Below are 72,089 nucleotides of genomic sequence, written 5' to 3'. Positions count from 1 at the left end.
ACCATTTCTCATTTTTTCATAAGTTTAATTATTTCCCTAGCAAGTTCACCAGTTGGATTACTAGGTTAGGGTCACTGGTTACTGAGTCATACACTATTCACTACTTTTCTATGTTTGTTTCCATCAGTCGGGTCTGAGTCATTGGGTCAATTTCCAAACTGATCTAGAGAATGGCCCAGATCAATTTAGAAGTTGACCCAGTGATCTAAACCCAACGGGTGGAAAAAAAAAATGAACAGTGTCTGACCTAGTGACAACAGGTGAACTTGCTCTAAATTGAAGATTTTGTTGTTATATGTCCAACTATTTTTGGTCATCTTCGTTATATGTCCACTACATGGCGGCTTTGCTAGCTATAGTTTGCGGCGATAATAATGATTTAGGTTTAAGGATTCATTTTGGGTTATGCTGTTGTTGGTTGTGTGAGAACAACATGATTTAAGTCAATTTTGTGATGTTGGATAAATAGTTGTTAGTGTAGCTTTTATTCACTTTAGTTTTGCCATGTTCGCGTTTCATCAAATTGAAAGTCATTGTCTTACTACCCAACCGAACACACACACACACATGTAAGACAACAAATTAATTTACTAGTAAGCGAATTAAAAAAAAAATCAAGAAAAGAAAAGAGGTTACCAAAAAAGAAATAATTACCCATAGAAAAGAAGAAAAGGAAATTGTAAAGTAACTGAGAATAAAGTGTCAACAATTATGCTTATGATCTAATCTTCATTTATGACATATTTGATTACTTAACTTGATTATTCTGTTATTTGAGGGTAATTTTTTCTTCATAATCTATCCGAATCCTATGACAATCTTCTTGACTTCTTCCTTCTCTCACAACTTGGGGCTAATCTGTTAAGTAAAGTGGAGAACTTATGGCAACTATAATTAAACTCGTAGCAATTACTGCGCGTATATTCCCGTGTATTTATATATTACCGAATTACATTGTTTACGTACCAGGTATTTATGTCACGTTTAACGCTGAAATCATCATCATCAATCATGGGATTTAGAGCAAGAGAGGCCAAAGCAAGTGGACCACATGCGGTCACCACGGTAATTTTTTTTTTGGGTTACAAAGTCACCACGGTAATTTTGGCCAAATGCGTACATACACTTCCGCACGCACAGAAAAACAAGCCAAGCCTTATCCGCCTACCAAACAAAGAAAAGGAAAGCTAGAGAGGGTGAGAACAAAAAGGGTCATGGGGTTTACAGCCAAGCCAAAGAGCACCACTAGCAGTTCTCCTGGCAGTTCCGGCGAAAATTGGGGCATGGGTTTACTTCTAGTCTTCTTCCCCGAAGATAACACCGCCAACGCCATTGTTGATAAAAGCAACATGCTCTTCTCTTCTTCTTCTTCTTCAACAACATCCTCACCGTCCTCTTCCTTCAAACGAAGCAATTCCAATAATGTTCTTCTCTCAAAAGCTCAGTCCACCATTTCTATTTGTGCCCTTCTAGTCTTCATCACCCTCCTCCTCTTCACCCTCTCCACCTTCGAACCCAACTCCAAAACCCACCCAATCTCCACCGCTTCCAGAAGATTTCTCTCTCAGAATTCTCCACCGGCAAACACACAGAACAACCCCGATTTCAAGCCCAGTAATGTCGTTTACACAAACACCAACCACAGTCTGCTCCTCTCTTCGTCTTGGTTCGGCAAAATGTGGAAGCAGAAGAAGCAGAAACTGCTCTATCCCATAAGGAGCAATAACCAATTCGCTCTCCAGCGAATGGGCACTTTATACAGGCGCGGCACTAAAGCCATGACCGATCTTGTTGTGGGTCATGTAGACGTGGATGTCACCGAACCAGAGCTCCGACTGTTTATCAGACTCTTGCACAGGTCCGGCCTCACCGCTCGCGCCGACATCATCTTCATCTTCGCATCTTCAACTTCATCAAAGTTCGGTTCAGCAATCCAAGAAGAGAACGAGTCGTTCTTGAACCTCGTCCGCCATTACAGCCAATCGAACATAACAAGTCCACAACACAAACCCACTTCCGGTTTCGATGTCACTCAGTTTCTCAAACTTGGGAAGAAGCAAACTGAAGAGCCGCTGTGGGGGAAGAGGAGTATGCACAGCAATTCCAGTGAAGCGGACGCGGCCGAGTCGACTCAGTTGAGCTACGGGTCGGTGGTGGGGTTCGAGGTGGGCGAGCTTGACCCGGAGAACTCGCTGGATGGGTTCCTAGACCATGTGGCTCCAATGAGTCTACGAAGGTGGGCTTGTTACCCGATGCTACTCGGCCGCGTCCGACGAAATTTCAAGCATGTTATGCTGGTGGACGTCAAGAACTCGGTCGTACTCGGCGACCCACTCGGCCGAGTCAGGCACAAGAGCGCCGAGTCAGTTCTGTTATCCACAATGTCCAACAAGCATTGCAGCAAGAAAAACTCGGACCCAGCTCAGTCCCATTGCCCCGTTAACTCGGCCGTCATCACCGGCGGCGCTCGCGGAATTCGGCGAATGTCAGCCACGGTGTTAACGGAAATCGTCAGGGCGAGTATGCAGCAGCAGAGGAAGAGGAAGAGCCCCGTGACCGAGTCGGGGGTTCTGAGTCAACTCGTGGGGAACGAGTTCATATCGAAGAACATCAATTTGGTCACGTCCACCGAGTCGATCCCGGACCCGAGTTCACTGGCACCTGGGTCACTTTTATCCCACGCAGTAATTCAACGCGGTAATAGTAATCATGATGAACTTTATTCAATAATCATGAAGCAAATTTGTTCTTCAGAAATAGATTCTTCTGTCTATAGGGATTGTTAGCAAACAAATAAACAATAAGAGCAAAAGAATAGAATTCTTATTAAGATATTGTCAAAAAAAAAAAAAACTTAGTTCTTTCTTTCTTTTATTCCCTCCATAGCTCCAAATTTTGTTGTTACTTGTTTATAATATTAATTTAGCAATAAATTACATTCTTTTGTGTAATTTTGTATGATCATATTCAGGGTTGGAATTGACCTAAATTTTGTTGGTACAGTACAAATCAAGCACATACAATGAAATAATGATTCTTTTATGTTGAATTATCAAGAAACTATTACCCTTTTGGCTTTGAACACGACTTTTTTTAATGTTGGATTGATTGTTAGCGTTAAGAAACTATTACCCTTTTGGAGTAGGATTAAAATTAAGAATTAAAAATGTGTGGAAGACCCAACTTTTGCAACTTTCGATGCTGGATTGATGGAGAAGCGTATGTGACTCGCATAAGATAAGAAGCAGCTAAGCAGTAGCTGTGATTGTGTATAAGCAAACCCACATTTGTCTAGGCTTAGTGACCAATGATTAAGGGAAGTGGTGATTAGTGCAAAGGGGGTGTGGAAGTGGGTCATGTTTAAGATCATAGAAATCACAACCTCATGTTTTGCCTAGCTGGGCACATGAGAGAGATCTGGGAGCCCCAAAACGGTGAAAGGGGGAGGAAATAATAGACCAGACAAGAACAATTAACAGAGATATGGGAGAAGGAGAAGCTCAAAAAGTGTGTGTGGTCATGGGAGGAATGTGAGTTAACTACTAGACCTGAGGGCGTAGGGAGCTGTGAAGGACATTGATGAGGCCATGTGCCCTTGTGATCTTCTTTTGCTCTTTCTCCTCCGCGTTGATTTTAATTTTCTCGCTGCTTTTTACGCGCGCGGCAAACAAAGCTCTGAAAACGTGTAGGCTTTACTGCTTTTAGATGCTTTACCTTTTCTACCAAACCGAACCTGGCGTCCTGGCCCTTATTTACTACCTGTGGATTTGGCGTCGTGCTAATAAACACATGCCCATCATCGCAACGGTTGCCTAGCTATCGAAAATTCGAAAGTAGTTGACATTTGGAATTCTGAATCCATTTGTTTGCACTTGTTCTACTTACATTGTTCAACCTAAGGGCAAGTTCACCCGTTGGGTCACCAGGTCACCCACTATTCACTACTTTTTAGTGTTAATTTCATGCCCTGGGTCACGAGCACAGTGTATTTCGTGCCATAGGTCACCCGGTACAGTGTTCTGAGTCACCATGGTGACCTGCACAGTGTATTTCGTGCCCTGAGTCACGAGCACAGTGTATTTCGTGACCCAGAGAATGAAAATATACACTAAAAAGCAGTGAATAGTAGGTGACCCGGTGACCCAACGGGTGAACTTACTCTAAGTTTTCACCGTATTTAGTAAAATACTAAATGCGTATAAGGACGTGAAAAAAAATACATATGTGTACTATTTTGACATTTTATTAAATAATTGGTTGAAAAGTTTGGCAAAATATTTTTAATTAATTAATTAGTCTTTAGAATTTAAAATATTAAACTATATTCATTTTTGTTCAATAATATGTGAAAATACAAAGAAAAAGAACGTAAAAATCGCGTATAGTACGTATATAATATTTTTGACTTCAAAAGTATAGAAAATTTAAATAGTCCATTTTCAAAATACGAAGTACGAAAGTATTTTTGAGAAAAATTGTAAATATGTGTTTTATTCGTGTATAGTAAAAAAAAATCACTAACTATGATTTTCACACAGCAAAACAAAAACCCTAGCCTCCCTTGTCGTTTCTTTGGCTTTTTCTCGTCCGGCTGCGCCACGGCGCTGGCGCAGGCCTCTGGCCTCGTCGGCGTCCATTGAGTGTGGCCGGATGGGAGCTTGATGTTTCTGGTGGTCGGGATGGAAGGCTGAGAGGGTTCAATCGACTTTTCTTCCAGTTAAGGGCGGTATCTACACGGGTAGGGGGTTCGCGGCGGATGGTGGTGGCTGGGCCTGTGGCTGAGATGCTCTCCGGATCCTATTTATGGGTGTGTGACTGGATTCGGTTGCACTTCCATTGATGGTTGGTGGTGGCCTCGTTTCGGACCTTGGAACACAGTGTTCGATGGAGGCGCTAGCTGAGATCGTCCATCTGGTGGGCGACGGAGGGTCTGGGGAGGGCGACGGAGGGATAGGAGTTGATCTGGTTTCTGGTTTTGTACTCCCCAGATCTGGGATTGAGGTGGTAGGGGACGGTTTCTGCTGTGCCATTGTTGGCCATGGTGGCGGGGTCCGACAGCAACTGTGGCGCGTCGGTGATGGAGGGGTGATGACGATGCTGCCCGTGCAGAAGCAGTCGTGGGCTGGGAGTAAGAGTTGCAGCCTCTCTGGGCTTGTTCCATGGTGGGCCTGGTCTGGGCCTGGGGTTCCACTCTGGGTCCAAGATGGGATGTTTTTTATTTTTATTTTTAGGTTGTTTTGTTAGTTGGGTTAATAAGTTTCTACCTTTAGGGCTTGGTTGTTACTAGTGCTTTAGGGTTTGGTTTTATTTTAAGGTTTTGTTAGAAATAGGCCACTGCAGGTTGTGGCAGAGACAATCTTCTCTTCGGCCTTCTAGTGGGACGTTCCTGTTCTGGAGTTGGGTCAGCAGCGGTGGCGAAAACGTCTGGCTATGGCATAGACAATCATCCTTGGCCTTCTAGTGGGTCCTTCCTGTCTGGGATCGGGTCGGAGGCAATGGCGATTTGGAGGAGTGGTGGATGGATGGTGTTGACAATAGGGTGGTGATGGTGTTTTCTTTAGTCCCAGGTCTGAATGTCTGGCAATCTTTTTGGTCGAGTATAGGTCACAATGAGTGTTGGCTTGGTCGATCCAAAGCTGGTTAGGAGGACTCTGGTTGGTGAGTTTAGTGTCGACACAAGTGAGTTGTCTAGTTTTAGAAGTTCTTACCTGCTGGACGAGAGGTGAGATGTCAAGGATTCACTGCTCCTGCGCTTTTGTCTTTGTCATACAGTTGTAGTGCAAGTTTAGAGTCAGTCAGTATAGAGTTCCAGTGTGAAGTCTAGAGGCTATTTCTGATTCAGAGATGTCGCCTAAAACTCATTGTAAGCAGTTCATTATTAATGAAGTTCTTCTTTGATCAAAAAAAAAAAAACTATGATTTTCACACATGTAGGATCACCAAGATTGGGAATCAATCAAATACAAAATCAAATTGAATGGTTAGAAATGCATTGAACACGTATGAAGGATACAATATAAATCCGAGAGTATTGTTGTATTGGACAATATTTTTACTTTTACCAGTAATGATTTTAGTGACAATTTCATATATGTAACCCACCTTTTTTTTTTTTTTTTTTTTTTTAATATAGCCTATGGTCTAAAAATATTTATGTTATTTCACACCCACTTTGACTGATAAAGTGAGTTCTCTTAATGAAAATTATTCTATGCACCGACGGTGCAAATGACCCAACACTTATAAGATGACCTGAACCATTGATATTTATAATTAATATTTTTATTAATAACCTAAGGATGTATTAATAACCATTGACCCAGTACCATTTGGTCTAGCGGCATAGTCTCCCCTTCGTAAGTGGGAGGTTGTGAGTTCGACTCACGAAATGTTATTTACCTGATCAAAAAAAAAAAATATATATATATATAATCTAACCATCCATTTATGTCGGTGCAAGTGCACGTCGGGGCAATGAATCCTCCCCCGTTCTCTTAATAATAATATAGATAAACATATTCATTAAGGGTTATGCACTTATAAAGTGAACTTAAGAATTATTATTATTATTATTATTATGTTAATTTGAATTCAAAGAAATAACTATTTGGAGAAGGGGAAAACATGCGGTAAAGACTAAAGACGAAAGAACATGTGGTAACTAACGAGGTTGTAAATTCAATTGTAATGGCTGTTCTCTCTTCACATTAGTTCTCGACCTCTCGGTGGCTGACATATTCAATACTCAAATTTGTTTGACTTTGTTTCTGTGCATTAATGGTCTGAATCATGATGTGGTGGGAGAGTGTCATTTTTCATGACAACTAAAAGGGTCCCCATGCCCAGTTCAATGCAGTGCTAAGTTAGTGTCACAACTCACAAGAGATCGGCTGGTTTGGTTCTGAAAATCCAGGACCAGACGATGCACCCAAAACTTCATGTGATCTTGACATACAATTACAGACCTATTCGAACGATACGATAAAAAGTCAGCAATAAAAATCGCGCATATTCCATTTTACCGCTTAGACTAAAATGGGAAAGGGGGAAGGTCCTCACTCACCAATTTTTTAGACTTCGGTGGACGCTAGACACGAGTTTGATTCTGTCGTGCAACAACCACCTTCATAATTGTCAGATGTTTGGTCTCATTTTTGTTTTTGAACTTACGCCCATGACAATTCAAAGTCATAAAAGGAGAAGAACCGCACCCAAAGATCCAAATTGTGAAGCAAGGCTTGCTCTGTTCAATCTTTAATTTGATAAGGAATTTTTTTTGTTTGTTTGCAATAAGATCAGGCACGTGAAAATTCATATATAATTTACGTTTCTACTAATTCTTCTTACAATATATATGGAGTTTTGGCTTTAAAGACTAGGTAAAAAATCATAAATGGTTATGGAGTTATCATTTAACTCATTCACTTTAATATCCATTTTTCACATAACTTATTGTCGTTAAATCTCCCTAATAACCCGAGGGTGTATTTGCCTAAACATGAAAAAATGTATTTCCAACTTGAGAAATAATTTTTTTTAAGAATAAAAGAATGACAAATTTTTTTTTTTTCCCAAATTGAATATCAATTTTTAAAAAATAAAATTCCTATTTTTATTAGAAATTTTGAGAAAAATATTTTTAAAAAAAGTTGAACAAAAAAATCTAGAAACTTCAAAAAAGAATTTTAAGATGAAAATGTATTTTTAGTGTTTAAACAAATATACCCTCAACTTTAACGGCTTCTAACGGGAGATTAAATGATAGTGAGTTAAGTGTAAGTTAATGTTGAATATGATTGAGTTAAGTGATATTTTTGAAAAGTCAGTGAGTTATCTATCGAATAAGTTAAATCTCAGTGACAATTTGTGGTATTTTACCTAGAGACTATTAATTTTTTTTTTTTTTAAATTTAAATTTTTTTTTTAAGTTTTCTTTCACAAAAAAGTAATAACATTCATGAATATTTCACTGCAAAGGAGAAAGAAACAAAAAATAAAGAAGAGAATTCAGGTAAGTAATATCATTATCCAAATTTTTCTTTTTTAATCTCTGCAATTGATGCTAACTGGCTAATTGTTCAAATGCATCAATCTACGGTAAAAGGCAAGGTTAAAAAGGCCACATATGAGAATGACACGATTAACTGCTCAAATGAATCAATATATGGTAACTTATTGGTTCAACTATGATGTGATCACTTGAGTCCGATTTTCACTGGGCCAGTCTGTCGTAGCATTATTGGAGTTTGGTTCGTAAAATAATTGTGAGCTGAGCTGTAAATTCAAACATGAATTAGTCGAATCTCAGCTGATTCTGAGAGTCTTGATTTATAGTTTCACTGATTATGAGATTGAGTTTTAAAGTCAAAGTTTAGTAGTTTACATTCTTTTCCTTATGACATAAACCACCAACTTTAAATTTACTTAAAAAACAAACTTTGGAGAGCGAATATTATTCGATAAGATAACAAATGTGATAAACATTCGTACATATCTGGTAATACACGTAGGAAAGCGACACCAGAATAGTATTGGATTGGCGATGGTGATCTCTTTGTCCAAATTTGTTTCTCATCTCTAGCTTTGGATGCTAGCCGACTAAGTGCTCGAATGCATCAATCCATAGTAAAAGGCTAAAAGCCAAAAACTAGGAAGGCCACCGACACCACATTAATCAATTTTAATGGCCACATTGTCGTTCCTCAATCCTCATCACAAAATTGTATACGACGATCACTAGGTTCACCATTCTTTCTAATTTTGTGGCCTGGAGCCCTGGACCCTTTCCTATAGTCTTAAATTATGTATTAGGTTTCATTGGCAGAGAGAGGAATCTTGTTTTAAATCTTATAGAGGGGACCTCTTCTTTATATAATCCAATATGTCTCGTTTAAGCTATGTCACACATATAGGGTATTGTTGATCGTATATTCCATACCAAAAATGTTATATTATAAGAAACATTTTATTAAACCATGGACATTTTCGTCCATTATTAATTAGTTTTGGTTTAATTAAATGATGCATTTTATACTCATATACTACATTGATGATTGAGTGCAATATTGCACTCTAAATAAAAACAGTTGGCTTAAAAAAAAAAAAATCTCGATACATGAGATAGCCCATAAATTATAATATATAAGTCACAGATAAACACTAATGCAGACTACCCATCTTCTTGAACAAATTCTTAATTTTTTGTCTTTCAAGATTTCATGAAAAGCAAACTGAAAGTGGTAATGAGTTTGGGCAGTTAGAGTAGATGTATAACATCATTCGAACTATCAACAACTAATTAAAAGAGTGATAATACTCCACTTTCACATTCGCATTATAAGTTTAACTTATAAAGTGTGATGAATATGGGCGTGAGATTGAGCCTCTCAGTTTGATTAAGTTTTAAATTTTAATTTCTAAAAAAAAAAAAAATTTCTTTAATGTTAACCTAATGATTTTAATATTTTATTTTATTACATGACTAAAAATTTTGAATTTGCGTTACTCTTATCATAATGATTTTTGTTTTTTGTCTTTTTTCTTTTGGACCAGTTATGATAATGATTTTTGAACTCTAATATATAAAAATGAACCATTTAGATATTTTCTATTCATTTTTTTAAACGGAGTGTTGATACAGGTTGGCTTAGAAGATAGAACTTGAAGGCTTTTGAGTGGATTGTGCTGAATAAGAACTGGAATCCAAATCCTTTCGTCTCAACACTGACAGAAAGGCTCCACCTTTTGTTCTTTTTGATACTGACTTGGAAGATTTACATGCATCTCTTTTCTGTTTTTATCAATACTCCCATCTAACACATTTTCCTTGCACATGCAAAATTATAACTTCTCTCACTACTACATGTGGAAGTATCTTTTCTTCCATTTTGTTTTCAAGGTATTCTTGTTGTCTTTCCCATTGGGTCCACAATCCAAATATTATTACATTTTCTCTTTGAAACGGCCAAGTATATATCTTCTAATTTTCATTTTGTACTGAAAATTATTAATGCTTTTCCTTCAGATATCAATCGATCTTGGTTCGATATGGTTTACACGTTAATTACAGACTTCTACTCATAATTATTTAACAGATGGTGTACATTATTAACTTATTTTGTTTATGTAAAGTAAAGTAATTTTTGACATAAAAAAATGCTGACGAATTTTTAAATTAATTATAGAATTTTACACGATTTTACTTTGATAATAAAGAGTTAAAGACGCGAAATAACCTTAACAATACTAGAAGTCCTCTTGTTGGGTTGCATTTTCTTCTTCACTCAGTCATTTTATACATCTTTTCTTACTTGAGTTTAGAAAATCTGATTTAGGGTTTAAGGTTTATATATTTGCTTTTTTAAGGAAGCGAGGACACCCAGCATTACCATATATAGATTTTGTTACTAGATCAATTACTGCACTCACTATAACTATATCCACTGCTACTACATAATTCGAAGATGTTGCCACTACATAATCATTAGTAATCCTAATTGAGGGATCCTACAAGTACACAATTATTTGTAATCTCAATAGAAAGACTCTGTCATGTAAACTTAAACAGAAAAAACTATTAGATCGCTTCACAAGGAATACAGATACAATTGTATAAAAATAAGAACAAGAAATAAATTAGAAATGGATCATGAACCTTTAAACTGAATGGCCACTCAATCCAAGCCTAAGTCTTCTGCACTGCATCTCAATATTTGGTATTCTTTGTATGGGGCAAGAGACTGTATTACCGAGAGCATATGAGAGAGTGCAGGGACCCAAGCTTTATATAGAGAATTGGATATTCTGTAACCTCCCATAAAGGAAACAATTCAAGTCCAAATATCTATTGTAATTGCATATCTTTTTAGGTTAACTTAATAACCATGTCATATTAGATTTCTCCATAATTTACGTGGATACACCATAAATAAAATATCGGATTAAAGTCTCAAGATTTTCCAATTACTTATTCTGCGTAAATTGGTAATTGTTGATGACTCGATGTAAACTAATGATAAAGTCCATTTTAGTCTTACATGTCACTACACAATTAAAAGACACTCTCACTCATATGAGCCTTCTTCAGTAAGGAAGTCCGTACATTTTTGAAAGTGTGGACACTGTCAATAATCACAAATATATTTTGACAATTGAAACATTTGATATTTAAAAATATTCTCTGATAAGTAACTCTGCAAAATTTTGCCATATTTGTAACAGTTTAGTCTTTCATAATGGGAAAGTGGGAAACACTATAGACAAATAAAGAGTATCAAACAATTATTAGTAATCTCAATAGAAAGACCGTCACTACACAATTAAAAGACACTCTCACTCATATAGGTCTTTCCCAGTAAGAAGTCCGCACTTTTAAAAAAGTCTGAACACTATCAATTTTGATAATTACAAAATATATTTCAACAATTTATACAATTGATATTTTAGAATATTCTTTGATATAAGTAACTTTGCAAAATTTTGGCACATTAGTAACATTTTGGTCTTTCATAATGAAAAGTGGGAAACACTATAAACAAATACAGAGCGTTACACAATTATTAGTAATCTCAATAGAAAGACTCTGTCACTAAACAACTAAAAGACACTCTCGCTCATATAGATTTTCCTTAATAAGGAAATTTGCACTTATTTTAAGTGCAAGTGCGGACACCATTAGTTTGATAACCACAAAATGTATTATAACAATTAAAACAAGTGTGGAATCCCTTATTGGAGAAGCCATGGTCACTTATAAGTAAGTCTAGTTCAAATACCCTGCCACTACACGGGATAATACTCCTACACAATTGAAACTTGAAAGACGCTGCCACTATCCAATCATTAGTATTATCAGTTCAAGGACATGGTCACAGAAAAAAAGGCTGCCATTACTGTCACTATATGATCATTATTAATCTAAATTTAAAGACCTAGCCATTTTAGAGGAGACTACCAATATGCAATCACTAGTAATCTCAATTTAAAAACTCTCTCACTACACAAGAGGCTGCCACTATATAATTGAAGGACACTATCACTACACAATCAATAGTGATCCGGATTCAAAGACTCTATGTTACGCCCTGTATTTATATTTACCGGTTTACTGATCATTTAGAAGATAAATAATTGAAATATTTACTTTTACTTTTATTTCAAATATTTAAGGGAAATTCTAAAGTTGACTTTTTATTCGGTTCATTTTTCAAGGAAACTTTCTTCACAAAAGATGTAGAGCACATTTAATTGAGTCTGGAGACATGTAGCACGCAAAAAATTGGAGCTCGTATGAGTAAAATACGGTCTATGAAAGTTGAATTATTTCGTCAGAGTTTTTTAGAGAATTTTATGGGGCAATATCGACATTTCTCCATTGCAAGTATAAGAAGTTGGGGGTCGGACCGTATACACAAGAAACCACGACCCAAATTGAACTGACCAGCAACGCAATTGAAACATAATCCAGTTGTATCTCCGCCGTCCGGCCATCACTGGCCTTGCCACTGGTCGAGAAATAGCTGCATACTCTTCCTCTGTTGTTCCATGGCCGTGATTCGTGTTGATTAGCTCTGAGGAAGGAGGATTTACGAGATTTTCATTGTGCGGTGCTGTTCGAGTCAAGCCGCTTCAATCTTAGATTTTTGGCCATTTCAGGGTGCGTTACCACTTAGGTCTTGAGGCCTTCGTCATACTCATTCCAACCACATAAGTCTCAGTCGTCAATCTAGTCAGAGGAAGGAGAGTCGAAGCATGAAAGTTTCGGGTAACCGAAAATTTCGAGTTAATTTCTGACTTCTATGTATAAAATTGGATCTTGAGTTAGAGAAGTTAATATACATGTTGTGATGAAGGTATTGGCATAGGTTTCGGCCCCAATTTGGGGTTGGAGTGTCGGCGCGTGGGGTCCATGCGTTGTCACTTTCTGCAACACGTTGGGGTGATTGAGTAGGGCTGTCAATGGGTCGTGTCATATAGTGTCGTGTTGTATAGTGTCATGTCGGGTTCGTGTTAAGTCAAGGTATTTGTCGTGTCATAAAAGACAAACCCAAATCCAACCCATTTAATAATCTTGTCGGAAATAAAAATCAAAACCAACCTATTTGTTAAATGGGTTACCCGTTTTCAACCCGCTTACCCATTTAATAAATAGACTGTGCTGTGTTAAACAAAATGACCCATTTAAGGGTCATATTGCGACCCACTTAACCAAAAAGAAAAAAACTTTAATTGATTAAATTCACTAGAGAATTTATAGTGTTAACGGTAAAGTGATAACTGTAGCTTAAAGTGAGAAAAAGACTTATTCAACTCTTATATACATATATATAATATTACATTTTTAAAATCGGTTGTCTATGCAAGTTATACCTGACTCATTTAATAAATGGGTTATACGGGTTTACTTCATGTTGACGGGTTGCCCATGGCCGACCCATTTATTAAATGAGTCATGGTAGGTTGACTTGCGACTGACTAGCTTTTCAATCGTGCAGTTTTAACCAGATTTATTTCATGCGGATTTCGAGTCGTGTCGGAATTGGCAACCCTACGTGTGAGGCTATATCATGCTGTGAAATTTAGCTCTCTAGGTAGAGCTCAGTGTGAGGAAGCTATAGCTATAGTTTGTTTGATAAGTTTTGATTGTTTAACTTCGATCGGAAATTCAAAGTTTCAGAAATTTTGGGTTTCGATTTGGGACGATCCGACCTTTGAATTGTCGTAATTTTTCATTAAGATGTTAGAAACATTGAGTTTACGAAACCCCTGAAATTTGAGCCGATTCCGATGTGAATTCAGATTTTCAGGTTTTCCGACAAATTATTAAAAGGGTGTTTCATGGTTTTGTTTTGAATTTGAATATTAGTTGAATATTATTATTATTTTCAGTGAGAGTGTCAGAATGAGTGTTAATTATGATTATTTGCGGCCTCTTTGAATGTGATTTCGCACTTGATTTACGATCTCATACAAATATTCAGATTATTTTATTTGTGATTTAAGATTTTCGATGGATATTTTGAATTTGAGCTTGAGTGTGATTTGGGATAAATGATTTGGATTGAATATTTGTTATGATTTTCTGATTATTGTAGGATTATGGATGTCATGAGTATGGAGCGAGTTAATCTGTGTTTGTGACTTTAATATTATTTTGATTGGATGTGGTATGTTGTTGGAGACACTAGGAGAGAGGGGATGGACTAGTGGTCTCAATTTGTGGCAACAGAAGAAGAGAGGGATTGTACTGGTAGCCATGACTGGAAATGAGACACTAGGAGAGAGGGGATGGATTGGTGTCTGATATTGTTATTGTGGTACCAGGAGAGAGGGGATGAACTGGTGACCGATTTGACTGGTTGATTTGAGATATGTATTTTATACTTGTATGTTATTGAGATCTTGGTGTTTTGATGATTGAGTATGCATTTGATATTAAACCTAAGGTCGTCTAGTGAGTGCTACGAGTATTATCAACCCAGTGGCCACTTGTTACGAGCTATGGGTGAAGTACTAGTCACTTAATTTTATTTATTTATTTTTCAGTTTTTAACATATTTCTCTTGTTATGATGACTTAGCTTATAGTGTAATTTGACGGTCGAGATTAAACGGTTGTGACCCATATGTATTTTAATTAGAGTATGGTTGTTATGGTGGGGAGCAGTAGGCTCCAGATATTGAGGTTTGATTTGTGTTATTGGAAGTGTTTAGTTTGTTCTTGCAAGTTTGGGTAGTCCATTTTTAGGGGCAATTTTGCCAAAATTTTGGTAGAATTTATCCTAAAGTGAGCCCCGCAAGACCACTTCGAATTTCAGGGTGAAATCCGGGGCGGTTCTTGTCACTCTGTCTCTCCACTATTGAAGGAGACAATCATTAATAATCTTAGTTCAGAGACTCTGCCACTATAAAATTATTAACAATCTCAAGTTCAGAGACTCTACCACTGTAAAATCATTAACAATCTCAACGATGGTTGTCTAGCAACATTAAGCACCCTTAGAGTGTGTTTGGATGAGGGAAAAAATGATGGAATTTAATTGAAAGTGAGGATTTCATAATTCCTAAAAGCCAATTCCCTCGTTTGGCATTATCAGATTGGAAATTTTAAATTTCTCTATGGAAAAAAACGAAGGAATTCGTTATTTAAATTCCTCACTTCAATTTCCACCAAAATAGGTGTCATTTACGAATTCCTTTGCAGTATTCAATTTTTATTTCCAAAACAAGACTTTTTTCTATTTTATATTTTTATTTGTTTTAAATTTTCTTAATTTATTACACATTTCAAATCCTAAATAGATGCAACCAAACAATAGAAATTGCAATTAATGGAATTTTAGATTGATGGAGTTAAAGATTCCATCATTTATAAATTCCTACGGATTTTATAATTTTCTCATCTAAACGCACCGTTATTTTCTGAAACATAACCATAAATATAAAAGAGAAAAAATATGTACTGGTAGCGGGTCTATTAGCAATTTGATGGGCAATCTCCCTCTTTCTGAGAGAGTTTTCAGTGCATCGACATACACACATACACTTGCACCAACAAAAATAGACGGCTGGATAACATCAAGTACACTTTTTTGTTATTAAAAAAATGTTGTTTATAAATATTAATGGCTGAGATCTGCCGGTTCACTTGCACTGTCAGTGGATAGAAGAATTTTTCAGAAAATAGATGAAATTTTTGGTACAAAAAGAAAAGTTCAGTAAAAAGGAAAAACTGGCCAAAATTATTTTTGACTTATCTGTGCCTGCGAGCCACAGAACAATGGTCTACTTCATATAAAGGTTGCAACTACAAAGCCAAACACGACATGGGCCCACAATCGTAAACTAAGGTCTCGTTTGGTTCATGAAATTGAGGGATTGAGAATTCCTTTCCTATGTTTGGTGTGCATAAGGAAAGGAACAACTTTCCTTTAAGAAGGAAAAATATGCGGGAAAGTGAATCTTCTCCTCTTCCAAAATCCAAATGATTCATTTTTCCTTCCACTTTTCTAGCATTAATGTGCATTAATTACATAATAAAAATACATCTATATCCTTGTTCAAAATTGTTATTGACAATTTTATTTGGAAAGTTTATGATACACAAATTTTAATATATGAGGATATAAATGGAATATTAGTATGATTCAGTTTCCTGTCCTTACACAAACCAAACACTAAAATGGAAACAAACATATTTTTTCCCGTTGCTTTTCCAATGTTTTCAAACAGCGGAAATAAAAGTAGTAGGAAGTTTGTTTTCCTTTCCCATGAGATTTTTTCCCGTTGCTTTTCCAATGTTTTCAAACAGCGGAAATAAAAGCTAGTAGGAAGCTTGTTTTCCTTTCCCATGAGATTTTCTAAGGAATTGATTTCCTTTCCACAAATCAAATGAAACCTAAAGGATGGAGAAATTGTGCAGCAAAATTTAGGATGCTCATGCATAATTTTAGGGTAAATACCTCACATGGAACTTAGTGTCATGTTTTAGACAATTTGGTATCTAAAGCAAATTAAAACACATAACTTTTTGGTATCTATAAATATATTCGGTCAGACCAACTCGTTTCGCTGATTGGATACCACGAATTACTTTGACGATATCTCCATATTCCGATCTTGTATCATCATCCCTCTGATATCTTTTTCTCCAACTTGTGACTCATGACAGCAAATCAAAACCTCAAAACCCAGCAATTCTCGATAGTCCTAAAAAGATTTCACCATTTTGTAATAATTTCGACCACACTCAATGACAACCTAGGTCTTTAGTTTCATTTACCTTCAAGTCACATGATTAGAACCACATCTAATAAATCCAATCAAATTAGATCTATGTCTAAATGAAAGAAAATGAGAATGATGAAATATTTCTTGTTGGTTTTAAAAAAAAAAATTATTTTTTCGGGTCCTTACCCAAAGCACAAAATTGAGCAAATGTATTCCCACTTACCCCATCAACAAATTTTTTTCTTACTAACCAAATTTAAAGTAAAATCTCAAATTTACCCTTAACCTAATTAATAAACTACATTTTATGCCACTCTCTCTCTCTGTCTCTCTCTCTCTCTCAAATTTCCCACTGAGTTTGACTTCTGCCGACAACATCTTGGTGACAACGCAAACCCCGCAGCCGCGACATCAACCTCTCCTTTCTGGCTACTCCTTTGATGTCATTGTCTGCACCAAGACCGCACTCGAGCTCGCCTCCCAACACCGGGTCTCTCTTAAACGACGTCGGAGCTCTGTTAGCATTTTCTCTCCTTGGGGTCAAGATCGGCCAACTCAGACGATCCTCCTCCATGCCGTGGTCTTTGCAGCGACGCCATCAGTTCGCTCTCGGCGTCAGGACCTGACCGAACTCTCCGCCATCAGTTTGAGCTTAGATCTACGATTTGTTGATAGGTTGCAAAGAATCATAGTTGCGAACTTAGGGTTCCGATCTCGGGTTTGCAACCCGCAAATTCGAAGGGAGAACCTGGGTGCCTAGAGCATTTTCTAGGTGCCTAAATCAATTTTTTTTTTCTTCTAAAAAAAATAAATTTATTTTTTTGGGTCAAAATATTGCAGGTTTGATTGATATCCATATTTGTTATATAGGAGTCGTCACTGATGACGACGACCGACGACTGAATTTAGGCAACTGATGACGGACTCCAGCGAAGTCTCATATGGCTTCTCTCTCTCTCTCTCTCTCTATATATATATATATATATATATATATATAATAAAGGGGTAAGGGCAAAGTAGTGGAAAAAAAAAAAAACTTAATTGGGTATTATGGATCGGAAGACCTCATTAAAGTCTTTATGGGTAAGTGGGAAAAAAATGAGTTGGTGGTGTAAGGGGGAAAAAGTTCCTATAATTACGGTAAATGGTCAAAAACTTTTTTTTTTTTTTTTTTTTTAACGTCTGTGTGTAATAATGGGTTTGAGATGCAATTTTTTCTTTGAAACTGATGGCATAATATATGGAAGTAAGTAGTGTTGCGGGAGAATATTTTTTTGATACGGGAATGGGAATATTTTTTCTTTGATCCAAACCGTAATACTCTATGTACCTTTTTTTTGAGTCAAGCTCCTAGGGCGAAATAATATATTCATCACAAGTCAGAATAGACCGTTACATACCCTTTCGCTGCCATTTAAGGGCATAGACACACAAGAAGATAGTGGTAGTACCCACAGTGGTACATAGAAATAGACTTACTCATTATACATTCAAATATGTAGAGGTAGTGAGGATCCTCCATTGGTACTATGCTGGAGGCGCTAGAGATTTAGGTTCCTAATAAAAGGAAAATTATTGTATTAGACAATAAAGCTAAAAACATAGGGTTGGGCCAAAGGCCTAAACCCTAGCCCAAATTGACAATGGACTAGGGCAGAACCCTAGCCCAAAAACTCGAGGCCCAATAGGGTAGTCACTAAGGAGATCACTCCAGGCCCATCATCCTAGTTCGGGCCAATCCACCATCTCCTCCCATCACCCCCGTTGTATGTCATAGTCCGGCCGAGTTCTGTCCAACCCAATTCACCATGATTCGTACCACCACGCCATCTCATCCCCGCGATCCAAACAGTCCTGAGCCACGCCGCTGCAACTTGCATCACCACGGAACACCATCCTCGATCCAGGCCTCGCAACCCCGCACCCGCCATTGATCGAGACCCATGGCGCCATCGATCCAAGAAACCATCAGCGGGGATCGATTACCAGCATGTGCAGCATAACCACCACCTTCGCCACCATCCCAGCCGAACCATCTAAAAAATCTCGAGAAAATCCGTCCGACGGAGTCCCATGGACAGTAGATATCGATCACCCGTCCGGCAGCAAAGCCCATGATGGTGGTAAGGCTGGAGGCTAGCCCGAACATCCGGACGCCGCCGGACGAGAACAATTTTCAAAACGGAGTACTTCCGGCCTTAGGGACAGTTTTTTATGTACATTATGAGATACCATATAGTAATATAGTATGATCACACTTCAATGAGGTGATTCATTTCTTGGCCGTGTTGAAGATTTTCTCATTATAAGATACTGTTAGTAAAGTTTCAATGAAGGGATATCAATTCCCCACATTTCATGCATGGATTCATGTTGTTATGATATCATCCATTTCTAATAAAAAAAATTGAATGAAACCAACAATGAATCTTCCAGAGATCATGATGTAGATAATAATACACTCGTCCTTATCTACTATCCATGAGTTCATCAATGTTATACACATATATATAGCCAACAACCCCACTTCTAGCTAAATCGAATTTACAAAATAAAATGCAAAGTTGTTGAATTAAATAGTAACTAAACTTTGCTGGACAAATTGATGATGTGTGATTGTGTGTATTCGGCATGGACCAAAAATAAAAGAGGGACCATGCAACATTTTAGAAGAGTACTCCGAAAGCTTTGAAGCCGCCCTTCTCTTCTATATTTTCTATTTTGCTCTTTTACCTTACTCAATCTACTAAATCACGTTATTGAATTAAACACTTCTTACCAGAATCTAGAATGCAAGTTTAATAATTGTGAAAGGTTACCTTGATGAGCCATTTTCTGTTTTTTTTCTTCTTTTTTTCTTTCTATTTCAATTATAGAAGAGATTGTCAGATTGGTATATTATAAAAGAGATTGTCTGATTGGTATTGTTGTAAAATATGAAAGTCAATAGTAATGGTGCATTGCTCCTAGTCGGGTCCATAGGGTTGGGGGTAGATAGGTGTATAATTTTATTGAAGCGATTGGTTTTGTCATTAGTTGCGTACTTGCATATGTGGGTAGTCTTATGATGGGAATGTTTTATCCACCTAGTTATAACAAAATAGATTGCATTATGTATTTTTGTTAGTACTTGATTTACATAACTCCAAGTGTTTTTTTTTGGCAACTTCTTATAGCTGGGATTTTGTTAAGTAAACGTATTATAAGTATAAGATTCACAAAAATCAACAATGATTACTTGATAGTACAAGTATGTCGGCATGAAAAAATTAATTTATAATCTAGACTAATATAAATATTCAACTACTTCTTAAGAAGGAAAATGACATATCAAACTCGCAAATTAATTTTGGGTTCGAAATCATTATCATAATATTCTTGCTTTCCCATGATAGAAGAGCAATCTTCATAATGTTTCCAATAATAGAGGTTCTACTTAAGAACTCTTGATCTTGATGGAGCCACCAGGGGCAGATCAGTCGAGTGGATAATCATAATCTCATTCAGAATGAAAATTGAAATGAAGAAAGAAAGAGTTAGAGAAGAGCCAGCCACCCAAAGAAAGAAAGCAATTTACATTTTGCTCTCTCATACAATAATAGAAGGGATTATATATGCTTCGTCCTAATTAGATATAGCACTATCAAGTTAATGGAGACTATTGACCAAAAAACAAAAAAGTTTAATGGAGACTATTGGCTACAAAGATGGAGCATTACATGTCGAGTCATTGTGAATCAGGTCCAATCTAGAAGAAGCAAGCAATCACTAGTTCACCACGGGCATATATTCCCACAGGCCTCTCATGAGTGATGAGTCTAGTCTAGGTGGGTATGTTTCTTTCTCTATGCATGTGATATACTGTTGGTCTTATATCTTTTTGGGATGTAGTGCTTGTGATATTTGTCACTATAACTCACCTATTACTAAATTTAGACATCATAAGTTTTCGCCAAGTGTTTAGCGATAGCGAGACCTTCAATAATTCAACATCACATATTTAATATGTTCAGGGATAGCGTGATCATGAATAAGGTAATCTCAATGGAAACACTAAAACAACAAGAAGAAAAATACTGGACCCTTAACACCAGGTGTTTAATGATAGGGTGACCAGGAATAATCTAATATCAGATATCTACTATGTTCAGGGTTGGTTATGATATTCTAAAGACTTCGTGCAAAAATTTGAATGCTCGATGAGAACACTAAAAAGAAGAAGAATAAAAAAATATGAAAAAAAAAAAAAAAAAAAAACAATACTTCGGCTTTGCTAACTGAGCTAGAACTTCATCATATGAATATAATGTTAGACATTGTCATCAAAAAAGAAAAAAAATTATGTTAGACAGACACACAAACATTAGTGTTCAGGACGTCAAGTATTCTTTTCTCAAGTTTCTCATAAATAAGTTTCAATCATGTTTTTGAGAAGCAAATATAGTGACAAACAAATCTACTAGTTATGGACATCGCATTCTCCAAAATAATATTTGAATGCATAACTTTCTTCCTTGTATTTCCCAAGTTACTTTGATTTTAGTACCTGAAGAAATCTTCTTCATAGTTTCATTGCTTAAAAAAGAAAAAAAAAAAATATATATATATATATATATATATATATATATTGATATATTTATATATATTGCTGAACTCGTTAATTAGAACTTAAAAGACCAGAAACTTGGTGCAGCTGCACTACACCCCTGAGTTTGCTAATATAGTTATAGCGAAGAGTCTTGGGTGGACCAAGATCCACATACACCATAAATTAATTCCGGATACTGTTCATGCTGGGAATTAACTCATGGTGCATGTAGATCTTTGTCCATATTAGAATTTTCAATAGTTATAGTCACAATTTTCTATCTCTACTGCTCTACACCAGAAATCACATTTCGAATCCCACTTTTCCTTTTTTTTTTTGAAACAAATTAACAAAAACATGTATGATAGTTAGAAAACATTTACCTCTACAGATTACACCTAGCTGCATCTTTAAATTGCTAACTTCACATCTTTAAATTCCCTCTCCCCTCTTAGTCTTAGGGTCAACTATCTATGAACATAACAGTTCATACTTTTATTTTTCCTGTTCAAATGAATTGATATCCCAAGTCCTTAAACAAAATGATTACGCTGAATTCAATGCCTTTCTTAGACGTTGATGTGATTTTAAAAATTTAGCCTCTTAATGATGCATCATGCATGTTATGTGGAGCGAAAAGTAAAACAAGAAAAAGTAGAAAAGGGTAGTAGCAAACTAGCAAAGTAGCAATCAATCAATAAAACCAACAAAAAGTTATAACCATCCAATAGTATTACGACCCAAACAACTAAGAACAAGTTCACCAATTAGGTCATCAGGGCAGGAAACTATTCACTACCACTGAACTTTTGTTTCCACCCGTTGGGGCCAGGGTCACCAGTCAATTACTGTTTATCGAGTATTTTAATAATTTTTTTAATGTAAATGAGAAATGTATGATGTAAATAAATTGTATTGATGAACATTTTGAAAATGCAACCAAAGACTTTTGCTTTTTGGGTAGACAAATTTTGTAGGTGTGAGGGTTAAAAAAGAGAATAGGTATTTGTAGGAAATTTTTACAATTTTTTAAGAATTTTTTGTTACCGTTCCTATACCATTATACCATATACATTAATTCAGTACCATTGGATCTAATCCTTAATTGAAACAACGGTCCAGATTTCATGGCCATTGGTTTCAAAACTCAAAAAGGCCCAACAGTTAGCTCCCACGTGGAACAAATGGAATTCTGCAACTGTACCACAGTCCTACACCATCTGATGGCGCTACAAGACAAAAAAAAGGGGTATACGCGCCATGCAAAACTCTTCTGTTCCTCTCCCTTCATTGGGCCACGGTGGAGGCCTGGGTCACGGGCTCGGGCAACATGGTGACCGAGCTGCTGTCCTGGGTCTTCCACTGTTCTCTTGCCCCAAGCCCGGTGGAAGGAACAATTTCACAATTTTGGTGACTTGGGTCACCGTTTGACGTGGAGCCCGGACATAAGGGCTTCCGGTGAACTTGCTCTAATAATCATCTTAAAAAGTGAAGGTCATCGACTTTGGATAAGTGTTTATTAATTTTATTATTGCGATGCTTTTTGATGTGCCTGGGGACCCAGAAGGTTTACGAGGCTTGTTTAACAAAAATATGGAGGGTCCTAGACTCCTAATTAAAGTTCATATTGAATGAAGTGATGCATCATGTCTACAAACTAACCAAAGCATAGTTACGAGAAGGATAATCATATCTCTTATGAATCAAAAGGACTTTGGGGTAAAGGTCAGTTTGGGGGAGTGATGGTGCCCTAGTTTGGGGAAGTGATTGTTTGAACATATAGCAAGATAGGTGAGCTGAAATTTAGGTCATTAGTTCTAATCTCATAGTTCGTCGATTAATATGTGGCTTCAATGAGTGATACATTCATGTGAAACTAAAGCTGGAAAATACTCCCATAATTAGCAAATTCGTGGATTCAATTTCTACTGGACGTACGCCAATAGGACCTTCTAATAAGTTTATTGGAATTGACTCTGTATCAATGGAATCTCATCTACCTAAGTCAATTTGAAGATGTTGCTCCAGACTCTCCTTTATAACCTAAGCTTACTTAGTGTACCGATATATTAATATACCGTGGAACTTCTATTCCAAGAGTGGGAAGAGAACTAAATTCCACGGCATAAACAAATCCAGGATGCATGTCATTACCCAAAGACTAAAGCCCAGACCCATCCCAAGTGAACCCAGGCTCATCAGAATAGGACAAACTCTTATGTGATGATACAGCAATGGTAAAATTTAAAGTTAAAACTGGAAAAAGATAAAACAACGAAATTCAAGTCTACACAACACCAACTCAGAGAGAGAAGGGACCGTTGGGTCAAGTCTTGCTAAATTGTTTTTGCAGGCCTACAAAATTTATGAACCTTTCCTTGCATGATATGGTTAGAAAAGAATTCTAAATGCTCAATTTAGACATCAGCTGCAAGTTAAACAATTCCATGTCCACTAATAGTTAAAATGAATACATCATGAAAATTACAAATATAAGTTACAACCATGGAGAAACAGCAGAACAAGAAGCCGTTATTTTTTTTTAACGGACAAGCGTTACATAATTATAATTTGTGCATCAGTCTTTATTTTCCTTAATTTTTCTTGGATCACTCCCCTGCGTTTTTCTTCCCATAATATTCCGCGTTCTTCCTCCCAAGATGGATGTTCAGGCAATCAGGCATAGATTTTAGAGTATATATGCTGATAACATCCCTAAACACTCCATCGATATAAGTTTTTCCAAACGGGTCGATCACCAAAGTCTCAAGCTTCGTTGTATTTTTCATAATAGATATTGTAAACTCTATCTCGTATGTATGACTTTGAAATCCCTGAATCCAAACTCTTTTTAAATTGTCATGTGTAAATCCAGAAACAGTCCTTACCTCTTGGTTCTTATAGGATATTGGTCCAAGTACGTACAGTAACATAGAAGAGATAATACTGGTTTAGAATATGACTAGAGAAAAAATTAGTTGGTATATGTACCAATGCCGGTGATATTTTTACATTTGTATATAGTTTATAACAAATGTGACATTATATATGTTTCGTAACCTTGAGCAGTTTAGAAGTACCATATTTAAGAACAATTGGAGACAAAGAGCAAAACAAAAAAAGGAGGTAGAAAGATACGCCACAAATAAACAGAGAGAGATAATGAGAATTCATCTTCTCCATAAATAAACAAAACTAAGATCCAATCTATTAAAGAATTTTTTTTTTTTTTTTTGAAGAAACTGACAACTCTTTTATTGATCAGCATAATTATATATACCAATTTAGCCATGTGGGGTAGACAAAAAATCCATCATCTAAACAATTCATCCTTTATAAAAGCAATGAAGCTCATCCAACATTATCCTTATTCATCCATGGGAAATCAAGGGGGCACAGATGAAAAGAACGCCGTTGGTGTCAAATTCTTCAAACATCTGCTGAGGAAGGTGCATATGCCAAGAGAAAATCACCACATTCCTCAGCAATATCTTCCATCCTAGTAGTCTCAGCACCACCAACAGAGTCTTCCTCAGTCACCTTCAACATGGCCGCAACATCCTCTTCCCTAATCCCTTTGGGAATCCTAGGAACCCTATTCCTATAGGGTTTTTGACCTTTTGTCTTGTAAGCAGTCTTTCTTTTGCTCATTTCTATAATCAATTTTATATCTTCATGTTAAAGTAAGTAGGATATCCATTAGTTTGGAACCAAAAATCAAATACTCTCAGACTAATTTTGGAAAATGTTGTACATGTGTCCATTTGTCTGCCCTTTCCTGTCTTCTTTAGTACATTATGCTTTCTCTAATTTGGCTTATTGAATGAAGTTCTAAAGTGGGAAAATATACTGTATCAAGGAGAGTGACAGACATTCTGTGGTTCTCTGTTCAGGTGCTTCGTCTTTTGGTCAACGTGAATCTAAGGCTTCCACATGTTGATTACTTCAGTATCTGCCAGTGTCTTATGTTCTTGGATGATCCAGAACGTGTTGCAAGAATTTTGCAACAGCTTCTGAGATCGGATAATATGGATGATAGACTGAGAGCATTTCAAATAGCCTTTGATCTATATGAAAATGATAACCAGCAGTTTCTCATAAATATGATTAATTGCAACGTTCAGAGCCCCTATGAAGTTCCACAGGAGATGTATTGTATGGAGCTGGATAAGATTAGAAAGATTTTGTGTGGAAAGATACCAGTAGACTTGGGTTTAAGTTTCTTGCATTCAAATAACAAGTGAGGCTGCTCTATCTTACTCCAGTTTTTTATTTTGTTAATTCATTATGACTTTTGTTATCTGTTGGAAATAAGTGTTTGAAAAATTGGTCTGACTGCTCTTCATGATGCATATAGGGCTGATTCGACTACTAGAATTATGCCCTCAGACATAGGCCAAAAACCGATGAGAAAAAGAATCTCGACCGATGTCTTAGTGGGTGATGAGAAAGATTCGGAAAATCCAGACATCGGTTTTTAGCCGATGTCTGGTATCATTATATACATCGGTTCTTCATTATAAATCGATGTAAATACGTTTAAATGATGACAATTTTGTATGTTTATATATTGTTAAACCCTCATCTTTTTGCCTTTAATGCTTATAGAAATATAGATCCTACAGCACAGTTTTGCACTTCAACATCGTTATTGATTTAAGAAACGATGACTGATACTATTACACACATCGGTTCCCATAAACTTTTCTTCTTGTTGATGATTTTGAAGCGTAATTTGCCACATATACTATGATTTCAGATTCAGTATACATAGTCTAATATTGTATGAACCGATATATTTACATAGATTAATATCAGAGTCTAGGGAAAAAACGATGTCTGGTACTCAGTAATATATCGTTTTTTAACAAAAAATCGATGTCTCTATATTTTAGTAACATCGGTTTTCTTGTCTCCATCGATGACAATACTTATACTAGACATCGATGTCTATATAAAACATGATGTAACTAGTCTGTGGCTCATCGGTTCCAACCTTGTAATTCGATCTCCTGTGGTCAATGGCACATCGGTTTTCATTTTGGAACTGATGTATTTCTATTACTGGACATCAGTTTTTATGGTTATAACTGATTTCAACTTTATATCTAGACATCAGATTCTATAAAGAGGATGATATCCACAAAATATGTAGCTGCTACTACAAATTGCAATTTCCACAGTTGACAAAAGTGATTTGAATATTGGGGTATTTTGTCCGAAATCATCATCCTTGACAGTTCACAAAATAAGCAAAATAAAACCTCAATTAACCTACTCCAAGGCTAGCCTAGCAATAAGTCGGCCACTTCAATGCGCACCTCGTCAAGTTGTTGTTGGGTATACCCCTTCCGATCCTTTACCGCTCACTACAAATATATATAACAATGTAAGTATAATGAAACAGTAATATTTAAAATAACAATTAATGTAGGTATAATCAAATCATAATGCTTATACCTTGGTTGAAAACGAAAGCGTGTCATCATTAATAATATCCTTGATGTACCGCATAACATAATAGCCACACTCAATTCCATCCGACTGCTTAGGTACACCCTATTTATTCACGTTATTGAATTAGAAAGAGCATTATCACACTAAATCATATATTGTAACTCAATCAAACACATTCTGGTATCTAAATACTTGGATTAGGCCAGTGGTCAGCTGAATGGTGCACAAATTAAAAGAATGTACGGAAACGGACTGTAAACACAATACTTGATTTTTTTTCTTTTATACGAGAACAATAAACTTACTTTAATACAGACTTAATGGTCCTTTCCAGATAATCAGCACGATTGCATGCCATAATTACAACTGCTGCCACTGGCACCTGACAAGTTCATCCAAAATAGAGAGAAACTTGCGTGGGGCACCCGCACCACGTGTCCCTACGGCAGACCAATCACCTCCCAGCAGGGAGTGTTTTGGGTATTGTATATTTAAGAATCAGGGGTATTTTCGGAAAAGACAAAAAAATTTCTTCCTTCTGATTGGGCTGCCGTAGGGACACGTGGTGGGGAAACCCCCACCTAAGTATTTGCCTCCAAAATAATAGTTAGTATAATTACCAGTCAAGATTTCTAAGAGAAAAAGGCTGAAAAGTAACGCATCTAGCCCCACCTGTTCTTTGTTAATCAACCGTTCAGCACCTTTCCCTGAAAATTTGACAAAAGCAATATCCTAAGTTCTTAGGTACATATAGTCAAAGAAAGGTGAGTGCTGTGGAGTGTACCTAGCAGCTAAATATGCTTAAATGACAATAACTGAATAAAGTAAGGTACCAAAACACTTGCAGCACAAGAATACATTGTAGATGATGGTATATGTGTTTGGAAAATCAGAATGTAGTAATACTAATTAAAGCAAGCAAACTGTAAGGAAGTTAAACCCAGAGTAAATTGACTATGGATCAGAACGGTAACCGAAATCTTTGTGGAGGACAACATTATGGTAACTTACAGTATGAGTAAAAGCAAAACAGTAAGGCACAACTACCATGAACTTGTAGTTCCATCCCGAGACAATAATTAAGCATGTCTAACAGTAGAAGTTTTTTTTTTCTCACATAAGTACATTTGGAAACAACCAGTAAGAGGTGTGGTTTTCAAAAATAAAGCGAACAAAAGACTTTCCAAAATTACTTCCACAGTTCCACTCACCATCTCTCCTGGTGGAAGATTGAGAGACTTAAATGTTAAAACTGTAAATGAATGTTAATCATGTAAAACTATTTTATGGCAACACTAGGTCTCTTGGTAGATGAATTTTTCCTGTCCTTGATCCAGCTAAAAACATAAGTCTTTGTGAAACCCCTTCAATTCAGTATCTAAGTTCTATTCATTTATATAAAATAAATAAATCACCTTTTTATGCACAATATAAATATCACTTGTTAATCAATTTTTGTTTCGTATAAAAAAACATACAACTTAAACCACATAACGATATCCACTTATTAAGGTTTTACTTATCCTGAAATTACCAAAGACCAAAAATATGACTACATGTACTCCATGGAAGCATATGAGATATTCCAAGAGTACAAAATAAAAACTGCAAGCACTTTCTGTATATCATATTAGAAAAGGATGCTGATAAGGAGTTAAGGGACTCACTTGTTAGATCAAATATGGACTTAACACATATCATCATAAAGTAATTGATGATTAGCTAAATGTCAAACCTAGTTTAACATGGATACAAACTGTAAATCAATACTAGTAACTTAATGAAAGAGTGTATCAATTCATTAAGGTAAGTAATCCAATTCTTGGTCTGCAAGAAAGACCACAATGAAGTGTTACATTAAGAATCTAACTAGGAAACCTAAACCGATATGGACAACTTTAATGGGAAGCTTCTTGAGGTTTAAGTCTCCTATATATATAGATGAATTGGTCCCTGATTACTACCGACGATTATTGCATATTGTTCTGTCCATTGAGAAGCAAGTTGGTAAGTAACAGAAGGTCATATTCAGTGATCGTGTTTAGCAGCTGCATAAGATGGAATCCATGCCAGTAATTGCTGAAGGTAAGTCTTGATTCTTATGTGATTATTGTCAAGCTTGTATGCATATGATTGTGAGCATGTATATGGTTTTTACATCACTTTCAAGTTCTTGAACAAGGGCCTTCAGTTGTCCACACTCTTGCTCTAGCTGTTCCTTTTGTTCTACAATTGAGTCTAGTGTCAAAAGTTTATAGATAAAGAAGCCAATAAGTGGCTAAGCATCTCATTGTTTGCTTTTAAGCCGCTGAGTAAAAAACTCTTTTCTTTTATTTTTTATTTTTTATTTTTGTGATTTTAACTACTTTTGTCCTTCGTGTTTTCAGAACTGGTTTGCCAGAGCGGAAGGTTGGGCAGATTTCGGTATAACAGCTGGGCTAGGTGTTATTTACAGAGGCCAATCACAGCGTGGAAGATCTCTGATGGCACCTTTCTTGCCTCAGGGTGGGTCACATCACCGTCCAATACCATTTGTAGAAGGTGGAGCTCTCTATGCTATAGGCCTCATTCATGGCACCCGTAATGAGGACATCTCTGAATTCCTCATTCATGCCGCCCATAATGAGCTGATCACCGAATTCCTTGTTGAGACCTACGTCACACTGATGTGCAGGTGTGTCTTGTTTACTGTACAAGTTACTTATGACATCTTTTTCTGCGCATTAGATATCGTCAATTTAGTTGTTGAAAACTTTTGATGCAGATCATTCAACATGGGGCATGCCTGGGTCTTGGCTTATCAGCTCTAGAAACTGCCGATGAGAACATTTATAATGAGATTAAAAATGTGCTTCTCTTTGACAGTGTTGTTTCTGGTGAAGCTGTCGGGATTGTAAAACCATAATTACATGCTCACAACATATGCACAACAATCATAAAAGGGATCAAGGCTTACCTTCAGCAATCACTGGCATGGATTTCATCTTATGCAGCTGCTTAACTTGATCATTGAATATGATCTTCTGTTACTTACCAACTTGCTTCTCAATGGACAGAACTTATGCAATAGTCGTGGTAGTAATCAGGGACCAATTCATCTGTATATATATGAGACTTAAACCTCAAGAAGCTTCCCATTAAAGTATTCCTTGTCGGTTTAGGTTTCACTGTTAGATTCCTAATGTATCACAACTTGTAGCCTTTCTTGTAGACTAAGCAATGGATTACTATCCTTAATGAATTGATACACTACTTCATTAAGTCACTAGTATTGATTCACTGTTTGTATCCATGTTAAACTAGGATTGATATTAAGCTAATATGTATATGTATATAACACATATCATCATAAAGTAATTGATGATATGTGTTATGTCCATATTTGATCTTACAATCTCCCCCTTGGACTCACACATATCATGCTCGATGATTTGCACCAGAGAACATCAAAACCTACTTAACTTACTGAAGTGCGCGCCAGATAACAAACTCAAATCGAAAATCCATTCCAACATGGTCAGATCACAGTTACTTATGTAGAGCAAGAAACAGTATACATTTTAACAAAAATGCAGAGTTTCAAAACCACTAACACAAGCTTCTGCAATCCACATATGTTCAACCAGAAGTGATACAATATATGTTAATGTGTATCAACAAGTAAACATATATTAGGTCCTACTTTATGTTTCTAAAACCAGAAACTCAAGCAAATTCACTGAACACTGATGGCTTAAAAATATTGCTTGAACCTTATCATCATGCTTCACATGATTTAAGCCATCTGATAGCAAGTATAACTTTAAACACAAAATCGATAATTTTCAGAACATTCAACAAAAAACTGCAGCAATAACCAAAATCTGAAAATACCTCAAAATTTATTAATAATAAAATCTGTCATTACAAATAAGTTGTGATAAATAAAGTCAAAAGATCACAACTAAAAATACAAGAACTCAAAAACCTTAGAAATTTAAATTGCTCCAACTGGATTAACTCTCTACTGAACCTAAGCATCTAGATTAGCTAAAACTCCAATGATGGCTGTATGCTTCTGGAATGCTGCTACTGACAAGGCCTTAGTGAAGGGGTCTGCTAGCTGTGAATTCGTGTCAATGCTCAAAACAACTATCTCACCATGCTTAACCCTTTCTCTAACACTGTAATACTTTAAATCAATATGCTTAGAATTATTTGATCTTTTGCTGTTCTTGCTAAAGAAAACTGCTGCTTCATTATCGCAATAAATCACAAGTGTGTCTGCCACAATGTGACTTAACACTTTGGTCTGCATCAAGAAATTCCTGATCCAAAGTCCTTCACACACAGTTTCATATACTGCAATAAATTCAGCTTGCATGGTGGAGGTTGAAACTAGAGTTTGCTTCATGGTTTTTCAAGCAACTGCACCTCCTGCTAGCATGTACACGTATCCACAAGTTGACTTCTTGGAGTCTGGATAATTCCCTGCGAAATCAGAATCTGAAAATCCAACAAATTTCAGATCCTCCACTTGCCTATAAACTAGCATATGACTTTTAGTTTTCTGCAGGTATCTCAACACTTTCTTCCCAGCTACCCAATGTTCATGGCCTGGATTAGACTGGAATCTCGATAAAATCCCTACTGCAAAAGACAAGTCTGGCCTAGTGCAGACTTGTGCATACATGAGACTTCCTACAAGTCTAGCATAAGGCTTTGACTCCATAATTTCTTTCTCAACATCACTATTAGGACTCTGCTTCTTGGTTAACTTATCACCTTTGGACATGGGAACTTCTCCAGCTGCACACTTTTCCATACCAAATCTCTTTAAAACTTTGGTAATATAATTCTGTTGAGACAAACCAAGTAGTCTCTGTGCTCTATCTCTTTTAATCTCAATACCTAGTACATAGGATGCTTCTCCCAAGTCTTTCATGTCAAAATTATTTGACAAAAAGCTCTTAGTGTCTTTAAGCAGTTTAATGTTACTGCTAGCCAAAAGTATATCATCCACATAGAGAACTAGGAAAATAAAATTGTTCCCAACTGTCTTCAAGTAAACACACTCATCAACAAGATTTTCTGTAAATCCAAAAGTAGAAATCACATAATCAAATTTCTTGTACCACTGTCTACAAGCTTGTTTTAGGCCATAAATTGATTTTCTTAACCTGCATACTAAGTTTTCACTTCCAGCTTGCACAAAACCTTCTGGCTGCCTCATAAAAATCACTTCATCTAGTTCACCATTCAAGAAGGTTGTCTTAACATCCATCTGGTGCAGCTCCATATCAAAATGAGCAACTAAAGCCATGATTATCCTACACGAGTCTTTTGTAGAAACTGGAGAAAAAGTCTCAGTAAAATCAATGCCCTCCTTCTGTGTAAAACCCTTGGCAACTAATCTTGCTTTATGTCTCTCTACATTTCCATTTGCATCTCTTTTGGTTTTGAAAAGCCATTTACAACCTATAGGTTTCTGATTAGGGTTAGGTTCAACTAATTCCCAAACTGCATTTTGGCTCATGGAATCAATTTCTGCTTCCATTGCTAGTTGCCATTGGTGAGATTCATTACTTTCAATAGCCTGGTTAAATGTAGTTGGATCATTGTCCTCTGCACAGTCCATTTCAATTTCTGCTTCTTGCAGATAAACAATGTAGTCACTCTCTTCCCCCCCATAAGTTGGTTTTCTTGCTCTCTGTGATCTTCTAGGCTGAGCTACTGGATGATTTTGAGGTTCTTCATTAGGGATTTGTTCAGGTACTGGATCAGTTACTTGACTAGTTACATGACCAGTTACTTGACCTGGTACAGTTACTTGGTCAGTTACATGACCAGGTGCAGTTACTTGATCAGGGACAGTTACGTGGTCAGTTACTCGACCAGTGACTCGATCAATTACATCTTGTTCTAAAGGCAACACAGCACTTATATTCTCATCCGACACAATTTCCTCAAAATCTGAGGTTAAATCCTCAAGGTTTGTATTGTGAACTTTTTCACTTAGAAACTTTACTTGATGTGTTTCCAAAATTCTAGGTGAATGATGAGCAGAATATAATTTATAGCCTTTAGATTTATCTGGATAACCTATAAAATAGCAACTAACTGTCTTAGGATCAAGTTTATTCAAGCTTGGATTATAAATCCTAGCTTCTGCATGACATCCCCAAACATGGCAGTGGTGAAGACTAGGTTTCCTGCCACACCAAAGCTCAAAAGCTGTCTTTTCTATAGCTTTGCTATGTGTTCTGTTGCAAATATAATTTGCAGTTTTTAAAGCCTCACCCAACAGAAATTTAGGCAAACCTGTTGTACACATCATACATCTAACCATGTTCAAAAGAGTCCTATTCTTTCTCTCTGCAACACCATTCTGTTGTGGGTTATAGGGTGTTGTATATTGAGCTTTAATTCCATTGTCTTGCAAAAACAAGGCAAATGGACCCTTTTGTTGGCCGGATTCAGTGTACTTGCCATAGAACTCACCCCCTCTATCTGATCTTACTGTTTTGATTTTCTTTTCTAGTTGATTTTCTACCTCAGACTTAAAGATTTGAAAAGCTTTCAATGCTTGTGCCTTTTCTGAAAGTAGATAAACATAACTGTATCTAGAAAAATCATCAATGAATGTGATAAAATACACATTCCCACAGATAGTTTGATGCCTAAATGGCCCACATATATCAGTGTGTATGAGTTCTAATAAATTTTGGCTTCTATATGCAGTCTTCTTTCTAGTATTAGTTATTTTTCCCTTAAAGCATTCAACACAGTCTGTTAGATTAGAAAAATCAAGTTCATTTAGCATGTTGTTTTTCACCAAAATTTTCAGTCTCTCTTTTGAAACATGGCCGAGTCTTCTATGCCATAAAAATGCAGACTTTTCATTTAGTTTGGTTCTTTTAACACCTGTTAAAGTGCTAGTACTGTTGGTGTTATTTTCAACAAGTAAAATTTCTTGTTGAGCCATTGAACAATTTAACTGTAAATAATCATTCATAATAACACCAGAACCAATTTGAACAGAATTTTTAGAAATAAGAATTCCATTACTATCCATAACAAGTCTACAACCAGATTTTACTAAAAGAGAAACTGAAACCAAATTCCTTCTCATGGAAGGTACATAAAAAACATTGTCCAGAACTAATAATTTTCCTAATCCTAAATCGAGCTTTAAGGTTCCAATAGCCTTGACTGCCACTCTCATGCCATTTCCTACACACAGGTTCACTTCATCACTTTTTGGGATTCTCCTCCTTATGAATCCCTGCAAAGAATTAGTAATATGAATAGGTGAGCCTGAATCTATCCACCAAGACTGTGGTTCAACATTTATAAGATTAATTTCTAAGGAAAAAACTGTATTAGAAAAAATCTTACCCTTTTTGGCTAACCAGTTCTTATAGCCAGTGCAGTCCTTTTTCATGTGTCCTACTCTTTTGCAAAAGTAGCACTTGAACCTGAATGACCTGTTTTCCTTGGCCACTGCAGCTGTTGAACTCTTAGTTATGACTTTGGTAGGCTTGAGCTTATTCTGGGGCTTTTTCCTTTTAGGCTTCTCAATGAGGTTAATGGTTGTAGCAGGTTCCTTTTCTTCCTTGATCCTAGATTCCTCATCCACACAGATAGATATAAGTTCATCTAGAGTCCAGTTTCCCTTTTGAGAGTTGTAACTGGTCCTAAGATGACTAAAACTGTTAGGCAAGGAATGTAGTGCATAATGCACTACCTGCTCATCCCTAACCCCCATCAAGAGCTCTCTGAGTTTGCCATTTATATTGATCATCTTCATAATATGCTCTCTAACTCCCCCTGAACCCATGTACTTCAAATCATGAAACTCTTTAGTCAGCCTAGCTGCTTCTGCCTTTTCACTTTCTTTAAACTTAGCACCTATGTGTTCCAGAAAATCTGATGCTAGCTCAGGCTCTTCAATACTTCCCCTGACAGTCTTAGACATAGAGGTTCGAATGAGGTTCTTAGCCATTCTATTGGATCTATGCCACTTCTTGTAAAGATCAGTTTCCTTCTTAGTGCTCTTTTCAGTTAACTCTTCAGGTTTGTCCTCAGTGAAGCAATAGTCTATGTTTTCATGCATTCCCATGTAGTTTTCTACGGAGTCTAGCCAAGCTCTATAATTTGTTCCAGTTAACATCAAGACACTGTTCAAGTTCATGTAAGAGTTACCTAAGGAGCAAAACAAAATTCATGTGAGTTCTCAATTTTGTAAAGAAAATAACTTTAAGTTTTCTGTGTTTTATTTGGCTTTAAGCAATCAAAACAAGAACATACAGAAAACCTAAACAAACCATACTTGCATTCATGTCAGTCCATAACAAAAAACAATGTTAAGCAACACTTTTGAGCAGAAGCATAACATCCTGGAGTTCTTTATCAATATGCCATGTTCAATGAAAACAAGTTATCCAAAGAAATTTATCCACATCTTTAGACAGAAGAAAAATTTCTAAGTATCCGTATTTATTTTCATCAAGCATGCATACTGTTGTTTTGTATTCTAAAACCATACTTAACCACTTCTTTGGAAGATAAAACTGAAGCATAGTTTTAAAACACAAAACACAATTTCAGTTTTGTTACTCGATCAGGTACAGTTACTTGGTCAGTTACACGTACCTGATCAATGTTTTCTGCCAACATCAATGAAGGATGCTTTGTGCATCATAATCACTTATGCCAACAGAAAACCACAAAACATATGAGCTCTTTTACTTTACATTCTATCCAGATTCATCCTTGTAAGAAAATTAAGCTCTTGTATCTGTCAATTTTAACAATGTGTAAACAAAATCTGGGAGATTTTTGTTCTTCATACAATTTTACACAATCACAGATACAATATCATATCATCAATCAATTCAACATGCATATTCAAGCATAACCAAAATTGATTCGATTCCAAGAAACCGCAGAACAATCAAGAAATTGTAAATTTCATCCGGTCACCATCTACTCTAGCCTAACGCACGCCGGGAATGCAACTAGGGTTCTTGAGCACAATCAAAAACTCAATTCTCATGCTATGAATCGAAATCAATTTCACAGAAAAACCTGTTTTTGCTTTTTCCCCAATTTGCTGCTAAAAAATCATAGCGGAAGCGTGAATTTTATAATTAACCAGATGCAGCAGTTGACTTAAGTAACTTACCTTGTTCAGGTACCTGACCAGTTACTTGGTCAGTTACTTACTTGGTCAGGCACCTGATCAGTTACATGACCAGTGACTTGGTCAGTAACCTGATCAGTTACTTGACCCGTAAAGCAAAAACCCTTAAAAAAAAATTTATGTTTGTTTTGCAAAACCCTAAAACGATTTTTCATATTTGTGAGCCTATGCTCTGATACCAATTGTAAAACCATAATTACATGCTCACAACATATGCACAACAATCATAAAAGGGATCAAGGCTTACCTTCAGCAATCACTGGCATGGATTCCATCTTATGCAGCTGCTTAATTTGATCACTGAATATGGTCTTCTGTTACTTACCAACTTGCTTCTCAATGGACAGAACTTATGCAATAGTCGTGGTAGTAATCAGGGACCAATTCATCTGTATATATATGAGACTTAAACCTCAAGAAGCTTCCCATTAAAGCATTCCTTGTCGGTTTAGGTTTCACTGTTAGATTCCTAATGTATCACAACTTGTAGCCTTTCTTGTAGACTAAGCAATGGATTACTATCCTTAATGAATTGATACACTACTTCATTAAGTCACTAGTATTGATTCACTGTTTGTATCCATGTTAAAGTAGGATTGATATTAAGCTAATATCATCAATTACTTTATGATGATATATGTTATGTCCATATTTGATCTTACCGGGATTAGCATGGGTTTACTCATGGTTGGAACTGTAAGTGAGAAGGCTAGTGAGATGCTTGCTTATGCACATGAAACACAAGAGGAAAAGACAATCAGGTATAGATGATTAGCTGACCTAGTTGGATTCTGCCCTCTCGGAGACTCTTAATATGTTGTACATCGAGGAAAGCTGTCTGGGGTGGGGGTAACACTATTAGCTATACTTTTCTAACTGTGCATTCTATGTTACAGGGGATTGGCATTGGGTATTGCCCTAACTGTATATGGAAGAGAAGAAAGAGCAGACTCACTAATTAAACAGATGACAGGAGATCGAGATCATATACTGCGTTGTGGTGGAATGTATGCATTAGCATTGGCGTATAGAGGGACAGCAAGCAACAAAGCCGTCTCACAGCTACTACATTTTGCGGCGTCGGATGTGAGTGATGATGTTAGGAGAACTGCTGTTCAAGCTCTTGGTTTTGTGTTGTACTCAGAGCCAGATAAGGTCAGTATCTTCTTGGAATGTATTCCAAGGAATTTGGTGTTTCTTCTGCCCCTTTTTTGTTTGTTGGTTCGTTTTATTATTGCCTTGTATCTCTAATATTTCGCTGCTGTACTGCGGATGGCTGAAATTGTCTCCCTGCTATCTAACTCCTACAACCCACATGTTCTATACGGTGCTGCTCTTGCAGTAGGAATTTCATGTGGTGGTACTGGCTTTAGTGAAGCCATATCTTTGTTAGAACCTTTGACTTCAGATGATGTTGATTTTGTACGCCAGGGTGCCCTCATTGCAATGGCTATGGTCTAGGGATGGCGAAAATCCCCAGCGGGGCGGAGCTCCATTGGATACCCGCTCCTAATGGGGGGAGAATTCAGGGATAAATGGGGAATGGGGATGGGGATCCCCAATCCCCGCTATCTAAGATTGGGGATCGGGCAGGGATGGTATTGTGATCCCTATCCCCAAACCCGCCCCAATAATATATACATATATTTAACTATATATATTTTAATTTATTTTTTATAATATAAATCATAAATATATACTTTTACTACTTTACTTTAATGACTTCACTTTTACTTTAATGGTGTTTTGACTTTTGCACACAATGAATTATGATTTATGAATCTAATCATGTTTTAAATTTATTTGTTATAGATTTTGATTTTAAAAAAGGCAATATGAGAAAAAATTATTTTATTTATTAAATTCTTATCGGGGATTTGGGGCGGGTTTGGAGGTTTAGTCCCCAGTGGGGATGGGGATGGGGAATCCCCAATATAATTTTATTGGGGATTGGGGCGGGGATGGGGGTAGAGAATGACCCCGGGGATGGGGATGGTATTGTGATCCCCATCCCCAACCCGCCCCATTGCCATCCCTACTATGGTCATGATCCAGATTAGTGAAGCTAGTGATTCTCGTGTTGGTGCTTTTAGGTATTATGTCATTTGATACCGCCACATCTCCCATGTATCTAATTAATTAATTATAAATAAAGTTATGTATGTGACATATGTTTATATCTCCGTATCTACAGATTTAGGTATTTTTTTTAAACTAATGTTACATATTATGTGTATATTATAGATGATGCCAACTCAATGCTTTTCTTGATCTATTTTTTTATAGGCGGCAATTGGAAGAAATAATTCTTTATAACCATAATGATACCATGAGCAAAATGGGAGCAATCTTGGCCTCCGGAATTCTTGATGCTGGTGGAAGAAATGTGACTATAAGACTGCTTTCTAAGTCAAAACATGATAAAGTCACTGCAGTAATTGGCCTTGCTGTTTTCAGCCAATTTTGGTACTGGTATCCCCTCGTATATTTCTTAAGCTTGGCGTTCTCACCAACAGCTTTGATAGGACTGAACTATGATCTTAGAGTTCCGAAGTTTAGTTTCCTGTCGCATGCAAAACCTTCTCTCTTTGAATAGCCTCAACCCACCACTGTGGCAACCAGTACAGCGGCTGTGAAACTCCCTACTGCTGTTTTGTCAACATCAACAAAGGCCACCAAAGCTAGGGCCAAGAAAGAAGCAGATCAGAAGAGAAATCCTCAAAAGACTACCCCTGGAGCAGCAGAGACTTCTGAAGGAGGAAAATCATTTGGTGAGAAAGAGGGAGATTCAGTGCAGGTAATCAATATGGGCAAAATGATATCAGCTTTTTCTCTCATTGTTCGTTTCTCATTTTGTCCGCATATACTTGAGAGATTGCTCACAATTCATTATTCTTTGCTTTGAAAAGTATTTTTCAGTTGAAAAGAAAACAAAATTACAGACTTTGAAAGATTTCTGTAGCTCGTTCAAACTGTTGCAAAACTATTTCACAAATTTATTTGATATAGTACGCACAATGATCGTCTAAAACTACTCACAGGTGGAAGAGATAACTATTGGATCTCACCTTTACAGTCTTTTGTTTATGACTATATAATTGTTCATAATGGAAGTTCCGACTTGATTTGGCAGGTTGGTAGCTCGACAGAAAAGAAGCCAGAACCTGAGCCTTCTTTTGAGATTTTGACCAACCCAGCTAGGGTGGTTCCTGCTCAAGAGGAATACATTAAATTTCTGGAAGAAAGCGAGAGTAGATATGTTCCCCTCAAGATAGCACCATCTGGATTTGTTCTCTTCAAAGACAAGAGATCTCAAGTGCCTGAGGATGACTTCTGGGAACCAGATTTTGCTGGAGCTATTAGTGGGGTGCTGAGAATATTAGGGCCTGTCCGGTAACATTTTTAAAAATGATTTTTCAAAAACCAATTTTGAAAATGAAAACGAGAAAACAAGATTGGATTTTTGAGATCCAAAAATGTGTCCGGTAGTTTATTCCGAAAATAATTTTCAAAAACGAGTACAGCAAAAACGCGTCCGGTACTACTGTTTGAAAATACAAAAAACAATGAAAATGTATTTGGTTGTAGTATTTTTAAAATCTCAATTTTCAATATTTAGTGTAGAACTCAATTTTCGTTCTCTGCATGTATATATATAAAAAACATCACAAGTAATTAATATAAAAGGATTTTTGATGAAGACTATTGGTGATGGAAGAAGAGAGCAACGAGAGAAGATGTCGACTGGAGATGAGAGAGAGACCTGAGAAGAAGAGAGCGACGTGAGAATATGGAAGAGAGCAAGTTCTTTTTTTTCTTTGTTTTGGAAAATATATTTCCGTGTTTTCTAAAATATGAGAATGAAAAGGTGAAAACGTCTATTTGTCGTTTTCCTGTTTTACTAGTCAAATAAAAAATCATTTTCAATTTTTATTTTCTACATTTTTAAAAACAGACCAACGAACGCATTTTCATTTTATAAAATGAAAAAGATGACTTGAAAACGTTACCGAACGCCACCTTAGTGGTTGACGATATGCGCTTAAGGGATGAACTCAGCGGGTTTGAATGGGAAGATATAGACGAGTTTCTGAATGTTGATTATGCGGATAGCTGGGCAGATGTAGTGTCAGCCGTCAGGCTTTTCACATTTCATGTGATATTAGCAGATTATCGCATGCTCAGCTACATAGGAGAAGCAGAGACGAATTCAGTGTCGAAGGCTGGGATTTAGGGGCTATGTTGTTGCCACTTTCGACATTGAAGGGACTGACGATCTTCCCTCGAGTTTGATGCCTGGAGTTGATGCTGTTATCGATATTGATCCTGAGCTGGAATCGAGACTAGTCAAGTTTGATAGATGCTCGGATGATATACGAGGAGCACGAGTACTAGGGAATGTAGTTCTTCTCACTATTGTCCCTCTGTCCTAAACCCTAAATTCGTTTTTTAGTACTATTTTTTTTTTACTAAAAGATTAAGATAAAAAGATTTCCATTTATGTTGTATTCTCTTCTACAAGTAATGATAAATGGTGGAAATATTTGTAATTTCTATTTTTATTTAAATAGTACAAGGGGCGGATGTAGCCAAGTGGATCAAGCCAGTGGATTGTGAATCCACCACGCGTGGGTTCAATTCTCGTTGTTCGCCCAAAAATATATAGGCGAACGACGGGAATTGAACTTTTAGGGTTTAGGCTCTAAATCCTATATTTTCTCGTCAACGTAGTACTTATATTAAATTTTCGTCATGGCACCGTCAAGTCTGATCACGTGTGACGCACGTGAAGGCCGAAAATAAGAGCAAAAAAGACTTTTTACTGCATCTAACCCTAAATGAATATATTGAAAATTGAAAATAAAAATGGAATAAATGATTATAATAAAATGAAAGTTGAATTCTTGAACAACAAAACTACCGGCACGATCCCCCCTCCTCAGCGTTCTCTTCCTGCGCCGTCGCCGTCATGTTAGTAACAACAACAACAACAGCAACCAACACCGCCTCGATCCTCCTCTTCACCGTTGTCGACGCTCTCGATCCTCGGCTTCCTCATCCTGCTCCACTGTCGAACTGTTCGTCTGATTCCCCTCCCGCCGCCCAGTCATCCCCACCTCCGATCGGTTCTCGTTCCCCCACTTCAAATCCCACAGCAAACTGAAATTGTGCACAGAGGCTTCGCCGCTCACTCCGAATTCGCCGCCGCGGACTTAGCCGCCACCACTCTCGTTCTCTCCTCTAACCTCCTTGTATACACCATTGATCAGAAACTCAAGACCCGCCAACCCTCCACTCTCAAATCACAGCTCCAATCCCACCCCGCCATCCTCTCTGTCGTTCCCGACATGCAACACCACCTCCGCACCTCCCGCACCTGCAACTTCATCAGTCTCGCCAACAACTTCGGCCTCTGGCCCAACTTCGACACCGAAAAACAAACTTTTCAATTTCCCAAACACCAGCCCAATTCAATTTCAAAGAAACAAGCTTTCGAAGTCCTCGTTCAATCTCCTATCCTCTCTATTAAGGTTTTGAGAAACTGATCAGTCTCTAATGGAGCTGATTTAGGCTCTAAAATCTTCTCATTTTCTTCAATCTTCACCAAATGCTGTACTGGGCTTCGATTTTCACAAAAGGTAATGGAAAAGATAGCGACGGATTTAAGGACGATGTGGTCAACCTTGGATGCAAGCTCTCGATCAGAGGCAATTCTGTAACAGAGTCTTGCTCAGGAAATTCTGAAATTCCATTTGGCACTTACCATCTTATTAAACCTAATAAGCTTTTCATCATAGCTGTGTATCTCTACTGCCAATTGAATACACAACTCGTTGATGATGTAGTCAACAAAGTGATTACACAACCTGCATTCAACGAGATATTGGACATTTTCCGGTCAAGTTATTTATGTGGAGGTATTGTAGTCTCCTCTGCTATGCATGATTTGGATGATAGTGCTTTCAATGATAATGCTGGGAATTTTCTTCCTGATGACACGTTTGGGATAATGGTGAGGAATGCCAACTTGTTTCATGAATATATGAACGTACTTGCCAAAATGCTTTTCAGGAGTGTTAATAAGGAGGGGGTGAGTTCAAATATTAGTCTCGTGGATACAATTGTTGTTGTATTATGTGGAAAGAGCATTGACTTCATTGAGTTCCATGTCAAGATGGATGGTGTTGGAATTTCAATTTTTGTTTTGGTTGCTTGCATTTACTAATACGAAGTTTAAAAGAGAAGTTGCAAGTATAATCCAAAGCTTGGCATATCATATTGACGATCAGATGGTGGCCTCAAATGTTATACATGCCTTGATGTATGGAGAGGGATTCATTATTGAGTTTTTTGAGAAACCAAAAGACAGGAAACTTGAAGCTTTGATAGATGCTACTATCAATTCGAGAATTGATGATCTGAACACACAAGAGACACCTTACCTTGCCACTGTGGATATTTATGTTCTACACAGGAAAGTGATGTTTCATATGCTTCAAGCGAAGTTCTCAAAAGCTGCAGTTGTTCAGGGCGCAGCCTATATAAGACTGAGAGTTAAAGCTTACATGGTTGGTGGCTGTTATAAAGACATTGCTCACACTTGGTTGTCAAAATTTCCAGCAGTTCAATTTTGCAGTTTAAGTGATGATGCACATACACTAGGCCTGCTACTGATTGACCGAGCTAGTGCATTTCTTTTGCTTAAGGTAACCTAGATTGTCCATAATGCGAACATTGGTTTTGAGCTCTGCACAGGTTTGAACATGATGTACTCTAAACTATTGGTTATGCCTCTACTTGTCATTTCTGCAATTGTTTCTCTATTTGAGTATCTATATTGTTGGAATGTTGATTCATCAATGGCAGAACTTGAGTTGGTTATTCTAGAGAACGGAGGTGTAGAAAATGTGCACAAATGGGGTTGGTACAAACTCCAGATTGTAGCAGATGCTACAGTGGGAGCTGATTACTTTTTGCAAGTTGCAACTCTGCAAGAATTGGTACAAGTTTCCAGTGATCGGTTTTCTATATATAAGCTCTTAGTTGACATCATGCTTAGTAGTCTTGTGTGTCTTATTAAGGCTTTGGCTTTGCTTCTTGGTGAATATTTTGAAATGCTGCAGGCTGCACCCATTGCTTCCTTGACAATTGTACAATTTGTGAGGAGCACCCTAACAATGGTGATGATACAGTTAGTGATTACTGTCATGAACTCATCGTTTCTATTTGTGAAGAAGATCATTGCTACGGCTGCATATTCAGCTCCGCTTGCTGCCTTCCAGACTTTACATGACAACTATACTTCTATTGCGAAAGTTGGTGTATACAATGCTCATGGAGAAGTTGGTAGCTCTCTCTGTTTTCTAGCTACCATTACTACAGGCATGAGGGCATGCCTTATGTTAGGGGGGCAGAATTGTTAGGATTCTTATTCTTATCATGGGCTATTTTTTCTTTTGGCCGGGCTTTGTTGGGCCATGTTACATGTTATCTTTTTGGGCCGTGGTCCATATAGTGGATTCTTGGTACTACATCAAGTTGCTTAAATAGTAGGGATGCATTGTTGTAAGCATCATCGAATAATTATTGAATCAGTTCATTTCATTTGTCGCTTAGTTTTCATTTCTTTCCTTCTTGCAACGATGTCGTTTCACGGTCTTGAGATTCAAATCTACCTGATGTTTTCTATATCCAGAAAGATGAGTTTTGAAGAATTAAGACCTCGAAATTTTATTGAAAAAAAAAAAAAAAAAAAAACCTCAAACTGGGGTAGATTCATTTCGCTCATATAACGATGACTGTGATTTTGATTGACATATATCTTCGAAAATGGCAATTTCATTGTGTATCTCCATCTCCCCTTTCTGCCTAGAACGCAGTTGATTGAGAAACTGAAGGATTGTTTCTATTTTTTGGGTCTGTATGAAATGGAAGAGAGCAAGAAAGGGAAAAAAAAAAAATCAAAATGATCATGAAGAAAGAGAGACGTTCAGTGACTGCAGTTGAGAGAGAGAGAGAGAGAGAGAGAGAGAGAGAGAGAGAGAGAGAGAGAGAGAGAGAGAGAGAGAGAGAGAGAGAGAGAGAGAGAGAGAGAGAGAGTGTTTTGGTCCTATTTCAGCCCTTGGATTAAGCTGCAAAAGATAGAATAAGCAGAATACAATATAGGAGCTGTTGGATTTTTTTTGGACACGTGGCGATTTAGGATGAAAAACCTAGGAAGCTCAGCTAGAAAACTAGCTCAGGAGAGGTTCGGATTTCGGTATCTTTTTATTTATTTATTATTATTTTTGTTTGGTTTCGCCAGTGCACATTGTATAACTAACCAAGCGTCGAAAATTATATGTTATCCTAAATTCGTTTATTAAAGTTTATGTGTGTGTGTGTGTATATATATATTTTGAATAAAGGCTGATACCGCTGCCCTCAAACCTTGATTAATGAAACCAAATACATGGAGAGATGTAGAACCTGAACCCAAGATTACAATAAGTATCAAGAGAACGACCAAAAATAATAATTGGAGTCTCCAACATCTATATATTCTAACATGCACCATTTAGCAAAGAGTTTATAATTGGCTACTCTATTTGCTTTAGTAAAGCGGTGACATACTCGAAAGATAACTCTATCACGAAGAAGTATCATTACAAGTCGCAAAGCTTTTCTACTATGTTGCCGCACAGGAACATAGCTGACGACATTTCGTTTCATCTTGTCATTAAAAGGTTGTGTCCATTTAATAATGGCACGATTCCTCGCACATTGAGTGCACAGACTAAGACTAATTAACCCAATCAAATAATTGTAGCGCATTATTGAAAATAAAAAAACAACCTAAAACTATCAAGGAAAGAAAGAAAACAACCTAACCAGGGCCCAAAGACCTAGTAGAGGCCCAACATTCAACAAAGAGAGGGAAGCCCAGGCCTGATCTTCTCCATTCCTTGCAGACTCGATATCTCCACCCACGGTCACCCCCACCAGAAACCGTCAACACCTCACTTTCTCCTCCCACGATGCGCGACCCCAGACAGAGAACATGTACTATCTGGAACCTCCACAACGTCTATTCCTTGCCTCCCTTTCAACCACAACTACGCAAGGAGCAACCATAAATGGGCACAGTGTCCCTAGTTGCCCATTCGACGACGATGTCCCAAGGGGACGGAGCATTGAAGCGAAGCGGCTAGTTTATTTTAGGGTTTTCTGCTCCGACTTTCTTGGAGCTAGAAAGAGGGTTCCGATGTTGTATTACTCAAAGTTTATATTAAATTACTCAAAATATCCTTAAATTGGTTCCCATTTCGCTCTTTTATGCAATTATAGGCTAGCTACGAAACTGTTTTTATTTTTTGAGAAGGAAATTAATTAGACAAATTCTTTCATAGAATAGATCAAGAGAATGAGGTATAAAATTACCTTCAAATTTTTGATCACATAGAACTTTTCATAATTTTTATGTATAATTAGATCGCATACTATAACTAATGATAGGATCATTATCTTGAGAAGTAGATACGCGATTGATGAAGGTGGAGAATTGTGCCAGGAATAGGTCCTCGCGAAGTTATCAAGAAAAAATTAATCCACTGATAACATCATTAACCATGTCTCTCATACATGTCTCATGTCGCTAATCATGTTAATAACCATGTCAGTAACCATGCACCTAAGACGACATCATAACAATCAAACCCAGATCAGGTCACTAACCATGTATCATGTCGCTAATTATGTCACGTTAGGCTTGAGACGACATCACATCAATAGAACCCAATCGTGTCACTAACCATGTCTCAAGTCCCTAATCATGTCACGAACCATGTCTCAAGTCACTCATAATGGGCATGAGACGACATCACAACAATTGAACCAAATCGTGTCATGTCGCTAATTATGTCACTAACCTTCTCTCATGTCATTAACCATGAGCATGAGACGACATTATAGCAATCGAATGTTCATGTCAGGAAAAGTCCAAGCGGCAAAACACAACACAACCAAATTGTAGCTAATCCTTTTCAGGGAGAAATGAATAGGCTAAGATCCAGCGAAGATCTCGATTCTCCAGTAAGGATCCGAATCCGATCTCAAGCCTCAACCCGAACCCCAGCTGATCCTCCTCCTCCTCTTTGCACTAAAACTTCTACTACAACAAACCAGATCGACACTGAGCGCGCAAGGGTACGGTTCGCTCCCTTCCACCTCCTCGATTTTTTCTTTGGTCGCGGCGGGGTCCTACATGCAACCTTGAAATGTTAGAAAATAATCGCGAGGCGACCGCGGCAGGGTTCAAGGAAGAGGCCGCGGGGCAACGAGTTCAACGGAGGGTTTACTTAGAGGAAGGGGATCGACCTATAACAGAGATGGCAGAGAGTACGATCGTAATTTGATGTACCGGCCAGTGGAAGAGCTTTCAAAAGGGTTCCGACCGAAGGGAGCCTGTTGTCGTGGCGTCGGTTTGGGAAGAAGTAGTAATAGTAGGTTGGAGACGAGAGGCAAGGGTGGAAGACTGAGGGATGTCAGGTCGCTATCAGTGAACAATTGACGGTCATGGTTAGCGAGCTAGGTCGGGGGGAGAGACGATTGCAGTTTTAGAGAGTGTGAATTTCATTTTTCGTTACTTATTGTTGCTTATGGCACCCTTAATCAAAATTGACTTGGCTTTTATATAATACAAAACAGTCCCAATTAAGAGAAAAATCAAGCATAGAAGAATGTTGCCTTATCCAAGCTCCAAAGATGAACAAAATTAGCGAGGCAATCGGCAAAGCATATTATTTTCCTTGTATGTGCTTAATTGTTGCCCTACCTAATGAATTGGATTCTCTGTTCGCCATTGTGAAGGCTCAAAAGTTGAACTCCTATTTCTACACTTTTTTTTTTTTTTCAGTAAGATGAAAATTTAGCTTCTTGTTATCTCTGAACTACATATCTGCGCCTTTTAATCTTCCCCACCCTGACAAGATTTTGGCTCCCACACTGGTCTCAACTATGTGCTTGAAAGATGAAGCTTCCACGGGCAAATGGCTACTATGATAAGGTACTAAGCACTTCCAGCATGCACTATAAATTGCTAGATTTAGTCAAACGGCTCAAAGGTTAGTTACCAAGGTACGTGGGAACTAGGAAGAGAACTGGAGAGGTATTGAGATCTACCTTCAAATTTGGATTTAGGGTTTGAGGACACAAAATAGAATAAAATAAAATAAATCTGAGAGTGCTAAGATGCGAGAAGAGCCATCATATTGACCATTTCAATTTTCAATATGTCATCCATCTTACAATGCGTTCCAAAAATCAGACATACAAATCTGATCCTAACCATAATGTCTCATTTCACATTAAAACAAAACATAAAATGCAGAGTACTAAGATGCGAGAAAGGCCATCATATTTATCAGGTCAATACTAGAGAGATATTACAATCATTTCAATCGATTAAAGAGTAGGAAGACACGTCGCCTCACGACTAGAAAATCAAAGACGACACAGGTACAATCCTCAGCAATTCAAAGCATTTGCTCATGACAATCTTGGTTGCTCCATAGAGCAAATATCTTCTCTTTCTGTCATTGTCAGACATCTGACATCTGAGCCATGTGATCAGCAAACTCAGAAAAGAACTTCTCAGTAGATATCAATGCCAAATCATACAGGTATTTGCATAAAATACCAGTTGACAGACAATCAAGGAGCTTCTTGTATAATCTGCAAATTGAAAGCGACAGTCAAGTATCCATGGCGGCATTTAAAATTTTTACATAGAACAAATGTACCAGGTAGCGGTGGGGCTGCCTAATCAAAACTGACAAAAAAAATTTAAATGTGTTTCAAAACTATGCTTAATTTATTGAAGTGAATACGCATAACACTCCCTGCATGTGCACTGATTGGTCTGTCTTACCATACACGTGGTGGTACGTCTGCTCTACAGAAAAATCTCTCATATTCGGGTTACACAACAGTCCCAAGAGCATCCACGATCTGGCACCTCAATAAATTCGAGGGACAGTTTCAGTCAAACGGCTCAGACTTCAGAAATCACAAAGCTGGGCATTTCCCCCCTCTCTCCTCCTACCCAGAAAAATACAACCGAAATGCTCGAGTGCGTCCTCTCCTCTCGCGCCTCCCACCCTGACGCCAAAAACGACGACATCGCCGCTGACGATCTAATCTGTTAAACACTTGCCCATCTCCTTCACCACCCGATCATCAACTTACGTAAAGTTGTGTTCTTTACTCTTTAGTGACAAATTTGAGTATTTGCTGTTGAATAGCTTGATTTTAATTTGATAGCCCAGTAAGTAGGGTTCAACTATTTGGGTTGCTAAGAATGGTTTAGTTTAGTTGACTTAATGCGCAATCAAATTTCGTTGCTGAGGATTTGCTTATGACCAAGTGGCATGGGCTCTATATATATAGTTGATACTACAAAAATCAAATCTCTGATTCAAACTGTAATGTTCGAGTCCAGACTAATTCTTACTGAAAAGAGATATGTAGAAATCCATATAGGCTTCTTGGGAAAAATCCAAGATTCAGTTCAAGGCATCTTCAAAGTACGAACCCAAATGAAGTATAGATGCCAAAACCCAAAAACGTCGTGATGAATAAGGAGGCGCTGGACGGGGGGGGCATGTAATGACATGGGAAGACAACCCAAATGAAGAAGGTTGTGTCGGGACTCAGAAGAGAATGGAGAGAGAATTTGAAGGCGGAAAATAACAATTTTGCATTTGTGTATTTAATACAGTGTAAAACGAGGCAACAAATTATCTGCAGTCTACACGTGGCTGATCCACACTCAGTATGAGTGGGATTGCAAAAGTGATGAGGTTAGAGGCTGTTGGAGATGCTAGCAAGCATCTTGTAATCTTGTAATCCCCCCTGGAACGGGAACGGTACAATTTCAGTCTGATCAATAATATATAGTACTATCCTATTGCAAACAAACAACTTCTCATTCATTGTGTCGGTCACACTACAAAATACATAATGTCATTACATATACACCCCCCTCTTATGAAAACTACAAAACTAAAAATACCAATGTAAACTGCAAAATGAAATACACATGGATCAAATGAAAGAATTTGACCTGCGCTGTCCTTTGGACTACCATCTGTGATAATTAAAGAAGCAGCAGCAGTTGAGAAAGAAGAGAAATAAGATATATCACTCTATAGGCAGCATCGCAATCAATACCGATACTAACCACAGCAAAGTGCTCATCAAGAGCAAAGTGCTAGACAGCAAACAAGCCATCATCACTGACAGTAAAACCACAATTACCCCACAGAAAAGCACTGATTAAAATGAATGAAGTGAAAGTTATGACGCATAAGGAAAAAAAAAAAAAAACTGGCAAAGCACTCATGCTAATGAATTTGGTCTCTAGAACAAATCAGCTTTCTTCTTTTGCATGTCTTGCTTCCATTTTGGCAGTTGATAGAAAGCATCTTTCGTCATCCCAAATATGGTCTGAAAGTCTTCATCAGAGAGGTAGGCCTGCAAAACCAAACAGAAAATGTAATTACCATTTCAAAACAGATGATGAAGTGTAAAAACATTCACAAATGACCAACCTCTCTTCTCTTAAAATCAATTCCAGTTACTGGATTGTCAGATTTAACCCTCAGTTGGTCATAACTGAAAGTACTTTGACTGCTTTCACTGCCATTTTCATCCTGCTCTTGCTTTGGTTCTGACACAGAAGAAGGCGAAACAGCATCTGTTTCCTTTACTTCAGGAACTTCCTGAGAACCATCTGTATCAGCTGCAATTATTCAAATGTATCAGATATCATAAAGTTTCAGACATTCAATGAGCAATATATATGAGGAAACGACCCTAATCAGAAACAAATTTGTTGAGCAATCAAAGACAAAAAAATAATGGGGAAGGACCGACAAGAGCATCGTCAAGAATGTATGTTCAGTAATCTAGGAAAATATTAATGTCTTCTTTTTGATAGGAAAGAGAATCTTTAATAACAAAGAGAAATGAAGAGAAATGGAGAAGAAGTTTGTCACAAAAGGCAGTAAAAAAGAGGACAAGATGAAAACAAGCTAATAATAAGTGCCACCCAATCAAATAGAATTGAAGACTGAAAAATCCCTTAAATATTTCACATTAGTGCCCATAGAAATGCTAAAAGTACACCACTTCCTCCTTGTCTTCCATTTCCATCAGAACAGACCAAAGTGAAGTCAATGCTACACACTGCCTTCTTATTTACACGCATGCCCAAACAAGGTAAGAAATGATCGGGGAAATCGTGAACTTTGGAACACTAACATGATCAGAGAAAGACAAGCATAGGAGTAGAACACTTTCTTGAAGCACATCACATGGTCAGTGCGCTCTGCAGGTATATCACATATCATCCTTACAAATCATCTTGTATAACTCTTAAGTAGAGTTACGTTATCTCTTATTAACTCGTAAGTAGGAGTTGTGTTTATTTCATCAATCCATAAGAATGAATATACCAAACTCTTTTTTCGGATTGGAAAAGATTCAACAACATATGATTACCATTCAAGTTCCTTTTAGACACATAGCACATGACCCTAGAAGAGGGAACCAGAAAAGAAATGACTACACAATGATCAAGAGGTAACAGATATAAGAAGTAGACATAGGAAAATTAAATCAACATGCCAAACGTCTTGTAGAACTGAATTTTATTCACCCTATCATGAACTTAGACAAGCAAAAGAAAGAATATTAACACTCACTTAGAAATAATGAATACAGAATAATGTACACCACCATTCAATCAAAAGGGAGGAAGAAGAATAAGATTATATTTAAGAAAGCTATAAATCACTATCAAAACTCACTATGCAGAATCAAAGGTGATAAGAAGAAAATTACAGAAACTGTCATTCTCTATCATGCATAAAATCATCATGTAGGTGATGTAAAGCAATAATAAAACATTCAGGATTAGAAGATCTCTATAAAGTGAGGGAAAGAATGCAGAAGTAATTCTGCTTTGCTTACCACTAGTTTCTGCAGGAGGGCTTTGTACTTGGGGACTTTGCACTGGAGAGGCATCAGGTGTTAACTTAGTCTTTTCAGCTGTAAGGACGTTTGAAAGTGCAGCAACTGCTGCAGCTCTTTGTGATCCTTGACTTGTTGAAGAAGGCTTTGGAAGAGAAGGTTTGGTTCCAGAGGATGAACTAAATGCAGAAGATAAAGCGGCTAAAGCTTCTGCTCTTTGCCTTGGTCCTCCTTCGCTCGACCCATTGGACTTATCCTGGCCACGTGATTGCATGTAAGTTGATTTATTGAATGACTGTCTCATAATTCATGCAAACATGCCAAACAAGAAACAGAAAATGTGCTAAGAAATAACAAAAAAGCAAAGAGGCACAAAGATTCTATGTAACAACTTAAGATCTGGTCCAACATGTAATCATATGACATTCATAGAAAGGAGGGGATGCAAGAACTAGAGCACAGGAAGGCGAGGGGATGCACACTCACAAGTGGAATTTCGGCGATAAGAAACCATGGATTGATAACTATGAGTGCCTAGTATTGATTCATATATCTCTTTATATGATCTAAAGATTATGCTCCGAAAATAAGGAATTTACAAAATATGTGCGAGAAGTCCATTAAGCTCAAAAATTGCTCAATTCAACACTCCTGCCGATCACACGAGTATCTCAACTTTTTTTTTTTTTTTTTTTGACATAGGAGAGCCGAAAGAGAGTACACAATCTCATTCTATCTCCACTAAAATCTACTTTCTCCTCCTTATCGTCAAAAAGTGCCTAGTATTGATTCATGGAGCGAATTACAGGTTCTGATTGTCTGCAACACCTCAGGTTAAGAATATCATCCACTCAAAGTAAATGGTAGTGACAATCAACTTTAATTACCGTAGGGGGTGATTTTCCAGGGGAAGAATTGAATGCAGATGATAGAGCAGCTAAGGCTTCAGCTCTTTGCCTTGGCCCTCCTTGATTCCCATCAGATTTGTCCTGGCTCTGCATTGTCTGTGTATTAGAGAGGTATAATATATGATAATGCTAAGAGATTTTAAAAATTTGACAGGTTTATTCTTTTAATGTAGTTGGATTATTTCAAATTGTTAGGACTTGGGAATAATAAAATGTTCCTCCAGCAATTAACTTATGATGTGACAAGTTCCAATAGAGCAAGGAAATGGAATGTCAACATAATACATTACCATGCCACAAACCCAGGCCACTCCGAGCAAAAACAGAGAGGAAAAAGAAATCAAAGGTTCAAAGGTTAAAGCCTTAAATTATCACCATTTCTTAATCACATAATAATGTAACACTACTAATTTATATTTAGGTATTTGCATATTCTCATTAATATAAGAAATTTCATATTAGAACCACTGAGAAAATCCTCTTAGCAAAACACCTAAATTGCAATGTAACTAGTCCGCTAATCATCTTTTATGTCCAATCACCTCAAAATAAATCTAATCTCCATAATAACTTCCCTCTTCTTTTTGTATACAGACACAACTAGCATAGGAGATTAAGCTCTGACATGTTTAATAGCATAGATTGCTTACCTCCACAGCATGGCCAAACAGAACGGACACCTTCTTCTGGAATGAGTTTCCTTGAACCTACAATTTCGTACAGATACTATTAAGAAAATACACATGAAATATATAAAAGTGATACATCCATATTAATTTATTTTCAATTTTTTCTTTTAAAACAGTAATACACAAAAATGTTTGAACGTGTTTCCATATCATCCTGCTTTCGGAAGATCATGCTTTCACACTTAACCTTTCATTAACGAATGGAGTTTAATGAAAGAGGGAACATAAATGTGAAGCTACTGCATAATTAACGAAAAAAAGAACACTGTTCTCTCCTTGAATGGCTATGAAAACACTTGAATGAAAATAATCCAAAAGACTCCAGCTTCCGCCTCCTAACATCTAACTTGGTTTCCACCACTACTCCATCCATGAGTTCCAGCATTGAAGATACCTCTCATATCTCCTCATCTTTTGGACATCTCTATCATCTAATTTGCTCTCACTTTACCAACATAACTTTCAGCATTCAGCCTCTAATATATATGATCAAGGTCTGGCATCTCAAATGAACTAACAAGAGTATCAGAAACCAAGATCCACAATTCCTTGCTATCATAATTACTCATAAGCCCTCAAATATCCACTATATATGGTTCAAAGTCACAATATTTCACACCAAGAATCCTTTGCATCAACTTCCTACCATCACTGAAATGATCCCAAACACATCGTAGCCCATCCAAGCAGTTTCTCACTTCCCTCTTCATTATGAGAGTACTGCTTTGATCTAACATTTTGTTGACATGCTTCCCTTTTTATTTGAATCTTTTTCAAAGGTCTTGCGTTCTTAATCAAATGGGTTAAAGACAGAGTAAAAGAATTAAGACCACCCAAAATTACAGAAAACATGTCATACATAAAACTTAATGTGCTTAACTTATTTCCTACTTCACAGAATGAACTCCATCAATATATCTGTTTGGGCATGGTATCCTGTATCCGAAACTTATTGACAAAGCCAAAATATAATCCTTTTTCTTATAAGCCATCAACATGAGATCATAATCATACCCATTAAGAATGAAGGTTATTGATATATGTATGTATATATTTTAGAACATACATTAGCCTTTGCAAGGTCCCATGAAAAGTATGTTGTGAAGAAGCGAGGTTCATTTCCTTCAGTAACTTTGTACAATGGTACATTAGGAGACAACCCGTCCAGAGATGCTGCCATCTCTATGTATTTCTGCATAAATCATTTACAATGAGATCAGAATATATATAGAAACAATAAAATAAAATAAAAATCAAGCTATACCTTGCCAATTTCAAAAGCATTTTGTTTTTCTTTCAAGTCTACACATTGACCAACCCAAACAAAGACTTCAGCATGTGTATCCAGTATAAGGATATCCTCTGTCAGTAGATCATCTTGAGTAAAGTTGTATATTTCTTCCACCTGTCCAATAAAATACAGAAGATGATTAGAAGCCACTGATATCTGAGTCAAGTATGAAGTAAATATAAGCCGTGTTAACTCACCTGAAACTTTCCTGGGGAACCCACATGGAAACAGGGAAGACAAAAATAAGAACAGTTAGAACAGATTCAACAGAATTAGCTTTGCAAACAAGTTTATCCAACTAAGATGTCATTATATGTGATAAAGTAATTCAACAAGAGATAAACTCAAAGCAGCAGTGATTGAAGTAGTTGTACTTATTAACAGAATTTTCTACCTTTGTTGAATGAGAATGTGAACAGGTGTGGATCTCTGCAAATCTCAGAAGCAACTTTATTACTGGTGTAATTTTGTTTCCCTCCTAGGGCAGACCAGAAGGTTGAGCTCTCAGTTCCTTCTTTAGCATGTTTTAAAGTAACTCCTGGCTGTATTAGCAATGAATAGAAGGCTCAAATAGATAAACAGCCCAGACAACTATGAGATCATTTTAGAAACTCAAAATCTAAGATATGTTTAGTGACTAATAAGTAAGCATGGTACATATACCGCCAATCTAATAAATAAATTATATATAATGCATTCCTACACCAACTGGTTATGTCTACTTTACTGAACCATTTACAATAAAAAAGATTTACAGGCAGATAATGTAACACAAGTGCCAGGAAGAGTAGGCTCTTATTGAATATAAAGTCTACCTTCAGAAATTCTGCAAGCTTTGCTGCTAACTGTTGCTGCTCAATGGTAGATTGATTTCCATTCCAAGCAAAAACTGAGGAGCCAGATTGCAGAAGAAAACACTCGGTAGAGTTCAATGACGTTGCCACCTGAACGAGCACAAAATTACACACACTCGCTCAATGTATGTATATTGACAAGAAGCAAAGATTGTCCAACAAGGAAAAAAGAGTACAAATATACATCCAGTACTGGACAAGAAATCCACCGACAAAACCAAGCAAAGAACACATTCTCCAGAAGCATGCAGTTTCATTTTAATCTTCCCTCTACATAGAACTACAAGGGAAACCCATGCCATAAAAATTAGTCAACAAACCAAAGCTTCCTATGAGTATGCAGAATAAAGCAACACTAAATTGTGCAGATACCAATGCCTAGAGAGATCAAAACCATACTCTATCCCACAACGCCATCACCTCCTCCTCCACCTATCCTTAAGCTTTCAATCTAAATTTCATATCTACAACCAATACACAATGAGTGTTGAACATTTAAGCTCCTTTATTTGCTTATTATCACATGAATACTAATTTAAATAAGCACTTGTGACTTACTAGGTATCCTTAGCCTTCCAAATCAAAGGGGAATGAATTGAAAGAAAAAAAAAGGTAAAGATGGTTTCTCAACTAACAATTAAGATTATATTTGCATCTTAGAAGCATTTTGAAAAGAAAAGTTACACTAAAATGACATTTGTTACAACCGTTGCACTCATTTCAAGTTCTCTATAATGTCTCATATAAGGACTTAATGAATTCACACGCCTTTGCATATGAATAAAACATCAGCTCACTTCTTTAATAAAAACAAATCTGTGTGTGTGTGTTAAAATAGACCAGGTGGTCACTGGTGAAGTATCAAAAACTGTCATGCTTACCTAAATCATAAAAAAAAAGGCCGAAAATAACTGAAATAAAAGTGTCCCACGATTTGCATGTTCAAAGAATTTCAGAGCCTAGTAGTATGAACAAGATGAACATCTTCCATACTGGGAATACAGAGAAAACTTTTATACATTCCTGTATTTCTGGAGGTTCAGTTATACAGTTATATTTTATTTGATATGAAAACTTTGGACATATGCCAGTAAACAATAATTTATTGAAACAAGGGAGTTGATTATTCCCAGAAAATCTAAATAATTTCAAAGGCCATTGGAGTATATATTGCAAGTTTGAGTAAGTGTCATGCATGATTATAGAATGAGCTCATACCGTATCAACTTGCACGGCTTTGTTATTATGAATAGAGGTTCCAGATAACCGAAAGAGTGCAACACACTCTGCTGTGTAAGTTTCATCAGCCAACCCTTTCTCCTCAACAAACTTTTTATACCCAGAGCTCAGGCCACCCTAAATTGAAAGTCAATGAAATTAAACAGTTAACAACCCTGGTTTCAAACTAAACAAGTTATTTTGTAATTAAATCAAGTCCTAAAATGAAAATGAGAGTTGCCCCAGCTTAAACAGAATACCTTGAGAACAACCATAGGCTGAAAGAGCGCAACAAACTGTGGTGGCTCTTTACCTTGGAATATGTGACCCTGCAAGAATCCCGTGTTTTATAGGCATGTCCCAAAGACACATTGTCCTTCCAACTTGACTAAAGTTCACAATATAGTACCTGAACCGGTCTTCCCTTCAGTGAGTTGGAAATTGAAGTCGCCAAATGAGAAGCTGTTTTCTGGTCCTCCTGAAATGGGTGTAATAGAAATCTTTAGCACACCTCAGATAATGCAGCTTAGATTTGCTAAGCGAAGTGCAGAAAATGTAGAAATAATGTAAACAAGGCCATACTATTCTATTTACTTTCTCCGTAATCTAAACAACTTTATCCCTACTTAAAATAGTAGATGGCTTGAAAGAAGATGAGACTAAACAAAGAACTAGAACAAGAATACCACCATTGGTCTACTAAATCTTTCCAAACATGTAATCTCTTCTAGAATAACAAACCATATCCAGACAATAAATTGTCTCTTTCATATGTGAAAGGAACTTTTGATGGAACAATAAATTTTTTTTTAAAAGCACAGTATTCCAGCAAAAGACAAGAAGTCCATTGAGAAAGAACCAGAAACAAAAATGTAAGCTGATCCAGCACCTTCACTTAATCTTTTTACTACACCATTATGTTTATCATCCAACTACAGCTCCCCAATGGACATGAGTCAGAGGAGGAGGAGTATCTCTTAAGATCTGCAGGCTACCAAAGTCCATAAAGAAGCTAAAAACTGCACTCCACCTCTCAATGAAATTAGGTCCTCCTAATCTGAAGAATTTTGGTATTCCTCCCTAACCAAATCATCCAAAAGACACCAAAACATGTTTCCACAAATCATTTTCTTTCACTGCATTCCACCTCTAAATGAAATCAGGTCCTCCTCCTAATATGAACAATTCTGGTATTCCTCCCTAACCAAATCATCCAAAAGACACCAAAACATGTGTCCACATATCATTTCTTTGACCACCCCCACCAAAGCCACAATCTCAACAAATTTCTATTGTAAATTTAAAATGCACATTTGTGTTTCTTTATATGTAGGAACTGTAACAGAAAGCAACGCCAATTCTTTCAGTTATTTGAATCCTCTAACAGGAACAAAGTGATTTACCTCAATACTATCCTTTCCAAACCAACAGCACAGAAAGTAGTCATCCTTTCTATCACCAGAGTGGTACGTATAAAGAATTATGTAGCAATCTCCACTAAAAAATTTGCCGATATCTTCCTTAGGTAATTGGGTTTTAGCGCTGCCATTGATGCACCATACCTGAAAAAAGGAACATTCAATATTCCAGAATATATCAACAAAGCAGCCTGTTTGATTACATCATTACTAGAGGCATGAGAGATATATATCAACTAGACCTCCATCTTTCCACCTCCTTCAAGCAAAGGTGGGACCTCTTCATTTACAGGGGCACCCTTTGTCGCGCCCTTTACACCAACACCTTGTTGCTTCAGCAAAGCTAGCAGAATACAAATATGACATATTAATAAAGCTAATCAGAAAGCATTAGAATTTAGTTCACAACTTAGAATTATAATTACCTGCTACTTTTCCTCTTCCCTCCTCAGCACCAGACGTTGCTGATCCCAATGGCCAAGAATCGAAGTTGGACTTGAATGAACGTGTCTCATAACCTTGAATAAGCCGGGTTATTCGTGTTGATTTTGGTCTATTCTGATGAGAAACAAATTCCTGGTGACAAAATTACGATTAAATTTATATATTTCACTGAAAACCCAATGTTCATCAGAATGAAGAAATAAGTGCAGTTCACTACCTCAGCTGCTTGGCTAGCAGCTTTCCTGTCCTCCACTTGTGTCACCCGACCGACCCAAACAAATACTTCAGAACCACAGTCCAGTAAGTAGCATTTGTTGTTTTCAAGCAAGGATTTGGATAGTTCACCTTCTACGATCTTCACTTCACCATCAGTTATGCTTTAAAAACCGGTGATTAAAAGGTTAGAACCTCAACAGTAAACACCAATGGTTTAAATACTGGCCACTCAATTAGTAATTTCAGCACACTGACACTTGAAGCTGGGTGGAAGGTCAAAGGGTATGCTTTCACCCTGCCGCTGAATGTTTGGCGGCATAACATTGAAACTTTGATTTTTAACTGTGAGTAGAAACTCAAGAACTTTTTACTACTTCAAGTCTTGGGTACATTACCACAATTATAATCTTTTTTCCACACCAATATGGAATTTCATTGTTATTTAGGGTTTGCTGGAATCTAAAAACTGAATTTTCAGCAGCTGTTGCACGACATCTGAAGCAGCTAAAAATTCATAGTCCAAACAACGAGCAGAGTACAACTTCAAAAATTTCAAAATGTAATAAATTATTTTCTATTTCAAGTTGAAAAAGAAAAATGACCTGAACTACAAGGCCAAAATTATATTCATTATTGTTACTTGGCTATTTCTAGAGCTGATGCTTCAGCATGAAAACAAGTAGATAGAAACAGTGAATACTAAGGTAGTTTCACTATTTTTTTTTTTCAATAAATTCTTGATTTATTGTTAGATTCAGATATGCCCATATAAAATAATTTAGAATTGATGAGTGATTTAGAAATCCTATATAGCACAATGATGTGAAGCATAATGGAATTCATGGACAAGTATGAGAACAAAAAATGATAATCTTTCTGAGTTTATAGATCGGCATATGCCAACTGTTCAACTGTGGCATGCAAACACATGCAAAGGAATTTGCATACACTAGATGAGATGAAAGAATAAAAGAATATTAGAATACCTATACAGTGTAGCAGGAGTGGACTCAGGAACGACATCATCTTCATTGGCAACCTTCTTGCTAATCGGAGCAAAGCCACCCATTAGGACCCAGAACTCACCAGAGTCAGATTCTGTGTCTAGCTTCCCATCATCTGGCACGGTGAACATTGTTTTTCAGAAAATAAGTAAAGGGAAAGAATGGCAAAGCACAGAGATGTAAGGTAAGAATGGGGGTTAGATTATGTAGGTTTCTCCAGCACAAGAAGAGGCAATCCCATAAGAATTGTGTGGGGTTGTTGCATACAAAGCTACCGTATGCACTTACCAACTATTGCAACATCACATGTCCCATGATGATACTTTTCTTTCAAAAATTGGATGACTTCCAAAGCCTTCGCCCTTTCCTGGATATTGGAATTCGCACCGTTGAACTGAAAGATCTTATTCTGGCTGTCCAGGATGAACACATCATCATGATTCAGTGACGAACGCGCAAAAGGAACCTATATAATTACGCTGAAAAGTTATTACTGTAATCTCCAGAAGAACTATAATAAAGAAAAATTGAATTCAAGACTCTGCTTCAATGATAGAAAGATACCTGCTTCATTCTGACAACACGTTTTCCTCTGCAGATATAAAGTCGAGTTTCAAATTCTTCTTCCTCAGGCTTTTTAAATCCAGATGCAACACCCCCCTCCAGAGGTATAATACATGGTTTGAAATAGGACAAAAACTTATCAGATTCATGGCCTTGAATTTCCCTATGTTGCACAGCACGTCCTCCAAGAGCTGTATCTAGTTCAACAGTTTTAATAGCTGCTGTGCCAGCTTCATCCTATAATAAGAAGATAGGACATAAAGTCAGATCATATCTTCAAGTCAGCTCTTCTATATATACAGATATATGAATATTATACATATATATATAGACATATGAGTGAGTGAGGGAGTGCGTGAAGTCAGACCATATTTCAAGTCTCTTCTATATATACAGATAAATGAATATTATATATATATATATATATATATATATATATAGAGAGAGAGAGAGAGAGAGAGAGAGAGAGAAGCACACCTGACTTGTATCTTTCCCAATCCAGAAGTGGATGTCATAGAGATAAGCACCCCCTCTGTTCTGTGTTGTCTGCAAAATGTGTCAATCAGGAAAAAAAGAAGGAAAAAAAAAATCTACCTCTGCAATTCTCAGAAGAAAATCATGCCACACTAACAAATTTAATTCTTTGTTAGTGTTCTTGCAAGGATGATCAGCCAGATAACAGAAAATAACAAAATGGAATGAAAAACTGAAAGAAATTCACACCTGCAAGACAATATAAGAATCTCCCATATAGAATTTTCCATATTCAGATTTTGGCAACGGAACTGGCTGGAAATCCTCAATTCGCCAAATTTCAGTCCCTCTATTATGTGTCAAGTTCAACAACCTCAAATTGGATCACCATGCTCAGCACTAATTAAAAGAATAAAAAAAGAACTCACATATTCCAAAACTTGCTAAAGATATAGTCTACTTTATTATTCTATCTACGATAACAAAACCTTAGCCCAACTATTAGCTACATGAACCCTGGTCCTCCAAATGGTACTATCCAAGGTCATAATTTATTCAAGTCACTTTTAATTTTTGGCTTGGAGTGAAAGTAACTTTTTTTTACTATCCAGTGTAACTTCTTCTTTTTTTTTTTAAGGAAATCTTAATATCTCCCCGAGTAACTAGTTGAGCTAAAAGGATACACCCTTTGACCTGCTCCCTGAAAAGCTGGATCCATAGCTTTTGTAGAGCTAGCCATTGCCTTTTGTTCTAATGTTTCCTTCAGCAGGGAAGATTCCTTTGAATCCTGTGATTCAATATCTCAAAGTCCCACCAGAGTTTACTGCAAGGAAAATAAATCTGTAAAGTCCAGACATAAACAAAAGGAGTTTTGTTACCAAGACATGAAGAGAAGGAAATAATAAAGGCACAGCCAAAATAAATGGTACGTCATTATCTAGTGTGAAGGTTCGAGACTTGAGAACTGCCCAGATTTAAACTACTTTACTTTCTGACAATTAGGAAATGGTAACAGGATCAGCATTTATAATGGAATCCAAAGTTTGATTTCAATAATCTTTACTGCTAGTACATGTATCAGCATTGGTACTCAAAGCAGTGCTTTCTGACCATAAATAAATAAAAAGGCAGAACTTCAATATAGAATCTTCAATGACTCTAATCGCTATGCCAATAGTAAATGTTAAAAAACCTCTTTTCATCATCTTTTCAAATAGCTAGAACTTACCACATCTTGCACAGTATATATTTGGTAGCGACCTATTGATTTTTGCATATAGAATATTTTAAATCAAACCGGCACAAGTGCTCTTAGATAAAAAAATAAATAAAAAAATAAAAACAGATATGTATAATGATGTCATGCATGAGAAAAAGTGTCAAGGAATGCAATTCAGTTTGATGGTCTGACATAATTGATATGTCTGAGTCCTTAATGACAGGGTCATCTTTTATCTCACTGGAATGTTCAGATATGAAAAAGCAAATCAGGAACTCCCCATCCCTGGACTGGTTTATCAAGTGAGATCTCTCCAAAGACATTTCCTGATAACACAATCAGTATATAACTCCCAGAATGTAAATCATTGCTTCTATCTCTTGCTTTCCAAAAGGCCAGAATTTGGTCCATATATTCTGTTAGAACTCTTGTCCTATAATTACATATTGTCGTGGGCTAATGTGTTGAGCTACTTAAACCGGCTGTATTTCCATCTTGGGCTCTACAATTGGACTCGGGTCGGGTCATCCTGTAAATGGGTGTCTAGGGTTGTTTGCAGATAGAGCTATACAAGCAATCTGCCTCCATTCTAAAGAAGGACATCGATGAAATGAATCTTGTTCCTTTTAATTTCCTTGTTCCAATTTCTTTTATAGATTCTTATCCTAACATATTCTTTCAAGGAGCTTATCAATCCTCTGCTTAGTTTACCCAAGACCCTCGTCTTCAAGCTTTATCCTGAGTAGCTTCTTTACTTGATAGTATTGCATTCGTACTGATACAATTATCTAAGCTCCAACATCACAATATTATCTATAGAAGTTTTCGCCCACTCCCCCATCCCCCTCCCTTTATTTCTTTCTCTCTCTCTGTTTTTTTTTTTTTCCTTCTTTGGTCTTCTTCTTTCCTTGTTAACATTTGAGCATGCAGATGCTGCAACAATCCCATTAGATAATACTTGACCCAATGACCATTTTGTCCTAAAGACTCCACATCCATACTACCTAAATCCTCTACTTGTTTTCTAGTTTATTTCAATACTAGATATTTGGTATTCCCACAATGAAGCATCTGTAGGTTCTATAGCTGGCACATCACCAAGTTGCGAACCTTGCATTTAATTACTGAGACCAAAGTGTGGAATCCTAACTCAGAACTTTCTTTGGATCATAACATTGCTAAATCCAACTAAACAAAACCAAAGAGGAAATTACTTCCCCGATCTTAAAAGTCCTTCCGGTAATCCAATACGTGAAAAGGTCCCCAAGAACTGAAAATATATAGCACGTGATCGACACGACTTTAGGACGGCTAACTAAACAAAGTATCAAATGCACATTCACGGCACTTTCAGCAGTAATGCCTATGGGATGACTGACCAGGAGTCGCGCCTGATTACACCACATCAAAATGTAGTAGGCTAAAAACACCACAGACACGGATAGCGTTTCGCCGAAGGCATTTACAAAATTCAAACACTCGGCTACTAATTAAGATCTTCCAGTTTTTTAGTTCAATCACTTGCCTAATCATACCATACAAGAGCTCAAAAGGAATTCAAACCAAGAAAAGATTGATGAAAACAAAAGGTGAGATCAAACATACATGATCAAAAATATTAAAGAGGCAAAAGAACAATACACCCCCATCATCAGATCAAATATTAAGCTCAGTCTATCATAACCAAACCACAAAAAAAACAATCAGAAGCCAATAAAATCCAACACAAACCCATAAAAAACCCAGATTAAGAAATCGACAACCGTAAACGATCAGAGCGAGGGATCAAAGTGAGAGCAAAGATGATCTATCAAAACAACATACGCAGCAAATAGGAAGAATCGATGGAGCTGAATGGGAGTATGAGAAAAGAAGCGAGTGATGGGATCAGAGAGAATTGACGTACCTGAGATGGATCTCTGCGTGTAATGATGGAGAAGGTGGGGGTGGGAGATGAGAGAAATGAAATGGGTATGGGGGAAGGAGCTGGCAATAAAGAGAGAGAGAGAGAGAGTTGGAAAGAAAAAGTGAATTATTGCTGCCTGTGTGGGCTTCTCTCTCTAACTTTTTTTTTGTGTGGCCTTTTCAGATTTCTAATTCAGAGAGAGAGAGAAAAAGGGAAAGCAAGTTGCAGACAGAAAGAAACAGAGGAAGAATGAAAGAATTATGATGATGACCAAGAAGGAGAAGAAGAAACGGAGCCGAGAGAGAGAGAGAGAGAAGGATTGGCCAATCAAGGGGTTATATTTAAGGCAAAGATCCGGTGACGGTGGCACCGGCCATGTTGGCTTTTACAACTTTTGCTTATTTGGAATTTCGGATTTTGCATCAATGGAATTCTCGGACATTTAGGAAGGTAAACTATAAACTCTCTTTCACTGCAAGAATAGCCAACGCCCAAAAATGGTGCTGCGCCCATTTACACTCCTCCACATGACAATTATTATTTTAACCCATTGCCAAAGCTATCACCTATCAAAATGAACTTTTAAGAGTTCTTAAGATTTGGGATCCACGAAATGTCACTAGATATGTCCATTGTGTTATGAAATGAACAAGTGTAACATTTGTCAATAGCATACCAAAAAGCATAATCCCATAAGGTTTCATTGATTCATAAAAGATGATCCTTCACAAATAAATTTAAGAAAATGCATAAGACCTTTTATTAAATCTTTGTGAAGAATTGACATTGGGCAAAAGGGGATGAGTAACATTGGGGCTATGGTACAATTGATCAGCACAACCATTGGGAAGGTTAACCTGAAGTTGCTAAGTATAAACACAGAGGGAAGAATTAACACAAAGCATATTAGTAAACAGAGCCTCATATGAGCTTATGTGCCACTCAAAACTTATAGACTCGAAGCAAGAACATAACGAAAGTAAATCAAAACAAGTTGTCATAGACACTAAGCTGGTGTGCAAAATAGTAAACGTTAATAACACAATCAATACAATTTTAAGCGGACTTACAAACAAATTTTTCTTTGTAATAATACGTAGTGTTGTTGGTTTAGATGATGTTTGGTTAGAAGAGACTCCTGCTATTATTTAGGATATACTCTACGAGGATTACTGTAAGTGTTCTATTGTAGCACGGGATTCAGGTTTTATGTCCCTCCGTTGCAAAACTTTAATATAATAAATGGAATCGTGCTTGGGGCTGAGCATCCCAGTTAGGCTGGGTTCCAAACCCTTTTCAAAAAAAAAAAAAAACATAGTATTTCATATTAATGAGTCAATCAATGTATTTATTTATTTTACTCAAACTATTATAGAATTTGCAGAATTAATTTATATTTACCGTCGAGAGATATATTAAGACTAGAAGTAGGCAAAGGAAATGGAATTGGTTCCAACTAAAAGTTGCCCCCCAAACAAAAAAGGCTGGTGCTATTCACACACTCATTTTCTCTATTCACACACCTCCTTCATTTTTCTATTACTTTAATTTAATTCTTTTTTACAAATTATCCTAACTACCCTCCCTTGCAATTCTGATTATTTTTCTTTTTTCTATTTGCCAAGTCAATTATGAATCAAACATCAATACGTCATTATACAATAAATTAATTTTTTTTTTACCCATAAATGAAGGAAAAATAATATGTTCTTTAAGTAGAATGACCTGTATTATTAGAAAAGAAATATATGCTTCCAGGTAATTACGTTCATCCAATTGAATCTATATTGCAAAATTTTTCCTCAACCTTGCATAATACATTCTTATTATTTATGGGTGAGTGTTCTAATAATACAGTTATCTAAAATACATTATATTAACAGTTCATACCATTAATTATGCGTGTATCTACATTTGTCTAGCCGCTCAGGTTAGTTTCATCAAACAATTGATTTTGAACTATACTCCAATTTTTTTATTTTTTATACCTACAAATTTCTCAAATTTGCAGACTGCGTTTGAAAATGGTTTATCGTCAATCTATAAGAGTTGAGAAACTCTAGTAAGCTAGGTGCAATATTGGAACCCGAGACAACAAGGGAGTAAAGCATGCGTCTTACCCCTCCTACTTGTATGAGTACAAACTTTGCAATTTTGATTTAGTTGGATGAACCAAATTACCTGGGAAGCAGATTTCTCGTCTAATAATACAAGTCATTCCACTTAATGAACGTATTATTTTTTTCTTTATTTATAGGTAAAAGAAAATTGATTTATTGCATAATGATATTTGATTCATGATTGACTTGCCAAATAGAAAAAAAAAAAAAAAAAAAAAACAGAAGGAAAAGAATCAGAATTGCAAGTGAGGGTAATTAGGGTAATTTGTAAAGAATAATTGAATTAAAGTAATAAAAAAAATAGAGGAAGTGTGTGAATAGAGAAAATTGGTGTGTGAATAGCACAAGCAAAAAAAAATGCTCGTTTTTGAGATTCCATATTTGGGTTTTCATCCATCCATGATCACCACCCAAAATATGTGGAGTTGACAATAGCTCCATTGTTGACGTTAACATATATACAAGAAGAGCTAAATCAAGGCATGATGGTCTACATCTCATCAACCCACTTCAATGTTTTATAAGGTACGTACGTATTCTTCAGTTTATAAACATCAAGTAGTATTAATTAGTTGGCATTTCATTTGTTACACTAATCTCAATCAGTAGGTATGGACAGCTAGATCTCTATCTTCTCATTCAATTACCATACTCTGTTTCCATATTTGCTTCTAGGTTCCAAGTGTGGTCTGTAAAGTTGCTTCTGGCTTCATTATTCCACCTGGACTAAGGAGGATAGTATTTTTTTATAAATAAAATAAAATAAAATAAAAAAAATTAACTTGGGTGCTCATTATTCTACTCCTTTAAAATTCATAATGGTTAAGGAAGAGAGGTGAATTTGCCTTGCAATGTTGGTGCGATGGTGACTTCTCTGGTTCGCAAAAACAACCGGTCTGAAGAAATGGGTACTTTGAGCATAAGAAGAAATTGGTTATGCATGAAGTGGAACTTGTGTATGAATTTATAGGGATTTAGTACAAGTTCACATCTAGGTCACAACTCACAAGTCTACGATTATGTTTTTTTTTTTCTAGTCTAGATAGTGTCTACTAAAATTTCAAAAATAACATGTGCTCAAAAAAGGGTGGGTCATTATATACGCTTTAGTTAGATTCTTGTTAGTTTTGGCACATTTTTTTCAGAATTCTTGACATTATATATCATATCTAACGTTTAATATATGTATGTGTGTATGTGCGTGTGTTTGCCGTATGACTTATTGTAAGCATAGTCTCTTTCTTATACTTTAGGTCATTTTGAATAATTAGATACAGCATATGCGTATCCATTGGGAATCTTATGTATGGATACCGTGGTCTTTGTGTTTCCCCTCTATTTAGTCATCAATAAAATCTATTATTGTTTCTCTTTGGAAAAGAAAAAAGAAGAAGTATTTCTGTTGAATATGAGTAATTTTGCATGCAAAGACGAAGGTGAACATAACTATATTTCTATATCCTCAATCGAACGAAAAAAGAAAAACTATACTTCTATATCGTTCAAAAAAAAAAATTATACTTCTATATGCAGCATAAAATTGACATAACCAAAGAAACTCACATAACTCATAGCCTCATAGTGTAGTTGTTGTTTCATGTTCACTTGGGCAAAGACCTAACCGTTCTGCTAGGGTTTAATCGTGAACTTCTCGGTTTCCAATCCAAATTCTCAAAATTGTTGGCCATGGCCATTGCTAGCCTTATGGCTAAATGGATCTTATTTCTCGTCACTTTCGTTCAACCAACGGTGCTGTGTGGGGGTATTTGGATTTCGAAGACGGTGTATCAAGCTCAGAGCAACATTTGGTTGTTGACAAGGGTTGGTGGCTCGCGGAGACTCTGGTGCGACTCTCTGATGGCTTTCGACCGGGGCTTCTTGGCTTGGATTTGGCTGCTACAGGTGGTAATGGTGTTGGCAGCGATAATCTCAAAATGGTGAAGAACGGGTTCAGAGGTGGACGGACTGGTGTTGGGGTGATTGCTGACAACTGTACTGTTCTATTTCGATCTGTGTTTGTTGGAGAGGCTGATGGCTGGGAAGGGCTGCTTCGGTAGGATCTGTGGCGGTGTTATGCGGCGGCGATGTATGGCGGAGGAGGTGGTGATCTGGAATTTGGTGGTTGCATACCGGCTGACAAGGATGGTTGCGGTGGTTCTACCATCGTTGGGTGAGGTGGTCTGCGATGTCGATGTCCTCTGGCAGCGGCATAGGTTGCCGGTGGTAGTGGTGGTGGTCTGGAACTCCATGGAGAAAGCTATGGGATGCCCTTAGCATTTCCTGATTGGGTGCCCTTAGGGTTTCCATACCTTGGGCTATTTGGATTTTGGACCAGGCTTTCTTTGGATGGTGATATGGACGTCATGGGCTCGGGTAGAATTGGAAGGGGAGTCTGCTACTCCTCTTTCGAAAAGTATTTAAATTTTTTAGGTCGCAAAGATCATAATCTCTTAGGGTTTTTTATTCTTACTTCGGAGATTACTGATCTTTGTTTAGAATAATGGTATGCAAATTGTCTAAAAGGTGGGTGTACTGGGGTATAGTGGGTTCTTATTATTGTGGAGTCTCAGGATACTCTGAGAAACGATTTTTTATGTCGACCTGAGTGTTTTGTTTTTGTACTGCATGCTGAATAAAATAAAAAATAAAAAATAAAAAAAATAAAAAAAACTCATAGCCTCATGGGCAAAGCCAAGCCAATTCCGGTGTAGGCAAAGCCAAGCCAATTCCAAACGTGTATAGTACTGGCAGTGATGGAAAATTGCATATCAAAAGTGAACATATGATATCATGTGGTATGTGGTAGTGTGGTACCACTATATTGACCACTTTATATCCTTGTCCATTACCATTACCAATACTAGTGCATGTGCTTCATTTACAAAATTATAACCAATTAATTGATTAAAGATAAATGAGAATATATAATAGATGTGCACCCAACACAGTCACATATACTCCTGTCGATATATACGACCAACTACGGAGACTGGAGGTGGGACAATTGTCCTATAAGGATAGTTTGGCCGGTGCACGAAAGTTGTAATATTTTTGTAGAAAAAAAATATTAATTAGGCCATTATTTTGGTCAACAATTCATTTCATTTTCACAGGTTGGTTTCTGTAGTCCCAGCTCCCGGGTCAGCCACAAGTTTAAAGCACATCAAAAAAAAAAAAAAAAACAGAAAAAGAATTAAGAGAAGCTTTTGAATGTTGAATAATGGTGAAGATAGACCGCAAACAATATATTAATAGGGAATATAAATCAGACAGATTTTCGAATATTGATAGCGCAAATTGCCTTTAAAAATAGGGAAAATTTCGCAAACAGTACACCAAGTAAATGCCACTAATAATTCTTATACACAAAGTTTCAAACCAAACATTTCGGTACACGAAATCTGAAACTCGACCCACTATCAGTACACAATGTCAATTTTTGACACCAAAATATCCATTATGCCCTCAGTTTTTTTTTTTTTTTAATAATTTTTTTTTTCTGTTATTTTTTTTCCTTCGTTTATAAATGACTCGAGTCATTTTTTTTTTTTCTGTTATGCGAGGTGAGGAAGGCGGCGTTGGAAGCGAGGGAGTAAGCCGGGAAGAAGGAAGAAGAAAGAGATAAAACGAAGGAAAAAAAAAATAACAGAAAAAAAAATTATTAAAAAAAAAAAGAACTGAGGGCATAATGGATATTTTGGTGTCAAAAATTGACGTCGTGTACTGATAGTGGGTCGAGTTTTAGATTTCGTGTACAGAAATGTTTGGTTTGAAACTTTGTGTATAAGAATTATTAGTGACCTTTACTTGGTGTACTGTTTGCGAAATTTACCCTTAAAAATAATTTATCATAAACTGAGCCTCTTAAAACGAGCATTCAAAAAATAACAGTCTGATCTCACTTGAACCTCCATGAATCTATAGTGCTGTGTATTCAAATTCGAAGCTACAGAATAAAAGGTATGCTAAAATAAAGTTTTTAAAGATAGGAAGAATAAAAATCTAAAGTCCAAAATAGGCTTGAGTTGTCTATTTATAGGGCCGGAAAATGAGTCAACGAGTTAATACTGCAAGTCTGCAACTGACCAATACAGGCACTTCACAAGTTCTTAGTGCATAGATCAACCTTTTGCGACAGTCATTAATAGACCAAACCTCCAAATTTTTACTTGACATGTCTTTAAGCCCATGTGGATAACATCAACATTAGTCTGGTGGGCTGCTCTCTTGTGTGTCACTAGTCATCCCAAAGCCTACATACGAAATCCTCAGGTCAGCAAGTTTATTTTCCTCTAATCAAACTTCAAAAAATTCATTTACAGTAGCTCGGGATTTCAAAAAATACAGTAAGCTCGTGGCAACATCAACTTTCCTCATTCTTAAGAAAATAAATTTCAGCAACTGCAAATATAGAGATCTCACGATGGAGTAATTTTGGGAACGCCCTATTCCCACTTTGAGTTTTCAGAAGCATGACTTAAGTATGCTTCTAGCTCGACTGGGCTGATAATATTCAAATGCTACATACGCGTAAGGTATTCAAACATATCAATACCAATTAAAGGCTACAGACCCCTAAAGTATATTCATATACTGATAGCAAATATAACAAAGCACATTGACTCCCGATACCGCTAACAACATGAAGTGGGACGCTCACCCCAAGTCACTCAACTTGGAGCGAGAGCGGCACCTCAACTACTACTCCCGATAGCACTACTAATGTCACACCACATGAGAGCAACACTCCTGGTGACCCTGATACAGGTACCGCTACCTTCAGGCACGAGAACGGGACAATCACCCTAACCCATCTGAAGCGACAACCTTATAGCAGCACACCTGATGCCATACCTAGCAGGACCTGATCCAGACCTTTCTTGCCTGAGGACTTGGGGGATTGGGGAATTGGTCATCCCAATAGAGCGTCTCTCAATGGGTCATCTACCGTGTACTCCCGGTGTTTCTACTTAGACAAACTCCCCACCCAAGAGAGTTCTTGACCGGGGAATTTGGGGACTTATTTATACCATATGCATATCTAGCATAAACACGGGAAGAACACGCCAACTGGCCACAAGAAAAGCCTTGGGTCCTAACTCTATAAGGTAGGCCCAAAACCCAACACATATACTAGCCTCACATTGCCAACCTTGATAGACCACATCTAGGCCCACATGGGAAAGGAAAGGGTGACAAGCCCAAACCTATCACTATTGAATGTGGTTTATCTGAACAAGAAATACTAAACAAGCTGCAACACATGTCAATGGTTGCTAACAACTATACTACCAACCACAACCTATCCCAAATAGAGATAATTGATCTCTTAGTAACAAGTTTCACTGAGATGCTTCATTCCTGGTGGGACAAGCATCTCTTGAATCTTGATGATTCAAAATCAGCAATCAAACATGCAGTCAAACATGAAAGATACTAGAGAATCTAGATAATGCAAGAAAAGAGTTCAACAAAAGTTCAGCTAAGAAGCCTAGCACAAGCCTTTGGATGCAGAAGTTCACGACAACTGAATCCGAATACGAGCAGGAAGCCTTCATAGCTTACTGGTTATCAAGGTACATTTTTTGTAGTACTGTGATTGAAAAATAAGCCATAACCCTTGCAATTCAATTAGTCGCGGGCAGACGAGTAGATCTTGCATCAGCTGGTCTTTCCGATATATATCGAGAATTGACTTTGTTAAAGCTCAAAATTATAGAACCTATAACTAATTTTGGTGTAAGAAGAAACTCCGCACAACCTGCGACTAAAAAAGTCGTTGTCAAGTCGCCATTTCTTCAACTTTGGGCATGCGAAACATTCTCGAAACTTAGCCCAGAGACCAGAGCTATCAATTATTCTGTGCCAAGATCGGCTCGTTGGAATCAAGTAAATGGTGTTAAAGCAGAGTTACCAGGATCGCTCCTCTCCCTTGCGACCCGCGTTCCGGATCGATTGATCCTGATCGTGGTGCGTTGGCGAACTGGATCGCTGTGTTTGGTGATCTGATATTGAAGCTATGTTTACCCAAGATATATATCTTCTGGTGTTATTGAAGAACATTGATTTCTTCCTTGTGATTAGATTGCGTTCGTCCTCAATTGAATCAACGCAGAAGTTTGATGACTCCCAAATCAGTCTTCTGACTTTCTCACGTCTCTTTTTGTATTTTACTTTTTAATTCAAATTTAAAGCCCCATTATCTTCCTCTCTTTCATATATTGGTCATTAAATTCTTTCTAATTATTGTTATTTGTCATACACAAATTCATTTAATTGGTTCTTTTAGTAAAAAAATTTCTTTAATTGGTCAATGACTTAATAATTTATTAAATACAATTTAAGAATGTGATTATAAAAGTAAAGTGAATAAAATTAAGCAACCTATCCCGACCGTACCGCGTACCGAAGTAACTAGCGTACCGCGTACTCGTACCGTTACAACCCGCGATCCAGGTAACACTGAACACGACTGGTTTTGCTCTCGAGCGAGTTGGCCGGCATAAAGGCTATCATCTTGGTAAGTAATAGTTACCACCTTTTCTTTCTCATGAAAAAAAAAATTATTGGCCTGCTTTACATACACGTACATAATCTTGGCCGGTGAATTTTCTTATCTTTATGGAACACTAGAAAGATTTATGCATGTGTTTAACTACTCTTTTACTTTCTAATTTGATTAAATTAGGCCTGGGATCAGTTCTGAAAACGACATATTTTGCCGGAACCGGAACAGTTAAGCTTGTTTCGGTTCAGTTACCATGTTATTTATATTAGGAACCGTTCTCGAACCGAA

At 37.0% G+C, this 72,089-nt stretch overlaps 4 protein-coding genes and 1 pseudogene across 7 annotated transcripts; 3 read left to right on the top strand and 2 right to left on the bottom strand.

Moving 5' to 3' along the window:
• The first annotated feature begins 1,131 nt into the window (after positions 1-1,131).
• LOC133721435 (uncharacterized) lies at positions 1,132-2,951 on the top strand. The gene has a single exon (XM_062148052.1). The coding sequence runs from the start codon at positions 1,215-1,217 to the stop codon at positions 2,784-2,786; it is 1,572 nt and encodes a 523-aa protein (XP_062004036.1). The 5' UTR covers positions 1,132-1,214; the 3' UTR covers positions 2,787-2,951.
• Positions 2,952-32,559: 29,608 nt separating this feature from the next.
• Positions 32,560-36,231, bottom strand: LOC133723095 (uncharacterized). The gene is made up of 3 exons (XM_062149926.1): positions 36,204-36,231; positions 34,514-34,956; positions 32,560-32,568 (listed from the first exon to the last, which is right to left on the bottom strand). Exons 1-3 carry the CDS (start codon positions 36,229-36,231, stop codon positions 32,560-32,562), a joined length of 480 nt encoding a protein of 159 aa, XP_062005910.1.
• A 393-nt stretch (positions 36,232-36,624) lies between these two features.
• LOC133722450 (26S proteasome non-ATPase regulatory subunit 1 homolog A-like) lies at positions 36,625-37,237 on the top strand. The gene is made up of 2 exons (XM_062149342.1): positions 36,625-36,717; positions 36,853-37,237. The coding sequence occupies exons 1-2, from the start codon at positions 36,629-36,631 to the stop codon at positions 37,205-37,207; spliced, it is 444 nt and encodes a 147-aa protein (XP_062005326.1). The 5' UTR covers positions 36,625-36,628; the 3' UTR covers positions 37,208-37,237.
• A 759-nt stretch (positions 37,238-37,996) lies between these two features.
• On the top strand, positions 37,997-38,921 carry LOC133723094 (26S proteasome non-ATPase regulatory subunit 1 homolog A-like; annotated as a pseudogene).
• A 9,981-nt stretch (positions 38,922-48,902) lies between these two features.
• LOC133720082 (villin-2) lies at positions 48,903-63,595 on the bottom strand. 4 transcript variants are annotated; one of them, XM_062146266.1, is made up of 24 exons: positions 63,174-63,595; positions 60,732-60,888; positions 60,298-60,397; positions 60,052-60,120; positions 59,575-59,811; positions 59,299-59,476; positions 58,993-59,125; positions 58,008-58,167; positions 57,772-57,922; positions 57,589-57,689; positions 57,332-57,490; positions 56,338-56,406; positions 56,189-56,257; positions 55,929-56,066; positions 54,672-54,800; positions 54,251-54,398; positions 54,054-54,064; positions 53,830-53,970; positions 53,632-53,757; positions 52,527-52,583; positions 51,856-51,972; positions 50,969-51,224; positions 49,546-49,736; positions 48,903-49,468 (listed from the first exon to the last, which is right to left on the bottom strand). In XM_062146266.1, exons 2-24 carry the CDS (start codon positions 60,785-60,787, stop codon positions 49,355-49,357), a joined length of 2,910 nt encoding a protein of 969 aa, XP_062002250.1. In that variant the 5' UTR covers positions 60,788-60,888; positions 63,174-63,595; the 3' UTR covers positions 48,903-49,354. The 4 variants fall into 4 exon arrangements, with proteins under 4 accessions (XP_062002250.1, XP_062002249.1, XP_062002252.1 ...); XM_062146265.1 differs by having other exon boundaries at positions 60,732-60,871; XM_062146268.1 differs by having other exon boundaries at positions 51,856-51,957; positions 60,732-60,871.
• Positions 63,596-72,089: the final 8,494 nt, after the last annotated feature.

The sequence above is a fragment of the Rosa rugosa genome, chromosome 7, assembly GCF_958449725.1.
Source record: "Rosa rugosa chromosome 7, drRosRugo1.1, whole genome shotgun sequence".
Lineage (NCBI taxonomy): Eukaryota > Viridiplantae > Streptophyta > Magnoliopsida > Rosales > Rosaceae > Rosa > Rosa rugosa.
The sequence above is the reverse complement of the archived record's forward strand: the minus strand, read 5'-3'. Positions and strand labels throughout refer to the sequence as shown.

Bases quoted from the DNA above. Each gene is read 5' to 3' on its own strand.
- LOC133723095 (XM_062149926.1), bottom strand. From the start codon at position 36,231: ATGGAATCCATGCCAGTGATTGCTGAAG. The intron at 34,957-36,203 runs GTAAGCCTTGAT...TTTGCTCCTTAG, and splicing joins CATGCCAGTGATTGCTGAAG to GTAACTCTTACATGAACTTG.
- LOC133722450 (XM_062149342.1), top strand. From the start codon at position 36,629: ATGGGTTTACTCATGGTTGGAACTGTAAGTGAGAAGGCTAGTGAGATG. The intron at 36,718-36,852 runs GTATAGATGATT...TCTATGTTACAG, and splicing joins CAAGAGGAAAAGACAATCAG to GGGATTGGCATTGGGTATTG.
- LOC133720082 (XM_062146266.1), bottom strand. From the start codon at position 60,787: ATGGCTAGCTCTACAAAAGCTATGGATCCAGCTTTTCAGGGAGCAGGT. The intron at 60,398-60,731 runs GTATCCTTTTAG...GACACATAATAG, and splicing joins CAGGGAGCAGGTCAAAGGGT to AGGGACTGAAATTTGGCGAA. The intron at 52,584-53,631 runs GTATGTTCTAAA...ACGAAATTGTAG, and splicing joins GGGACCTTGCAAAGGCTAAT to GTTCAAGGAAACTCATTCCA.
- LOC133721435 (XM_062148052.1), top strand. From the start codon at position 1,215: ATGGGGTTTACAGCCAAGCCAAAGAGCACCACTAGCAGTTCTCCTGGC.